At 36.1% G+C, this 72,089-nt stretch overlaps 2 protein-coding genes across 2 annotated transcripts in view; both read left to right on the forward strand.

The window, feature by feature from the left end:
* SLC17A3 (solute carrier family 17 member 3) overlaps positions 1-51 on the forward strand; it is a 42,812-nt gene extending 42,761 nt beyond the window's left edge. Inside the window, exon 13 of the mRNA XM_008073514.2 lies at positions 1-51. This exon is cut by the window's left edge and continues 84 nt beyond it. Within this exon, the coding sequence (XP_008071705.2) occupies positions 1-51 (51 nt within the window).
* A 16,972-nt stretch (positions 52-17,023) lies between these two features.
* SLC17A1 (solute carrier family 17 member 1) lies at positions 17,024-53,534 on the forward strand. The gene is made up of 11 exons (XM_008073509.1): positions 17,024-17,057; positions 20,367-20,533; positions 25,607-25,840; positions 25,925-26,012; positions 26,358-26,444; positions 30,338-30,456; positions 30,585-30,746; positions 31,777-31,909; positions 32,002-32,149; positions 45,456-45,546; positions 53,400-53,534. Exons 1-11 carry the CDS (start codon positions 17,024-17,026, stop codon positions 53,532-53,534), a joined length of 1,398 nt encoding a protein of 465 aa, XP_008071700.1.
* Positions 53,535-72,089: the final 18,555 nt, after the last annotated feature.

The raw sequence follows: 72,089 nt of genomic DNA on the forward strand, positions 1-72,089 counted from the left end.
GACGCAGATGTTCAAGACTGGGCGAAAGAGAAGAAACTCACTCATCTATGATGGCAAAGGATAATAACTTCATCCATGCTAACAATCATATTAGCACTACTTGAAGTTTTTAATTCTATGGCATCTTCTAAATTATTCTACCCTGGATGCGAAAGTCATTAGGTACTTTATTTCATAAATGGGAAGGCTTCGGGGATGAAGGCACCAATGAAAAGAATTTTATTTGCTGTGGCTATTTTCAAATGTGAGATTAGTTCATTTCTTTTTGAGAAAAATAGAAGATGAATAAAAATTCAAATAAATGATAACCAAGGACAAAGTTGTCATCTTCATAGGATTAACAGTGGATTAAGAGGAGTTGTTGTGTGGGAGCCAACATGTTAGATTCTTCTTTTGAATACAAGAAACTGTGTTTTAAAACTCTTAATTCAGGGTAGCAACTTCACTAGTAGAGTTAAAATTAATATTAATTAATATAAAAATTAATATTTATGTATGTTTATTATGTTGGATTTTGTCTATGTAGTCCTCCCTGTGTATATTCCATTCCTCATCCTTCTGCTGAGGTTCCAAGAGGCTGACCCACATGGATTGCATCCCACATTCCCAATCCACTAGATTCTACCAGATTTTCAGTAGAGATAGGTGAGGACAGAGAATATTTGTCTTTGACTGGTCTCTCCTGTGGAGTCTCTAGATGGATGATCTTGCCACTACAGTTCAAAGCTCTTGGCAGGCAGACCTCTCCACATGTTTAGATAACTTATTTCTTCCCTAGTCTTTCAGGTCTTTTTTGCCTTTATTTTGTGATTTCTGGGGTTCTCCAGAATCCCTTGTGGTTTTCCCACCGTCTGACCAGTGCTGCGTAAAATCATCTCTTTTAACACTGTCTCCCAATTATTCAGTGTAAGTTTGTCATATTTTCTCTACTGGGATTCAACTATTTCAGTAGTTCAGTCATATATAAAGCTCAAAACATGAATGGATTAATATTTTTGTAAAATGATAATTTATAATTGTCAGTGGATCAGAGCATCTTCAGAGGGTCTCAGGTCGTGTTCTGGATAGCCCCTTATTCTGATTTCTACTATGTAGAATCGAGACTAGAGGAATCAAGTCGTTTTATGAAGAGGTGATGGGATTGACAACAGTTCTGAATGAACAATCAAGGGAAGAATGTAGAGGACCAAACTTAACAACACTGATTGAGATCTTGTTGTGGTCCAGAATCTGGGATCTTGGGACACTGAAATAAATAGAGACAGTAACTGTTCTCCATCCTAACATGGAGAACAGACCCAATCATAGTAATACACTGTTTTAGGTATAATAGCAGAGGAACATGTAGGACATTATAGGAGACTAGATGAGGGCTTCCAATCCCAAACTGGAGGGTACAGGGGAGATGTCCTTCAGCAAGTAATTTGTGAATTAAATCTTTAATGGGGAGTCCACATTCTTCTCAATAAAATGCTGTTCACGATGCTTGTTAAACTACATAAAGGCATTCCAAATTAGATACAGTTTTGTTTGACACATACTCTGTTTCCTTTTATCTTGATGTCTCAAAATAAAAAGAAAATCTATCTGGAACTAATTTACAAATTGTTTCTGTTGTGCTGTATAACCTAAAGACTTATGTTTACCTAAACTGCAAGAACATCCATTAATAAGTATATCATTAAATGTCTTCTGTGAAAATGAAAGATGATGTAAAATCGAATCTGTTGACTATACTGATTTTACATTCAGGTGTATTTTTTTAAGTTATGAAGTGCACAGTGGGATCTTCTAAAGTTTAAGACAGCAATATTACTCTTTCTACCATAATCACGTTTTAAAAAGTGATTTCTGTTGTCTTTTCTGAAATCCAAAACACATACAAAAGTGTTTTTTCCTTATTGTTTTTGTTTTGCTTTGTGACTAAAATCTTCCCTAAATAGAGGAGAGACACTTTTATTGCCACTAAAGGGAATGGGGTAAACATGGGGGCAATGAGATATTTATGAGAGAAGAAAGACGATAAGTGGGATTATGATGTTGATTTGTCTTTCTGAATAGAGATGCAGGGTTGGTCTGTCCACATTACAGTTCATTTAAGCAAGTCCACATGACAGCATAGTGATAGGTTAGTATGAAGGTCCACTTGATAATGCATTGGGGTTTTGTAGACCTGTGTCACAGTACACTGGAAGTTGGCTTAAGACAACACTGGGCACAATCACAAGGAAGCTTACTGATGAGTTTGTAAATATGGCAACACTTTGGGAGTTGACCTGTGCATATAGTAATACACTGAAGAGTACTTTCTTGTGGGAGCAATCTGTATGTTGATTTATCTATTTGTGAGCACATTGGGTATTGGTTTGTGTGTGTGACAGCATGTTGAAAAGTGGTTAGACATTATTTCAATACAGCCACCATATAATTTGTCACTTCAGGATACTTACCCACTTTCCTGGCTCTGCATAAACTGGCAGGTGTGAAAGCTGATGGTTGCTTATCTCTACAACATTTAGCATTTACAGCAGAATTGCTGGGAGACATGTTTTTCAAGAGGGAAGAACTGATTTGTCTTTAGTAATCTCAAAAGTAGTTGAAACTTACTAAGAATTACAAAATAGTTAAGCAGCTTCCCCAAGGTCACAGTAGTGAGCAGCAAAGCTGAGTTTTAGTCTCAGGCAGTCTGAACCAGGAGTTTATGCCATCCACTCTACATTATACCACTTTTGAAAGGGTATTCTACTTGGATAAGGATCACTGACTAGGCATAAAAATTATATGCGTTCTTTTATTACATCTTCATAACAACCCTGTGGGTTGTGGAATATTATTGTCATTTCCTCACAACAATGAGATTGAGGTACCAGGAGTTTCCTTAAAATAATATATTTTGTATGTGAGAGGCAAGAACTTGCCAAAATTCTACAATAGAAAATGAATAGATTGATATTTCTGTTGAATTGAGCAGTTCATTATCCTTTCCTGCTGAATCTGTGCCAAATCAGTCATCATGAACTGTAGGCTCCACTTATTGGTACCTAAGACTAAGTGCTCCATTAGCCAGCTGTCTCTTCTGGAACATGTATTTAATTAGTTGGTGTTTCACTATCAGAACGTAGAATCATAAATGAAGGAGATCACATAAGAGAGGGTAATCAAGGTCTGACTCAACCTCATGAGCAAGTTTTCCTCTCTAAGTGTATGCCTTACCTCAGAGTTGTTCTAACCAAGGGCAGAGAACTTTCTCCTGCTCTTCATATGTGCTCACCTTCATCACATTCTGAATTATGAAATTTGGGTCATTTGGCCAGTAATGACCAGTTTCCTCTGTAAAAGGAAACTGACCTACCTATGTGAATATACACATGACCAGAGCTGCATTAATTTAGGATAGGTTTCTGTTTGGTATTCTTTCCTATACCCTTGTTATCAGTCTGTACACATGGTCTCCCTTCTCATGACTTCATGTGCAAATAAATCATTACCAGGCATACACATAACCTGTAGTACAACATCTTTCATAGAGTCATTCTTAACTTTAATTATTTTATAGATATAGTCCACATGATACTGGGAGTTAATTGATCATGGGCACAACTAGCAAGTTACTTCATTAAGATGGGAAATTTCCAGGTGATGTTCAAGAAATAATGACATCTATTGTGAAACTTTTGTTTCCCCAGGCAACACCAACCTGGGGCAGGGATGTGGTGATGATTCACATTTACCGGGTAAAATACGTTTATGTTACTTGAGCCACAACCTGCTCCTGTCAAGACTTCAGCCTCTATTCAAGTTCAAATAGTTCTGGGAATCCCAACGAGGGACTTCTTATTATGAGTTTTGTGTTATCAGTGCAATGTCAAGAGTTTGTGTCAAGTCAATAAGAAATTTAAATCCATTTTTAATATGTTTATTTGATTCTCTCTTTTTCATTATTTGGATATTTTATTACACATGTGAGAAGGCACAGTGGATGTAAGTATTCCAGGAAGCTGTTCCTATACCAAGATAGCTAGCAATCATTTAAATATATCCATTATTGACTCCAAACTACATATATGTATCCTAATTTTTAGCCCAAACTATATACATTCCCACTTCAACTTTTCTTTTGCCATATCAAAAAATGACCTCAAACATTCTATCACCCAATACCATAGTGTTCAACAGAATGAAGATAGTGGTCTTAAAATAGTTTACATCTACACATTTTCAAAAATGTAAGACTATGGGAACATGTTACTAATCTTCCTCTGCTCATCCTTGGAAGTGGCCCAAAGGATGAGTTTTAATCTTTTCCCTAAGAGTACTAAGTGGACACCGCTGAAGTGTTGGAGCCTCTGATGTCCAGAGGACGAACCATGCTTCCCTGAGCCCTCAGTGTAGGTACTTAATAAATATCTCATGAACTAAATCGAAGCATTGGTGTCTTCTAAATGTCCCTCTCCAGTTAACTATCATTAGTTTTCAAGAAGAATTTCCTTTTCTACAATGTCTTAGAGAAGTTTTCGTAAAGTCACTCCTTTAATTTTTACCTGTCAGTAGTTCTTTCCTCATGAGATCCCAGGGTCTAAACAACACATTCATGTTTGCCCTTTTATTAATGGCTTCTCTTCTGCATTTACTGCACCATTGTTACTAAGTCACTAATACTGAATTGTGTGCCTGCTTCCATCATCCTTTTGGGTAAGTTTTTGGGGGATTTTCCTCATTTCCAGGGGGATCTTTGGTCACTAATGAAGGGCTTTCTGGTGAGTCCTACCCTATTGAACTTCTCCACACACCAGATACATATGGATTTTACTGAATATGAACAATGAAAACAGTTTTGGTTCAGTCTGAGGCAATCCCCATCTTAACCATATGTGTGTGCATGTGCAGAAGGTGCAGAAAGAAATTAACCTAGTGGTTCTTTCCCATAAAAGTAAAAAATTCTTAATTGAATTCAGTAATCAATATCCTCTCAGTTCCTTTTACCATTTTTTGCATATCAGTTCCTAATGCATTTTTATTCCCAAATCCTGGAACCTGTTTCTCTTTATTGGAGGTGTACCTTCAGGCTGCAGCAGGCTTCTTTGTCTGCCAGCCTGATTGTGCCTGGGAATTTGTGTATACCTGGGAACAGCTCTTAGTTAACAACTCATCACTATAGAAGTATAAATGCACCATTTCCCTTGTTCCTGCTCTGGACATCTCTGAAGCAAGGTGCACACTGTATCCCAAATTCCCTAAGAATTGCACTGAACCTAACTTTATGTCCCTTCCAGGTCCTACTTATCATTTCCTCTGTCAAATTTTTCTCAAAACATATTCTAATCATTTTTTTGTTTTATTTTTTAGTAGTTTATATATTTTTTATTTTAAAAAAATAAGAGAAGGCACAGTGGATGTAAGTATTCAGGATTAGGTATATAAATGGTCATTATAAAGGTAAAGTTTGGGCCTTACTTTGATCTCCACTTCATCTAGTTTGAGATCAGGTACTTTTATTAATGAAGTGTGCCCCTCCCACTGGCAGTTTCCCACTATTGCCAATCCCTTTTGCATAGCATTATGATAATTGTTCAGGATTCATTTATGAGTGAGAACATGCTGTATTCACTTCTTTGTTTCTGTGATAGATCACTGAGCGTTATAGACTCTAAGTCCATCTAAGTTGCTGTGAAGTTCATAATCTTGTCCTTCTTTATGGCTGCATAGTATTCCATAGTGTATATGTACCACATTTTTGTATCCAAGTCCACTTTTGAGGGCAGCATGGTTGGTTCCATGATTTCGCTATTATAAATAGTGCTGGAATAAACATGAGTACACAGGAATTTTTTTTGTAGAATGATTTGTGTTCTTCTGCGTATATTCCCAGAAGAGAGATTGCTGGGCCATATGAAAGGTCGAATTTTAGATCTTTCAGGAATTGCCACACTGTTTTCCACAAAGGTTGTACTAGTTTACAATCTCACCAACAGTGCAGATTTGTTCCCCTTTCTCTGCATCCTCTCCAGCATCTGTTGTTTTTTGAGTTATTGATGCTGGCCATCCTGACTGGAATTAGGTGGTATCTCAGTGTGGTTTTAATTTGTATTTCTTTGATGATTAGTGAGGCTGAGCATTTTTTCTGTATCAGTTGATTGCTCATATGTCTTTTTTTGAGAAGTGTCTATTTGTATCTTTAGCCCACTTTTTAATAGGGATGTTTGTTTTTCTCTTTTCAGCACGTTTGAATTCCTTGTAAATCCTAGATGTTAGGCCTTTGTCAGATATACAGTTGGTAGATATTATTTTTTCCTATTCTGTGGGCTATTTCCTTATTCTCTTGATGGTTTCTTTTGCTTTGCAGAAGGGTTTCAGTTTGATGAGGTTCTGCTTGTCCATCTTATCTCATATGGCATGGGCATTTGGCATGAGCAAATTTCTCTCAAGACATACTCTAATCATTTTTTGCAGAAACCTTCATCTCAGGGACTGTCCCTAGAGAATCTGACTTAAGTCAGTTGTTTCCATGAGACCTCAGATGCAGTCTCAGGATAACTTCCATCACTGGATCACTCACAAGCTAGGTGGCCCAGGGACATCCTTGATATTTACAGAAGCAGTAGTAATAATCCTGGCCAGCTGTACCATTTCAGTTGCTGATTCTTTCCTGTGGTACATTTGAAGATCTGAAGGGATACTGGTGAAATGAAATGTTCTGATTTAGCCAATACCTCTAGCATTTGAGAGATGTGATGAAATGGGAATTAGAATGACTTTGAAGTTGACTGTTTCTTGATCGTTACCACGGATGTACTCAAGATGGTCAGTTACTTCAGAGTATGGTATAAAATTTAGAAAACCTCCCTGGCAGCATTTAAAGATATCTTGATCTCCAATAACCCCAGCAGAACCTATTCTGAAGATGAGACTTACGATCTGTTTGTTAGAACAGCACAAACACAGTGAAGGCTGGATTCAGAGCCACAACAAATTCCTTATACTAAAGACAACTGAAACTTAACCTGCAGGAGTGACCCAATACCCAGCGCTAGCAGATAATAACCTCCATGAAGACCATGCAGAAAATGCAGCTGATTCAAGTGCCTTACAAGACAGTTCTTACTTAGTCAGTTTCTATCCTCACTTTAATACCTGAAAAATAGTAAGCCTAAATACTAGACAGATAACTAGGTTAAATCTTAGTACAGTTCAAATGATATAATGCTGGCCCTGCTAAGGACAGAAGGGATTATTCATTCACAAAGTAGGAAGGACAAGCAGAGCCTGCCTAGAATACAGGACCAAGATGTTGGGGCTAGAATGTAAATTTGGATAAAGGAGATTTTGTCAGTATAGGGAAACACTGCAGTGACTCAGGATTTAATGTCATTTAAGTTTAAATGGGAATTCCCAAAATAATCCATTACTGTCAAATCAGTAATCAGAGGCAGTACTGCATCCCAGGTGGAATGGCAGAGAGTAATGCCATCTGTAAAGAATTAGAAGATGCCAGAGTGATATTCCCTATTATATTCCAACTCACCAATATAGCCCCTGAATGAATGAATTCTAGCAGATGGAAGAGGATCACCATTGATGGCATCTAATGCTAGACTTAATTATATATTCTGAACAAGATGGAGATAAGCATAAGCTTCGTTACTTGATATGCAGGCACTGATTTGGCAAATGTGTTCTTTGGAATAGCCATTAGAAAAGAGAACTAGAAGAAATTTGCATTAACTTGAGAAATTACCGTACCTCTTTTTCAATCTTGCCAAGGACTATGTTCAGCTGCTTTTGCAGCATAATGTACAGCAACCTTAATTATCTGCAACGTCACATTGTTCAACTTCACACATTCAGTTAACTGGAACTGAACAGCAAGAAAGGACAAGGATTCTGGATGCCCTATAGAGATATACACACTTCCAAGGGAGGAAGAAAAAGCTTACAAAGTATCATGGACTTGCCACATAAGTGAAGTTTTCAGAATGTTGTAGTCTGGGATATGCTAGTATATCATCTCCAAAGAAGGAAGTAAGAGACTATATTTTGATCTTCTTACCACTAAGAAAGAATCACAATGCATGATAGAAAAAGTTATGAAAACCATTAGGGAATACTGTACTGTATCAGCAGGCTCAGGAAGGATGCCAGTTTTGAGTAATATCAAGAAAAATAAAGGACTGTAGGAGAACTAGCTATGGGATGAGTGGCCTTGCTGCTTGGGCCACATTGCCCAGCAGATCTATGGTGCTATGTAGAAGTTGTATCAAGTCTCTGTAGAAGTCATAGCTCTTATCCATGGGGTTCTGGAGAAAGACCATGACATCCAAAGCAATGTTCTATACTCCATCCAAAAAGGAACTCCCAATTCACTCCTGGTTCCTGGTATAATGGAGTATCTGATCATGAGAGGTCACATCACTCTATAACCAGAGCTGAATGTGTTCAAGTGATACATTCAAGCAGGCAATAAAACAATTCACTAAACAATGAAAGTAGTTAATCTGGGATCTGGCTCAGCAGACCTAGAAAATACAAAAAGCTTCTAGACCTCCTGACACCACCTACCATTGTGAAACAATGCTTCTTTATGACAGGGAGTGACCTATGAAGAAAGAAGAAGGAAAAAGGAAGAAAAAACAAACAAGCAAATTTGCTTCATAGATATGTTGACTCAATAGATTGGTGCAAACCAAAAGTGAACAGTTACTGCATAGCAGCTATATGCAGGGGGTGGTCCTGAAAGACTGAGTAAGGATAATGTTTCCTAATTAGCATAGATTTAGCTGCTGCAACTTCTTATCTCTCCAATTTTATGTAATGAGAAAAGTGACTTGAAGTTAGGATACATCCAGATTCCTGGAAATTGGCAAAGGGTTGCTGGCTGGTTAGTGATATGGAAGGGGTAACAAAATGAGATTAGAGACAAATATATCTGGAAAAAATATGTAAATTAAACTATGGGAGTGGGCATTATGTTTGAAAATCTTTATATCACACAATACTTGACACCAGGAAGCATCCTGTGCAGAAGAGGCATGAAACAACCAGAGGAACAGGATGACTCATCCAGTAGACATCAGCCATTCTGCCTTGATTACATCTGTGCATGCTAGGTGGAGATTAGTTTTGTTAACAGTAGGGGAATCTGTAATAGGTCCAAAAGTATAGGTTCCCTCTCCCCAAGACTTATGTTAGCCCTGAAAAATGTCCAAATTATTTATAGCAGACTCTCATACTTAGCATTCTATGTCAGGAAGACAAACCAAGTACTTGTTGGAAAGTTGGTAACATATGGCCCTTTCTTTCCTGAAAAGTGCAGCAATTTATCTCAGTTGAGATAGACACATTTTATGAAGATGAGCCTTCCTTTCTTGCCCACAGTGCCTCAAGCAGCACCGTGTCTGAGTTATGCACAATGGGAGATGCATGGCATCACCTCAGATTAAGGGACTCACTTGACAGCCAACAGGGACAGGGTTCAATGGTCATTTCACACACTGCAACATGCCAACACTGTACATCTAACAGAATGCTTTAAATGTCCTACTGGTGACACTAGCTGGTGATGACATGGAGTTGGACTTCTCTTTTTCAAGATGAGGTACATGCCTTAAACAGATGGCTTTTTCATGATGCATTGGGCTCTCTTTCTATCACGCCGAATGGGAATTTGCGCTTTCCTTCCAATATCTTTGTTTTCAGTGTATTTGGAACACCTAGTTTCCAAAGAGTCTAGATGCTTCCAGAAAAGGACATGATTAGGATTCCAATAACCCCAAAACTATGAATTCTGCCTTATCATGTTGAGATCCACTTGTTGGCAGACTAAGTAATTGATCCTGATCATCACGAGGAGGTTGGTTGCTTCTATATAATGGGAACAGGAACTAGTGCATCTAAAACTCAGATCTTATTTGAACTGTGAATCTACAAATACAGCAACCACAGTCAGATACAGAAATGGCCTCAAACCCCAGAGATGAACGGGTAGACAGCCATTCTGTTGACCAAAGGTGGAAGAGAATTCAATATCAATATGGTTCTTGGAATCAACTGTAGCACCCTCAACCCTTTTCTTTCTAAAGGTTTATTGGAGTGAGGTTAATGAGGAAGATAATGGAACTGAGCAGTGTAATGGGTAACAAATTGTGTCAGTGCTGTGGTCATATCTCCTGGGGTTCTTTATTTTTGGTGCACACAAACTCCCCTTGTGCTTTCACTGCCAACAGCTTGCATGTTCATAACGTGGTCTGAGGTTGGCCTGAACTGCTGGAACTTAACTTTACTTGTACTCATCGAAAGACCAAAGTACCTGAGATTTCCAGAACTCCCTAAAGTACACTTTACTCCGCCATTGATGGATGCTGACATGTAAATACTCTGACTCCTTTAACTGTGGCCAGGACAACTCTGAGGTTTGGCTGATATACTGTTGCCACTGATCCCTTGCAGGATTAGTCCCAAATTATCTTCCCCCAGACTTGGCTAGTGATTCTACTTTTGTTTGACCTCCTTCCTTTCCCTGTCCACTTGTATTTTCATTGTTGGTTTGTTTTCCTGAAAACACTATTTCATCATATTTACATAGATCTTCATCTTCTTAGGAAGGCAGCAGTTTATTTTCATAATACTCTTCATGTTTGTTTGATGTTGATATAGACATGTTATAATAAAGAAAAACAGTATATTTATTAAGAATAAAAATGTTCAACTCAATAGAAATATATCAGTATAAAATTGAAGAAATTTTGAAAATCACTTTAATCTTAAATATGAATTGGAAATATGAGAAAAAAATAATTTTTTAAGAAACACGTTTTTCAATGTCTTCTATGGAAAAAGTCTAGAGTCAATGAGACCCAGGAACAATGATCACTCAGTTACCAAAGTGTGGTCTCTAAACAGTAATTCCCAATGAAAGGAACCCACACTCCCTAAGAAAGTCCAGGAAATGTGTAAAAAGAGGTTGAATAATTTTTTTTAAGCTAATGATCAAGAAAGCTTTTCAAGATCATAAGAGTCATATCATCATGACTTGGAAAACAGCTTGAAGTGATTTTCACAGGCCAAAGAAGAGATAATTTGGGCTTTAAAAAAATAAACATAAGAATTGAGATAGATTAAAACACATTAAATAAAATTCATGTGGTCATAATAGTACTTGGTCATCTTTGCTGAGAAACTTAATCGTTCTATAATTTGATCAAATATTTATCATGATTTTCCTATGAAATATGTCTTTCCATACTACCAAAAATTGATAAGCCAAGTTTTAATTTTTAAAAAAGAAATCTAGCTCATATATGAAGACATGATAGAATTAGAAAGCCACCATTTGTCACTTTTAATCAAATAATGGCACTAGACAACATTTGCTAGTAGTATCTAAATGCCATATGTGAAAGATTGATGAGAAATTTATGAATGGATGACATACTGAGAATGTCTGAACCCACTAAATAATCCTACCATCACTAAATGTGAAACAATCTGCTATTTTATGCCATTTGACAGGATGCATTAAGAAGTATCCAATACCCCTATGAAGTTTTTGTGCTGAATCTAACTGAGCCTTTATACATACCAAACAGTTTACAGGACATAAGGGAATAAAGAAATACAACAAATGACCCTAATAGGAAGCACTAGCCAAATCAGTTATGAGACACACGCTGTAAATAACCATCTGTTTTGTTGTTGTTTTCAAGTACAGCAAATACAAAATAAGAGAGGGGATTTTTATGAAATAAAAGAGGCATGAGATCCCTAACAATTAAGTGCTTATGTGAATTCTATTTGTATCATCATTTAAATCAAGCAGGTATAAAGGAAACCACTTTGAAGCAACTGAGAAAGTTGTCATCATAGTTGGATATCAGGTGAAAGTAAAAGATTATTGTTTATTTACTAGATATGCTGATAGCATGTTAGTTATGTTTTTTTAAAGTCCTAATGAATTGGATATCCACTCTGAACTTTTTATAGAGGAAATAGCATTTTGTCTGAGACTTGCTTTAAAATAATACAGAAAACAACTATTGGTTATGGAAATTCAAATTGCCAAATATTGATCATTATTGATACTCATTAATAGGTACATGATTATTTAGATTGTTCTATGCTTTTGGTATGCTTAAATATTTCCGTAATGAAACACTAAATTTAAAAAACTTAAGTAAAACACAGAATCCAGAAGAAGCAATTTCAAAGAATCTCACAAAGCAACAGAAAGTTTTGAGCTAGCAAAGAGAAAGATGGTTCCGTTCTAGATAATCAGTACCCAGAACATGGGTAGCATTAATGCCAGGTAGGAGAGTTGTTTATTTAAAACATGGACATTGAATAACTACTGACCCAGGGCTTCTAATCGTTAAAAGGCCCCCCCAGAAAGTGCCAAACATTGCCAAGTATCAAACAGAACAAACAGTACAAACATTTTGTTACACACAGAAGAGGACCAGCAGAGCCTGAATTTCTGAATTAAAAAAATCCAGCTGAATAACAAGGATATTGAGTCTCTTGATCAAAGGGATTAACGATTTATCATATTTCTTTTTTGTCAATTTTAGGGCTGTGGGGTATATGTGAAGATTTGTTACATAAGTAAATTGTGTGCAGATAAGGTTTGGGCTTCTAATGAACCCTATTTTCCCCAGTAGTAGCCATGGGACCCAACGGGTGATTGTGTGGCCCTTAATCCTCCCTCCTTCCCTCTGTCCCTTCCTCCCTTAACAGTGTCCAGTGCTTATCATTCTAGTCTTTGTGCTCCTGTGCTCAGTGTTTAGTGACCGTGTATGAAGGAAGACATGCGGTGTTTAGTTTTTTGTTTCTTTGATAGTTCATTTGCAATGATGGTCTCCAGCCACATCCATGTTGCTGTAAAGGACATTATTTTGTTCTTCTTTATTCCTATGTAGTATTTCATTGAATATGTGTACCATATTTTCTTTATCCAGTCCTCTTTTGATGGACATCTGGGTTATTTCCATGTTTTTGTTACTGTGAGTGGTGTTGCAGTGAACATACATGTACAGGTGTCTTTATAGTAGAGTCTTTTATGTTCCTCTGGTTATAATCCCAGAGTGAGTTTGCTGAGTTGTAAGGTAGCTCAATTCTTAATTCTTTTTAAAAATGCCATATATGTTTTCACAAAGATAACTGCTTACAATTCCACTAACAATGTTTTTTGTCTTTTTAATGTTAGCCATCCTGACTAGTGTGATGTGATATCTCATGGTAGTTTTTATTTGGATTTCTCTGATGATTAGTGAAGCTAAGAATTTTGTCATATTTTTTTGGCCGCTTGTATGTTTTCTTTTGAGAAGTGTCTGTTCATATTCTTTGCTCACTTTTTAATGGAGTTATTTTTTTCCCCTGTCAATTCCTTTGGGTTCCCTATAGATCCTGGATGTTAGGCCTTGTCAGGTACATAGCTTACAAATATTTTTTCCCATTCTGTGTGTTGTCTCTTTACTCTCTTGATGGTTTCTTTTGTTGTGCAAACACTTTTTAGCTTGATAAGTTCCTGCTTATCAATTAGAGTTTACAGTAGATTTTATTTACAATATTTCTTTAGAGAAAAAACAACTGCTTCAAGTTACAGAGTACTTGCTATGTGGCAAACATTTTGCGAGTATTTAAAAAGCATAATTAAAAAAGAAGAAGAATTGCTAAGTATGTAATAAGTTATCTTTAGTGCAAAATCACTGATTTCAGGTCATAGATATTGCTCACTGATCGGTAGATTACCTTCAAAGAGTTCCAAGTTAAAAGTGCTTCCAGCGCCAGGTGTGGTGGCTCACACCTGTAATCCCAACACTTTAGGAGGCAGAGGTGAGAGGATTGCTGAGCCCAGGAGTTTGAGACCAGCCTGGGAAAATTGGCAGGACCTTGTCTCTACAATAAATCAAAAAATTAACTGGTTGTGGTGGTGCGCACTTACGGTTCCAGCTACATGGAAGACTAAGGCAGAAGGATCGCCTGAACCCAGCAGATCGAGGCTATGGTGGCCATGAGCATGCCATTGCAATCCAGCCTGGACAACAGAGTCAGACTCTGACTCAAAAAAAAAAAATGCTAATAAACATTAAAATCTGCATTAAAATAAGCAATTTTTTTTTAAAAAAAGGTGTTTCCAGGTTACTATAACCGGGTGGCTGAACTAGAATTTGCAGTCATTGCAGAAAAAACCATGAGGGGAATCACACTTTTTAGAGGACATACTTCAATAAAATGTACCTCTTTCTGAGTATGCTGAATGTTAAAGAGATTTGACCCGTGAGAGAAAGGAATGTGGGGAGGGAGGGATAAGGAGAGAGAGAGAGAAAGAGGGGAGGAGAAAAAGGAAGAAAGGAGGAAGAGAAAGGAAGGGAAAAAGAAGGAAAGAATAAAAAAAGAAGGGAGAGACGGAGAACAAATGAAGGAAAGACCAGAAGAAAGGAAGGAAAGGAGGAAGGGAGGGTAGAGAGTGAATGAAGGCATTTATGGGGCATTTAGAAAGCCAGAGCATTCCTGTGAGAACAGCATTGTACAGCCAGAGACATTTTAAGTAGAAAAATCTTAGGATGACTTCTAACAGGTAAGTTCTACCTCGTAGACAGAGAGAGACTAAGGGTGACTGTTTATTACCAAAAAAATACTGGCAGATTCCCAGGTTTCTAGTCCATTGGATGATTTTGACTCACCCGCCTCTCTTAAAGATTCAAAAAAAGGGCAAACATAAAGTTAAAAAGTAAGCTTTTAACTTTGACACAGTGGTGTCAAAGGATTTATGGAACTAACGTTTTAAATCTATTATTCAAAATTTTGTAACATTGAGAGAAAAGTCTTCAGAGTGGAAGAAGAAATCACTTTTTTCCCAAAATCAGGTTAGTCTTACTGCTGTGAGTTACTCATTAAAAAAAATTAATAATCAGTTAATTCCTCAGAGGGGAATAAGGGTATCTTCTCTGGCAAATATCTTATTGAGGGTATTTGTAATATGGAAAACTTGAGAGGGGGCTATGTCTGTCTTCTAAGGCGGTTCACAAGGGAAAGAAAATATAACATTTTCAGGTTAACATTTGTGTACAAAGAAAGGAGAAATATGTGCTGTTTTGTGCAGCCCTTGTCCAGCTGTTAGTGGTGTGCTGTTTCTCTAATGCGTGAGTGTACTGTGTGTATATGATGTGTATGTGCCTGTGGTTTGTGTGTATGTGGTTAGTGTATGTGTGGTGTTTGTAATTTGTAGATATGCGTTGTGTATTTGTTTGTATGTTTGGTTTGTGTGCGTGTGGAGTATATGTGTAGAGAACATGAGAGAGGTTTTTACTATGTGTTTGTGTTGTACACATGTGTGTTAGGTTGGTGCCGTGAGTAAAGCAAAGATGTGCACAGAGAAAGTCAGAAAACACGAGTTTATTTACTCTCCACAGGCAGAGAGGGCCAGACACTAAGAAAAGCATGACCCCGAATGCTTAGGGCTAGAGGTTTATAAAGTTGCCTTTTAGGAGGCTGGGAATGGGAATTGTTTGATTTGCAAAGAGCATTACTGACTTTGGGGTAGCGGGGAGGTTGTCATTGCCATGCCGATTAGCTGTTCATGTTTGATTAGCGGCCTGAGTTTCAAGTAATTGATCATGTAGATTGAACCAATTTCTGTAAAACAAAGTCTTAAGACACAAATGTTAATCTGGAGATTTAGGGAACCAAAAGGTACTTAGCTGGGAGTGTTCTGTTTATGGGTGAGATAGCAGGAGGGTTGTGTGTAGAAAAACATTCTTTGAGGAGATGGCAGGAAGGCTGGCACCATCATGACTGTCCATTTCTTTCATCAGAGACTAGGTGGTCTGTTATGTAAACAGAACTAGACTGGTAGCTAGAAACAAATTCTTGGAGCAAAGATGTTAATTAAAATTTCTTGGTGCCGATTACTTGGGATAAGTCACAGCTTTACTTATCAGTGATTCTAGACAGAGAAGTTAATCAAGCTTGCCTCAGAGCAGAGGATTCAACAGAGCCTATTACAAAGTAAGACATTATTCACTATAACAAGACAAAAGTATAAGCCAATGCCAAGCCACCTACCCAAAATGACCGAGGTAACTCCATTTTTTGCTTTATTCTTTCAGTGTGTATGTACGGTTGGTTTGTGTGTATGTACGGTTATTCCCGTGTGTGATAATGGTAGTTGACAATCTGCTAATTAAAAAATACCTTGCAAATTCAATCTTAGGCTGCAGGTGTCTTTTGGACTCCTGTACAAAAAGTGATGTGGTCAAATCTCAATGTCTAGGGTGACCAATGCATGTTGTGCTGAATTCTAATTGAAAGAAGCTGCCTGATACGAGACTGTTTCATTCCAATTTCTTTGCTTTGTTGAACTACCTGCTATAAAATGCAGATTGGCAGCGGTGGCTGCTCTATCCATAGAAGCTGAATATATAAACTAGGATGTATGTGGGTTGTGAAGAATGATCTAGCTTGTCTTGAGTTGGGGATATTAATAATCAGATAGTTATTTTTCAGCTCTATAAGATACAGATAAAAATTTATTTTATCTTTGCTTATTCCTTTACTGACATTTTTCTTTTATTATAATACTGCCAAGTTTTCCAGCTATTGCCATCTATTCCTGCCTGAAGGACTTCTTTTAATGTTCCTTATGGGACAGGTCCTCTGTCCATGAATTACCCCAATTTTTGTTTGTTTAGTAAAGTTTTTATTTCTCTTTCATTTTGGAGTGATGTTATCCCTTAATATAGAATTCTGACTCGGCAGGGTTTTTTGTTTGTTTTCTAGAGTTTTCAGGATTTCCACATGTTTTTAATCAACTAAAAAGATAATAAAAGTGAAATTTCAAATAAAGCACATAATGGGCTTGAAAGTGCAGTGGTATGATGCAGCCAGTTTCCCTTTAGGGTTTTAAATCAGGGGGGAGTACTGGGTGGCGTGTGATCAGTTGCCTCCCTACATTTTGCTGACATCAATGTGTTTTGCACTCACAGTGGATGCAGACTAACCCCTTCAGGAAGAGAAGCAACTTCAGCCTTGTATGCAAATGGACAACCAGGTCCTTCCCCAAAAAGGTAGTGCTTTACTTTTAGTTCCATTATAAAGTATTTCTCCTTTTTAAATATGACATTACCGATTCCATTTGAAAGATTTTTTCCAGTGAAACACATAAGGAATCTTAGAAATGTTCAGGAAAGAAGGTGGAAAAAACCAGCCCTGCTATGGCTTTCCATCAGAAAAGACCTAAATATGTACCATGGTTGCTCAAATTTTAAATTATTTCTATTTTTGTACACCTGTCAGTTTATCACTTGGTGGAAAATATCAGAAAAAGTGGACTAGCTTGATTCCATCTCAAAGAGAAGGAGATTTGTAAAAGAAAGTGAGGCAGGATGACTGTTCTTGAGTCACTGTATTCTTGGATATCAAACATTTTTAAGGCGAAGCTGTTTATTTTAGGCAGGGCAGGAAAAAGACAATAAAATTATTGCTGTTGGCTTAGAGTTATATCCGTAATATAGGGGACAAAAACCCAGAATAAAGGGTAAATAAGAGATTATATGCTTCTTTTAATTTGTGTAAAGATTTCTTCTTTATTGAATTTTATATCTTTTCTTGTATTAATTTAGATATTTAATTATTTTTATATTTTCCTCTTTATCTTCAAATGTATGTATATTTATTTTTTCTATATATCATTGACTTTTGCCCTTATGCTTAGCTTTTACTGCTTTTTATACTTTTGGGGCTTGTTAATTTGTTCCGCTTCCAAGTTTTGAGTTTCCTCTTCTTTTCTGGTAAATATATTTAGAGATGCACATTCTACTTTGTCCATGAGTTTGAAGCACGGTATTCTTACTGTTACTCAGTCTCAGCACTTTAGAATTCCCCTTGTGGTTTCCTTTTTAATTCAAGACTTATCGAGATATAATTCATGGACTCCTTGACACAATGTGGAAGAGAGAAATGAGCAAAATTTGAAAGGTCATTTCTAAATGACAAAGACAACAAGTCTTTACTCTGCACATGGTGAGGTTTGCTTTTCCATCTATATGCTATCCATTCAATTCCCTTTGATATCTGAGGGCTGTGTTTAAAAGGTGCAGAGCAAACCATTCTCGGTGTGTGTGTATGGTTTGAGATGTTTTTCAGAGGACCCAGAGACCTTGAGTTTAGACTGCAAATTAAAGGAAAGGCTGACTGATGATTAAATTTCTCAGGAGCATTCTTTCTTTTCCTTCTGTTCAGCTATAAGGTTCACACAGGGCAGATCTTTTTGTCTGTTCCCTGAGAGGGTCCTTCATCCTTCATTGGCCCAGAAAATCTTTGGCATCTAAGTATTTTTCAAGAAGGTCTACTACTATGCCTTTCCAATGCTAAAACTTTGGTACTTAACTCCTATCTTCCTCATGCCCTAGAAAGGCAAAAATCTCAAAATCAAAAGTCCACAGAGAAATATCTGCCTTCAATGCTCACCTTATGTTTTGATGAGGCTATTTTCACTAAGCCCTTAGCCTAAATAGTTTATCTTTCATTTTAAATCATCCATGATATTTATTAAATGGTTATTTTAATCATATTTTATCTAATATTCTTATCTGTTTCCAATGGAAGCTCAGTTCATAAATCTAGTCAACTATTTCTCGAGTACTAATGCTTTTTTTCATTTAACAGTGTATCTAAAGAGTATTCCATATTTTTATATAGTGTCCTTAGCAGTTTTCACAGCTGAAAATGACTTTAGTATGGATGGATATATTTTAATTTAGTTAACTAGTCACTGTTTTATAGTCATCTAATTTGGTTAAGACATTTTACTATTTGAAACAATCTCTAAGAGTATTTCAAAATAATATAAAAATTCAGTTCAACTTGATGATATAAAATATTTATGTACCTGATAAGATAGCCTCAAATATATATATGCCATTCCACCCAAATTAATTAAAAGAGGAAAACTGTATGATCATCTCAATAGATATAGAAATATCTTTTTATGAGTTTAACATTTATTTGCCATATAAATTTTAGTTAACTATTTATGTGCAATAGATAAGATTCTAGGACAGCTCCCAAGATTGTAGGCCTTAGTTATACTTTTGGGTTAAACCATGAACACGGAGGACAGAAACCAGAGCCACAGGATTATCTCTAAACCTTATGAAAAAAATCAACATTTGACTGGCTAAAAGCAAAACTGTTGGATCTATGACTCATTTTTCTCCTCCATTTTCTCTTATGAAACAGATTTGTCAGCCGGGCTTGGTGGCTCAGCCTGTAATCCCGTGCTTTGGGAGGCTGAGGTGAGTGAATTGCCTGAGTCCGTGGGTTCAAGACCCGCCTGGGCAGCTTGGCGAGACCTCATCTCCACAATAAATAAAAAATTAGCTGGGCATGGTAGCGCGCACCTGTAGTTCCAGCTACTTGGAAGGCTGAAGTGGAAGGATTGCTGGAACCCAGCAGGTCCAGGCTGTAGTGGCCAGGAGCGGCCACTGCACTCTAGTCTGGGTGACAGAGTGAGACTCCAACTCAAAAAAAAAAAAAGAGAAACAGATTTGTCTGTAGCTTTATTCTACACCTGTTTTATCATTATATAGTGAGAGTGTTAGGGGCGTATAGCTTATCCCTTTAGTTTCCCAAGTCTACAGATAGAAATTATATTGTAGACTGGATTACTCCTAGGAACCTCATCTATATACCTAATTTAGATGGTGAGTTTTGGAATTTGTGCTATTGAGGTTTTGATGAGATTTTTGAACTTGAGTTGATCATGTAGTAAGATGAGGGAATTGGGAAGCTTGGGGTGGGGTGAATGTGCTTTGCATGTGGGATAAACAAGATATTTGGGGACCAGAGTGTAGACCGTAGTAGGCAGAATTCTAAGATTACCCTCCAAGATTTCAGCCAGTGGTGTATGTGTACTTTCTCCCAGTAATTTAGGCAAATATTAAGCTAAGTACTGCTTATTTTAAATGCAACTTTTCTCTGCAATATGTACATAAGAGTTTCTCAACTAGTAAATTCTTATCAGTTTGGAAAATAAAGAGTTTTCATGAAGTAACATGTCTTTTTTATGTTAGTAAAGGAACTCATTCCAAGAGTAACCCAAAATATTTGTAACGAGTCCCTTTAAAATAGATAGCCAAAGTACTTGGAAGACTGCCTTAATTCTCTGCACATTTTAGTTGGAATTACATTTTAGGATAATTATATCAGTCGTGTATTTTTCTATTGTATAATCATTTATCAAAAACCATTAGGAACAATAAAATTTTAAACAATATCTAAAGCTCCACATTTCTAAATGTCCCTTATAAATTAAAGTATTTTTAATCTCATCTGTGTTAACAATTGAGACTTTCTATACAACTTCTTAATTTTAGGTTTTTGTTCCTTTCGTTATGGATTGTCTTTTCTCCTGCACTGCTGTAATGTTATAATTATGGCACAGCGCCTGTGTCTGAGCCTCACGATGGTAGTCATGGTGAACAGCACGAATCCACATGATTTCCCTAACACCTCCACTAAGAAACTCCTGGATAATATAAAGGTATATCATAAATATTGCAAACAGTCAAAAGTTTAAAATCCTGTCTTGCTGACTCATTTGTGTAGAAATTGAAAATTATTTAAATCACAATAATAATTAGAAAAAATAAGCTCAAGTCTTCATCTACCTTGCCAGTAGACTTAAATAAACATGTCCCATGATGTAAGTATGCCTCAATATTTCTGAAGGACTTGTTGTGTGAATCCTTGTATGGGAAGAATAATAAAACCCACGAGCTAGAGATTCTTTATAATCAAGGAATTTGGATAAGAAAAAAAGGGGAGGGGGACTTTAAACTAGAAGTGGAAGTTAAAGAGACTGTATTTTTTATTTAAGTTTTCAAACAAGCAATATATTTAAATGTTTTATTAGTTTCCCCTTGGAAGGTAATGAGTTATCTGTCAGGAAATGCAGATGTAGGAACAAATGAGAACAATGGGTAGAATATTTTTTTCACTATATTCTCTCTAAGTTCCTATAAAAATATAAAAGCAAATATAAACATATTTAGTTGTGTCCACTTTATTTTACATTAAAGATAATATTCTGTATTCAGTGTACTGCACTTTGATTTTTTAATGTAATCACTAGAGTCAGGTCAGATATGACACATATATAGGAATTCCAGGACAGGGAATGTAAAATAACTATAATTAATATGTTAAATGCTAGTGGAAAAATTAGGCAACATTCAATATAAGGTTGATAATATTAGTAAAGAGATGAAAACTACATATAAAAAGGAAAGACTAGAAATTAGAGAAACTATAACAGAAATATAAAGAATGCTTTTGATGAGCACCATGGTAGACCAATAAAACTGAAAAAAATAAATAAATAAGTGAGCATGATGGTAGGTTTATAGAGGCTTCCCAAGCTAAAAACAAAGGAAAAAAAGTAACATGTTCATGATTGGAATGCCAAAGAGAATAGAAGAAAAAAGTTAAAAAATAACTGAGAACTTCCAAAATTAATGGCAGGCACCAATCCACAGGTCCAAGAATCTTAGTGGCCACCAAACAGGATAACTACCCAAAAGAAAAACAATCAAAAAGAAAAACCATCTAGACATATTTTACAGAGAAACAAAAATAAGAATTATAGCAGACTTCTTATCAGAAAGCATGCAAATAGAAAGACAAGTGTGCACTCTTGAATGTGTTGTAAAAAAAAATACCACAAAGAATTTTATATTCGGTAAAATTATACTCAAAAGTGAAAGGCAATAAAGGGTTTTTCAGACAAAAAACAAAAATGAAAACAAACCAAAAAGGCCCACCAAATCTTGAAATTTATTGCCAGCAGGCTTGCCACACAAGAACTGTTACAAGATGGTAACAACTATATTGATGAATACTTTTATGTGAATATTAAACACACCAATTAAAAGTTAAAGATTATCAAATTTGATTTTTTAAAAAAGACTCCCAAATATGCTATCTACAAAAAATCCTCTTAATATATAAAGTATCAGTTTAAAAGTAATGGGAAGAAGGAAGATGCAAACTCTATGGAACCTGAAAATGCTAATTATGAAAAAAAAAAAAACAAAACTGGAATAGCTACATTTATTTCAGGCAAAGTGAAATTATAGCAAGAAATATTACCAGATATACTGCATTTTGTTATTTCACAAAACATTAAGGTTATACTTACTATATGATAGACTTGATCCACTACTAGGTATTTACTGAAGAGAAATAAAAGTATATATTTAAACAGAGACTTGTTCACAGTAGTTTTATTTCTAATAGACACAAAACTGGAAACAACCTAAATGTCCGGCAATAAGTGAATGAATGAACAAACTATGGCACATTCATAAAATGGATACACTTTGCACTACAATGGATTTAACTATTGACACACAGAACATCGAAAACTGTTATGCTGAATGAAATAAGCTAAACAACAACAAAAAATAAGGTACATACTATAGGACCCAGCTACATAAAAATTCTAGAAAATAAAAGTTAAATTCAAGTCACAGGCAGTAGATCAGGGGTAGTGGAGAGGCAGGTGAGAGAAATTACAAAAAGTGTAAGAAGAAACTTTTGGAGGTGAAAAATATGTTTGCAATTTTGATTGTGGTTATAGTTTTACAAATGTATATGTAATATATCTATAGTTTACTGTGTCAATTACCAAAAATCTGTTAAAATCTGTTTCTTCACAAGTGTTTTCTGGAATTACAGTCTTAAATATTTGTGGTATTTTATTGCTTTGGTTTAAATATTGAGAACCCCATTTTCTACAAAAATGACTACTTAAAGGGGTGTGTAAGTTAGATCCTTCACTGTAGCAAAAAAGCTAAGAGCTCTTGTCCTATGGAGCTTGGAAGATTTCTCTACCACATTCTGCCCTGCCACCACTCTGCTCCAGTCATAGAACTTACTGCAACAATTTGGTTTACTGCTGTATGAAGACACTGGATGAAAAAAATGAAGAAATAGAATGAATAATTATTCTAAAATAGAAAAACTCACGAGAAAATTATTTATACAAAGCAGATCTAAATTGTAATATTTCATTACCAAGTGAACATAAAAGTTAGTGAAGCAATTATCATTATGGGAGGAAACTATAGAACAGTATCTGTAAGTATTTATAGCAGATGTTGCCAGACAAGAGGCTACACTCAGACAGCAGATTAATTAAAAAAAAAAAAGAAACCTGAAAATAAAGGATTATGAAAAAGTAAACCAGTACATTTTAGAAAATGAGACAAAATAACAAGAAAAACAAGGAAGAATAGACACCAAGAGACACTTTACCACAATAAAGACATCAAGTATATAAAAGAAGAGGAAGCAAGATGAGAAAAAGGGTGAGTAATACTCTGTAGTCAACCGTCCCTCTGTCATCAAAATCAAAAAGTGTATATCATTATTCTATTTAAAATTGACTAATATGATAGTTAGAAATTGTCATAACTTTAAAACTGATATTACATATTTTTAAATTTCCATTGCTTATGTTTATTGATCATTTAAATTTTTTCTCTTATAAGTTATCTGTTGATGCCCTTGATCCATTTTATCTATTAAGATATTATATATTTTTTATTCAATTATATGACTCATACAAATATGTGTGTGTAGTTAGATAGATAGATAGATGGAGTTCTAAGATTTTTATGGGGTCATTTATACATTTATATATGGAATATTTTGTTCAATAGCAATTAGGTAATGCATTGAATAGGAAAATATAAACAGATTTCGTCTTTCTCATGTGGGTAGTTTCAGTCTGAGTTCAGGGGTTTTAGACCAACTTTGGTGGGTTCTTTTTCTATACTCTGTTATGAAGAGTAATGGCTTTAAGCTATTAAAAAACTACCAAAGATTTTGAATGATTTGTTCATATGTACTGCACAGGAAGAATTGAACAAATGTCTGCTGGCATGCCTGATATTGGTAAGGACGAGTATTAATCTCCTTGGTACTTTCTTTCTTTAAGAAAGAAAAAAATGTCAGAGTACTCTGCCTCATCCTCTGGGACCCTTTTGCCTCAGTGGAAAAGATCTGGAACTTCCCTGGCCACCTGACTACTATATCCATGGGCTTCACTGGCTATTATTTGATATCCTCAGAGCGACATTCCTCTAAGATCTCTCCATTCAAGTCCATTCCCATACAAGAGAGATATCACCAACTAGAGGCCACAGCCATAAGATGACAGGGAATTGAAAAGATGAGAAAAAAAGAGGAATAAAGGGACAAGATAATCGTTATGAGAACTGTTAAGTTTTGCCAAAAGCTATCTTTTTACGTATTTTAAGTTCAGCCTAGGGGTTTCTTTGTAGTGAATTGTAACCAGCCTGAATGTGTAGACTGTAACCTACTCTTGTGCCAATCACTGAATTTCAGTTGATCAAAGGCACCAAAACTGTTCAGACCATGTTCGACAAAAGCAAACCGAGAGCTGAAACCAATCCAGCTGTTTCTACACCTGAGTTCATTATGTTATATTGCTTTCCTTTATAAATCTTCTCTGACCATGAAGCTGCGCTGGACCTCTCTGAACCAATTCTGGATCAGGGACTGTCCCATTCATGAATTATGCTTTGTGCAACTTTGTACAACTGTTAAATTTAGTTTGTCTAAGATTGATCTTTTAACTGAACAAACACATGGCTTCCTAGTTATTTATTTAATATTCAAACAAAATGGCACTGTGCACACTCACTCTCTATCCTGGAAAAAAAAAAAAAAACTTCATTTCTTAATATGTTTCTCCTCATTATGCAACTAACACAGAAAGTTTAGAGAATGGGACTTAGAGACATCAAACAAAGCTTTATCCCTTTCCCTACTACCATTAAGATTTCGTCCTGTTTAATGAGTTCAAGGGTATCCTCATAGTCTCAACAATAAACTAAATGTTCAGAATTTATCAGTCTTTAATAATGTTTTTAAAAAAAGAACTTACAGAAACCCCACCGACTCCCCAACCTAGGAATGACCAAATTCACTAATACTTAGGAAAAACATGCCACGTTGGAGCCCATCACAGAGAAAATGGCCTTTTCTTTTCTTTTCCTTTCTTTTTTTTTCTTTATGTGCCATGCAGTTATTTCCACAACTTAAATTAAGAATTCTTCATGGCTTGATCTTCTTTGTCACCACTTTTTTCTCAAGGAGCTGTATATATGTGGGTGAAACTGGTTTTGTGAATAAGCTTAAAATTCATGGAGGAATTAGAGAAAGAGAAGAGACAAGAGGGAATCAATGACTGCAGTATATGTAGTACTATGCAGGAGAGTTCACATGCAGTTTAGCCACATTCAAGAAACAGGTATTCAATGTCTCTGCTGTGACAAGTACTGGAGATGCAGATGCCCTTGGCTGTGAGAACTTTACATTATAGTTGAAGACACCAATGGTAAAATGCAAATACATATGAAAAATGATATTATAAAGGGATAAAGAAGGTCCTGTGACAAAAACATATTAGCAAAGGGGGGCTACTTTACATGTAATGAGCCAGAAGACCAGTTTCCCTGAATCCCTGAATATCACACAAAATTTCCCATATGCAGAGTGGTTAGATATATCTCCCTTTTTCTTTCAGAACCCCGTGTATAACTGGAGCCCTGATACTCAAGGCATCATCTTAAGTTCCATGTTCTATGGCTTATTCTTCATTCAACTTCCTGTTGGATATTTTGTTGGAGTATACTCTACAAAGAAAATGATTGGCTCTGCACTGTGTCTCAGCTCTCTGTTCAGTCTGCTTCTCCCACTGTCAGCTGAAGTCGGAGAAATTTGGGTCATTGTGTGTCGCGTAGGCCAGGGAATAGCCCAGGTATCAAGAGAATGCAAAAACTGAACAGAGTTCAAATTCACAGAAACTATCAGAGATTAAATGTTCCAATCTTCCTCATTTCAGGGAACATTAGGAACAGCTCAGGATACAATATGGGTCAAATGGGGTCCTCCCTTGGAACGAGGCCGACTTCTTTCTATGAGTACATCAGGTAAAGACTTAAGAGCTTAGAATGTTTGAATACTATTTTCATCTCATGGTATCACCTTCTTCCTGAGAGCCAAAATAAACATATGTTTTGAACTGTCAAGGTCTATGGAAATAATCTATTTCAGCATTCTTGTTTTGATGATGAGAAAGTCTTCTAGAATGGAGAAGGAGCATCCTTATTCCAAAGAATAGAGAAAAAGAGAGAGAAGAAAATATGTTACAATTTTCTTCTGATCAGTGTTATGCTATACAAATTTATTTCACAGAAAATTGTTCAGTGAGGCTCCTTATATCTCCATTCAGATGCCTTAATTAATTAAGAATGTTGTTTGTGCCTTCTCACTAGGGCTTATACTGGGACCCTTCATTGTCATGCTTGTGACTGGAGTCATCTGTGAATCTTTGGGGTGGCCCATGGCCTTTTATATTTTTGGTGAGTTTTTTTTCTATAAAATCTCAGTTATTATTCAGAAATTAAAAGAACAAAATACAAACTAAAACCTAATATAAAAACTTATATGAAACTATATTAAAAATAATAAAACCCACTGAAGGAGAGTGAGAAGTCAACATTCATTAAATTCTTATCAGAAACAAGACATCATGTTTAGAACTACATGTATTTTTGTATATCACTTTAAAAATTCTGTAATGTAGGTGCTATGAATCCATATGCCTTGTATGAAGGTTTTTAAGAAAGAAATGATCAAAATAGACAACTCCTTAGATTTCAAAAAAATAATATGATGAAATTACTATTTATACTAAACACTCCAACTATGATGGGGAGTGCTAACCCATATTCAAAGACATTAATTTCTACAGTAAAAAATGAAATTCACACAAATGAGAAACTATTTAAAAAAACTATAAAGGACTGAAGTTGACAAGTTATAACATCCCTTTTGACTTTCAGATCTTGTTTTTCAGATTTGTGAATAAGGGATTGTGAATGGGTGATACTATGTTCATTTGACAAGGAAGAAACTTCTGAAGCCTCAGTGACTTGTCCAAAGTTATATACTCATGTAAATTCAGAAGCATTTATTACAAATTGATTACTTAAAGAGGTAGATGAGAAATATGGTGGAATCAGAGAGATAATGCCATAAACTTGGGCTAGAGATATGGAAGCCAGTACTATCTCCTGGTCCAAAGGTGGCCACCAAGGGAGTAGTGACAAGAAGCCATTTGTAGAGTCTTGTAGGGTTGAAGGCTTTGACAGGCCCCACAGTTTTTCATAAAAGGGCACATAGATTCAGGCAATCATATGAGGGTGTTAGCTAGGCTTTGAAAAGTCACCTTAATCTCAATTCTCTCCCTCTCATATCTGCCTGGAATTTCTGCTGGCCAAATTCAGCTGAAAAACAGAGAACATGGGGACTGACTTATGCTCATGCAAGTCATCCATCTGTCAACAGAGCAGGGTGAATAAGGATGAAGATTAAACCTGGGGACAAACAGAACACATCCAATATACACAGTCAGCCGATGGCAGAACCATAGTATGAAAACATGTATTCCATCCTCACAATTCCATTGCTCTTAATCACTATGTTAGTCATCAGTAGTGGTAATGATCAGTGTTAGTGATGGCACACAATCCCATATCAGGAAAGAGGCAGAAAAACTGGGACCTGTCTAGCCAGAAGAAATGGAAGCTTGAGTGAACATGCCTTATAGGACTGTCATATAAACACAATCCAGATCTGTTCTAAAACTAAACCAAATATGCAGAAATTATGGGGAACTGAGGTTTCAGCTCCATGTAAGGGAAAATTTCCAGTAATTAATGCTGCTGTACATTGCTGATCAAGGGTTGGATGACATCTGACATTCATGCTGCATTCCTAATACAAGATAATGTACAGCAATGTGTGCTGCTAGCACTTGTCATGGGTGGTTCCATAAAACCCAAAGAAAGGGACTGCACATTATATATGATAACAGCTTTGCTGTGAAGTGCCTCACATGAATTTTTTTAAAATCACTGAGAATAGAGGAAAATGGATTAGATGGCAGTGATTTAGGGATTTAGGTGTCTTCCCCCAACTACCCTTTTACTATGAATTACCTGATCCCCACAGATATTAAATGACTTGCCCAAGTTAGTAGCAGAGGCAAAACTAAAACCAAGATTGTTTTTAAACAACATTGGAATATTCTTGCCAATAAAGTTAAACAAATCTGAGTGGATACTGTTTTAAAGAATAAGACAATATCTATCTTTAAGCAGCTGAGAATTGCTGGAGAAGACAACCAAATAGAGCAAATTGGGTCACAAACTCACATTTTCACTTCAAATACCTTGGCCATCTTGCTATGTTTGTCTCCCAAAGACAATTTCAAACTTCTCACTTTTTCTAAAATCTCTAAAGTGACTTCGCTTGTCTTCTATCTTAAGTAGCCTCCCTTTGACAATGGAAATTATTGTACAATCTGTCTATAACCACTGCCCACATTTCCTAGCCTCTCACAATCTCCCAAATCTCAAACTAGTGTTTGACTCAGTGTACTATCAACACGTCCCTTGCCACGATTACCTATGCCATTCATCTGAGATGCCCTGGGGTGTAGACAATAGGGCCCTTTCCCAGGGTACCACACTATAGAGAGTCCATTCTGGCCCCTCTCCAACCAAGTTCTCTTCAAAAGGCAGAGAGTCTGCAGGGTCCAGGACAGTAAATTTATTTGAGCCCATGGCCCTCCTATTCATCACTCTTGAAATATTTTGCTCAAATAGAACCAAGGCTTTTTCAGACAAGCAGGACTTTTCCCATTGCATATTTATTGAATTGGAGACCAAGGAAGGCAGAAGGGACAATTTGAAAAGAATGTGAAGGGTGCATGATGGGAAAGGCAAAAGTTTCTACACATATCCGATAAATACTCCCAGTGGTGTGGGAAGAGATCTGGAGAGGAACAAAAGAGGTCAGCCCTTAGATCAGTGACCAGGTATTTGTAGACAGAATTCTAAATTTAGATCTGACCCTCCAGGTCATTGTTTCTCTCTGGCTTCTTTCAAAATTTTCTTTGTCTCCTATTTTTTTGCCATTGAATGCAATATGCCGGGGTATACATTTTTTGGTAATTATCCTTGGTGTTCTCTGATCTTCCTGTATTTGTGGTTTAAGGACTATCATTTCTCCTTCTGGTATTTTTTATTACATGTATCTTACAGCTTTTATAATAGCCACAAATTTCTTGAACATTCTGTATAGTATTTTTTGTTCTTATTCTATCTTTGTAATTTACTTTTAGAAACTTCTATTGCCATTTTTTTTAGGTTCACTGATTCTTTCTTTGTCATGTCCAGTCTGTTGATGAGTCCATCAAAGGCATTTTTCCTTTTTGTTGTAGTATTTTTGATTTCCAGCATTTCCTTCTGATTCTTTATTGAAGTTTTCAGTCCATTCCATTTTATCATAGTTTCTTTCCTTATGTTGTTTCTACGTTGGACTTCATCCTTCAGCCATTTTTTCCCTCAGTCTCTTTTTCCAACTTTTTGTCTTCTATCTGCTGTTAACTCTATAGCTATATTCCCTTCTAGGACAAATGCTTAGGAACCAGTTACCATTTATTGACCATGTAGCCCTGGACAAATAATTTGATCTATTTGCGTTTCAGTTTTTTTTTAAGAGATAATGGTAACATTCTATGAATATTTTGAGGGTTAAATAAAATAATCTTTTTTATTTTCTCATCCAATAGAAAGCCAATTCAATAAAAGCATGGATTTTTGTCTGTTATATTCACTGTTCTGTTCTCTGTATTCAGAATAGGTACATGGTACATAATAGGCATTTAATTTATATTTGTCAAATGAATGAATCCATTTCTGGAAGACTCACTCGTGAGTACTACATATTTCCTGTCTTAACAGAGGGTGTCTCACAATCTGTTTATTAGTATAAAACACTCAAAGCAACAAACAATTTGGCAAACAATTATAGAACTTGAACAATCCCTGAATCCAAGGTTATATTTCAGGAACAAGCCTCAGGCCAAGCTCTCCAAACTGGCTGATTGTCAAATCTTATGCAGACTCATATGGGTGGTGGAAAATATTAAGAATTAGAAAAGATGAAGGCTTGAGGGTAGGGATCCCAACCATCATGAGTGCAGGCATGAAGAGGATAGGAGATCAGAAGAGGGCAGAGGGCTTACCACCATTTCTGTAAAACTCATTCTGCAGGGAAGAGTTATCTGTGGCTATAACGAAAACTATCAATAATGTAAGCCTTGTTACAATTTCAAAAAAGAGAGAGGAGGTTCAGGTTTTCAGAATGTTACACTGAAAAATGCCAATTTATCTTGCTTTGATAGGTGCTTGTGGCTGTTTTCTATGTCTTCTCTGGTTTATTCTGTTTTATGATGACCCTAAGGACCACCCATTTATAAGCATCGGTGAGAAGGAATACATCACATGCTCCCTCGCCCAGCAGGTAGAACACAGACCTTTGCATTGGTATCGCCCACATTCTGCTACAAACTAAACATGCTTTAAATAGCCCTAATGTGCAAATGATTAATGCACTCCTAATATGCAAATGATTAATGCATTCCTTTCCAGGTCAGCTCAAGTAGAAAATTTCCACCTATCAAAGCTATGCTTAAGTCACTTCCAATCTTGGCTATTTCCATTGGTGCTTTTGCTATTATCTGGGAAAATACCATCCTGACAGTATTTGCACCAACTTTTATCAACTCCATGCTTCATGTTAATATAAGAGAGGTAAGCATACCATTTGCTCTCTTTTTAACTTTAATGAGGGACTCCGTGTTTATTTATCTGTCTCTAATGACCCTATTTTCAGTGTTTGACAACTGTTTTTTACCTGGAGACTCACTGTTTCCATTTTTGAAATGAATATTACCTAGACAAAGCTGTTGACAGAATCATAGTGTCTGGCACTGCAACAGAAATACATATTCACCCATGTTTTCACATATTCCCTGTCTCCCATACACTGTGTGACTGCCCTTGTGCATTACTCAAGCTTCAACACTACCATTTTGAATGGAGACTGGTTTCATTCCCTGAAAGTCACTTAACCAGGTCCTGCCACTCTGTTCAGTTCTTACCAATCCCCCTCTCTTGAGGTAAGGTAATTAATCTAACCTATGAACCAGTGATTCAGGTCTTGCTTTGGAAGTACTGGCAAACCTGTTGTTTATCTTACTAAGAGAATCACTAATGCTTGGAACCACCGTTGTTTGATACCATAATATCCAGACAAAGCTCCTAGAAATAGAGTCTGGGGTTGCCACTTTGTGGTAGTCTGTAATGAACTTCCAGGAAAACAGTCTGGAGGAAAGAATAACAATAAAGTCTTACAAACTCTACCTGACCCAATTTTATCTTCTGTAAAACCATGGGGCAGTTACAAGGGTTAATAGCAACAGGTCCAGTATAAGCCCTACATGCCTGTTTGCAATTGTCATCATTACCTCTTCATCATTTTTCCCAGGGCCTGCATCTTCCATTCAAACTAGAATCTTCCTCTTTACTATCCAGTATTTTTAATTTTCATGATTCAGAACGTGAAAGCTTGACAGATTCTGAAAAATGCTACTGAACTGAAAACTATTTTTCCCTTTTTTGGAGGGTAGTGTGGTCCATCAGTAATTCTAGAGTTGTATGTGGATGATTTCCTGTATAAAAGTGCACATCTGAGAAACTGAAATTCAGTGTATGGATTACTCTGAGTATCTATATTACTCTACCTGTCACACTCATTTCCAGAACAATGTTTCCTCTTTAGAATGCATTGCTGTCTGCCTTGCCCTATTTGTTTGGTTGGATCTCTGGTATTCTAGCAGGTCAGATATCAGATTTCTTTCTGACACGGAATATTCTCAGTGTAATTGCCGTCCGGAAACTTTTCACCACAGTAGGTAAGGAACAGTCAGAACATTTGAGCATTTGGGAGTCTGCTTCACCCCAACTACAGGATACAACTAATTGCATTGTCTGAATCACTCCCCAGCCATTCTCTTTCCTGCCATCTTTGGGGTGTGCCTGCCTTACCTGGGTTCCAGCTTATACAGCGTCACCATTTTACTGATACTTGCTAGTATAGCAATCACATGTGCCTTTGGTGGAATAGTTCTAAATGGCTTGGATATCGCTCCCAGGTAGGGTTCTAAAAATATTTCATTTTTAATTACAAAATCAATACTTGTTTTAATTAGTGTACCACATGGTGTTTTAAAATATCGATACTTTGTAGAAATGCTAGATCGAGCTAATTAGCATGTCTATTACCTCAAATACTCATAATTTTATGTGGTGAGAAAACAAAATCTACTTTCAGCAATTTCTGAGAATACAATACACTGTTAACTATAATCATATGTTGTACAATAGATCACTTAAAATTAGTTCCCATATGTAATTGAAATTTTGTGTTTTTTGACTAACATCTCCTTCCCTCCCCCACTCAGTGCCTGGTAACCACTACTCTATTCCCTACTTCTATGAGTTCAACTTTTTTAGATTCAACATGTAAGTGATATCATTCAGTATTTTTTCTTTCTATGCCTGGTTATTTCACTTAACCTAATGTCCTCCAGGTTCTCCCTTACAGTCACAAGAGATAGGATTTCCTCTTTTTTTCAGTATTCCATTGTGTATATACACCACATTTTCTTTATCCATTCATGTTGATGGACACTTAGGTTAATTCTATGTCATGGCTATTGTGAATAATGCTACAATAAACATGAGAGTGCAGACATACTGATTTCACTTCCTTTAGATATATATTCAGTAGTGGGAATGCTGGATCATAACGGTAGTTCTATATTTAACTTTTTGAGGAACATTCATATTGTTTTCCCTAATGGCTGTCCTGATTTACATTTCCACCAACAGTATGCAGTCTTTCCTTTTTCTCCTCACCCTTGCTAACACTAATCTTTCATCTTCTTGTTAATGACTATTCTAACAAGTATGAGGGGATATCTCATTGTGGTTTTCATTTACATTTCTCTGATATTTTGTGGTGTCAGGCATTTTTTCATACATGTGTTTGCTACTTGTATGTCTCTTATAAGATATGTCTTTACAAGTGTTTTGTCCATTTTTTAACTGGGTTTTATTTTTATTATTGCTATTGAGTTGGGTGAGACAGAGCAAACAGCTCATATGTATGGTCTGGAATTTTTTCCCCCCGCTTCTTTAAGTTGTCTCTTCACTCTTTTGATCATTTCTTTGACTGTGCAGAAGCTTTTTAGTTTGGTTTGATCCCACTTGTCTGTTTTTGCTTTTGTTACCTGTGCTTTTGTGGTCCTATTCAAATATACATTGCCCAGACCAATGTCATGGAGTTTTCCCTTATGCTTTCTTCTAATAGTTTTACAGTTTCAGGTCATATGTCTTTAATCAATTTTAAGTGGATTTTTGTATAAGGTATGAGATAAGAGCTTAATTTCATTCTTCTGCATGTGGCTATCCAGTTATCCTAATACCATTTGTTGAAGAGACTGTCCTTTTTCTACCGTGCATTCTTAGCACCTTTGTTGAAAATCACTTCACCATAAATGTGTGAGTTTATGTCTGAGCTGTTCTCTCTGTTCCACTGTTCTGTGTGTCTGTTTTTATTCAAGTACCATGCTGTGTTTTGTTTTTGTTGTTGTGTTGTTTTTTTTTTTTTATTTGCTTGTTTTTTTTTTTTTAAGAAAGGATCTTGCTCTGCTGCCCAGGCTGGAGCACAGAGTGGCACAATCATAGCTCACTGCAGCCTTGAACTCCTGGGCTCAAGCAATACTCCCACCTCAGCCCTCCCAGTAGCTGAGACTACAGGGATATGCCACCAAACCTGGATAATTTTTTAAAATTTTTGTAGAAATGGGGTCTCACTATGTTGGCCAGGCTGTTCTTGGATTCCTGACATCAGAAAGACCATCCCACCTCATCCTCCCAAATGCTGGGATTACAGGCATGAGCCACCATGCCTGACTTTGCTTTGATTACTATAACTTGGAAGTATACTTTGAAGTCAGTAGTGTGATGCCTTTAGCTTTGTTCTTTTTGCTCAAGACTGTTTTGGCTATCCAGAATCTTTTTTGGTTCCATATACATTTTAGTATTTTTTTTTTCTATTTCTGTGAAAAAATTCATTAGAGTTTTTACAGTGATTGCATTGACTCTTCAGATTGCTATAGGAAGTATAGACATTTTAACAATATTAATTCTTCTTATTCATTAATATAGGCTATCTTTCTATTTAGTTATGTTATCTTCAATTTCTTTCATCAGTGTTTCATAGTTTTCAGTGTACAAATCTATTTTAATAAATTTATTCCTCAATATTTAAACTTTTTTTGTAGTGACCATAGATATGACTGTTTTCCTGACTTTTTTTTTTTTAAGCATAGTTTGGTATCATCAGTTAAGCTTTTAAAAAACTTCTTTCTTTCTTGAATCCAAGTTCTCAAAGACAGGGCTTTTTTATTTCTTTTTTTTTTCTTCTTCTTGTATAATTTGCAGGATACAAGTGCAGTTTTGTTACTAGAAATATTGTATAGTGGTGAAGTCTGGGCTTTTAGTATTACTGCAACCAGAATAATGTACATTGTATTTATTAAGTCATTTCTCATCTTTCACTCACCTCTCACCCTTCCAAGACTTCAGTGTCTAATATTTCACATTCTATGTCCACATGTGTAAATTATTTAGCTTCCACTTATAATTAAGAACATGCAGTATTTGACTTTCTGCTTCTGGGTTGTTTCTCTTAATATAGTGGCCTCCAGTTCTATCAGTGGTGCTGCAAAAGACATAATTTAATTCATTTTTATGGCTGAGTAGTATTCCATGGTGGGTGTGTTTCTATGTATCACATTATCTTAATAAAATCATCCATTGATGAATATTTAGGTTGATTGACAGCTTTGCTATTGTAAATAGAGCTGCAATAAACCTAAGAGTGCAGGTATAATCTTTTACATTATTTCTTTTTTGTGAGGTGGTAGTTACCTAGTAGTGGAATTGCTAATTCACATAGTAGCTCTATTTTTAGTTCTTTGAGAAATCTCCATACTGTTTTCTATAAGGTTGCACTAATATACATTCCCACTAACAATATATATGTTCCTTTTTCCCTGTATAGTCGCCACCATCTGCTTTTTGCCTTTTATTTAAATTATTAAGTTATTCTGACATGTGTGAGATGATATTTCATTGTTGTTTTTATATGCATTTCCCTGATGATTAAAGAAGGTCAGCATTTTTTCCTACGCTTTTTGGCGCATTGTGTATCTTATTTTGAAAAATGACTCTCCTTATCCTTTTGCCACTTTTTAATACAATTGTTTAGTTATTGTTCTTGTTGTTGAGTAGTTTGAGTTACTTGTAAATTCTAGATATTTCAAATAGCTTGTTGTCCATAGCCAGCTTGTCAAAAGTTTTGAAGAAGTATCTGTATAATTTAGACATAATCAGTAATAATTATGTATCTAATGATGTATTTAGATGTATGCACCTGTCATATGTATGTCAAAAAGTGTATCCCAATGAGAAGCAATGATTTAGAGTTTTAGAGTTAGCTTGTTGAATTTCAATGTCAACATGGCTATTTACCTCAAGGACATTACTTAACCTTGTCCATGCTGGTTTCCTCATGTATAAAATAGAGGTAACAATGGAATACTTATCCCCTAGAGTTGCTGAAAGGATTAAATAAGTTAACATAGATCAAATGCATAGAATAATGCCTGGCATATTCTGGCAAACACTTTATAAGGCTTAGCTATTCCATCAGTATTGCCATTATATCCATGTTTATATATTATTAACTCTCTTGACAACCCATCAGTGAGTCATATTTATCTTACAAGTAAGAAAACTGAGGTTCAGCTATTTAATTTTCAGCTTGTTATCTCATTACTGGTCTGGAATTTAAATTTACTTGGCACAAAACTTGTGCTCTTTTCACTATGTTATATCTTCTTTAGAGATGTAATAAGTGTGACTAACAGAAGCAGCTCTGTCATTTGCACAACTCAAGAGACATGCTTCACATTTTGTATTGTGGGGTTAACACTCCCTGACAAGCATAAGTCCATATAAATAGAATTATCTGGGTTTTTTTTTAAGCGGTGGTTCTGGGATAGAGGATCAAAATCAACCAAGAATAATTCACTGAGATATAATTCTGTAAAGAACATGACCACCTGATCTAGACAAAGTGCCGGAGTAATAAGGACATGTATTCATTTGATTTATTTTGTTCCAAGACTCTTCTTTAAAAATGCCTGCAGGTGTTCTGATTGCTTTGTATTGTATAAAGACATAAAAGGATTATATGACATAGAATGCACAATACCTACTGAACCATATTCACTTAAAAAAGACAGCTAAACTAAGAAGATATACACATAAATAGATATATTCAAAAATTAGAAATACCATTAATTGGGTACTTTTTACATGTTTTAATGCCTAAATATGAGAGAGAAAATATTATTCCCATAGTGTTGGTGAGAAAACAAAAGACTGAAACTATGGTTCAGTTGGATATGGGGGAAAATATTCTAGAATCTATGTGAACATACTAACATACTATTTGTAAAAAAAAAAAAAGTGAAAAAATCTTATTCTGTTAAGCTAGTTCAGCCTCCATCTTTAGGGAATATGTGTATTATTTCTCAACTTGATCAATTTGTATTAAAATATTTTTTTATTTGATAGAGATGAAACTTATTTAACCAAGAATATTCCTAATTATATGCCTCCATTGCCTGTTAAATAGAATTTCCCTAGAAGAAAAATCTCTTTAAAAATCCTCTTCAGGACATTTGGTCTTTGCTAGAACTGCAGAGTGGGCCAAGAAATTCCATTTGTTTGGGCAGAAGAGAGGTGTCAAGGAAAAAGTTCTGAAAGGAAGAAGAGTCACACAGATGTGGTTTTAAGAGAATATTATTTAGGAAATGAGATTGAGTGAGATGGAGAAGGTGTGGGAATGTAGTGAATGTCATTTCCTTGGAGGATATCAGGAGTAAAAAGGAAATACACTCATGGAAATCGGAACTGGCATCCAATTCCTGAACAAAACCCAAAACCCACAGCTCATAAGAGAGAAGATAGACAAGTGGGACCTTATTAAACTGACAAGCTTCTGCAAAGCCAAAGAAACCATCAAGAGAGCAGGGAGACAGCCTACAGACTGGGAAAAAATATTTGCCAACACCAGTTCTGACAAAGGCTTAACATCCTGGATCTACAAGGAACTCAAACGTGCTGAAAAGAAAAAAACAAACAACCCCATTATAAAATGGGCAAGAGATATGAACAGACACTTCACAAAGGAAGACATCCGAGCAGCCAACAAACACATGAAGAAATGTTCAACCGCATTAATCATCAGGGAGATGCAAATCAAAACCACACTGAGATACCACCTAACCCCAGTTAGAATGGCAATTATCAACAAGTCAAAAAATAACAGCTGCTGGAGAGGGTGTGGTGAAAAGGGAACACTTCTACACTGTTGGTGGGAGTGTAAACAAGTGCAACCTCTGTGGAAAGCAGTGTGCCGATTCCTAAAAGCTCTAAATACCAACCTCCCATATGACCCCACAATCCCCCTACTGGGAATATATCCTGAAGAACACAAATCACTCTATAAAAAAGATACCTGCACATGCATGTTTATTGCAGCATTGTTCACAATAACAAGAAACAGCCATACTGCCCGTCAAAAGAGGACTGGATTAACAAAATGTGGTACATATACACAATGGAATACTACGCAGCCATAAAAAAGAATAAAATCATGAATTTCGCAGCAACCTGGATGGAACTAGAGTCTATAATACTGAGTGACCTCTCACAGAAACAAAGATCCGAGTATCACATGTTCTCACTCATATAATGGACCTTAAACATCCAATGCAATACTATACGAAAATGACTGACAGTACTGGGAAACTATGGTGGGGGGAGGGAGATGGGATTAACAGTAGCAAATATCTGTCTGGGAACGGGGAAACACCCCATATCAACAGGATGCCTGAATGAAACACAATTGTATACCTAACCCTTAACTGTACCCCACAACTTCATAAAAAAAAAAAAAAAGAATAGAGAAATGCTAGGATTCTCTATGATGTCTTAAAAAAGCAATCCCTTAATAATCTAGCTAGTGGTCTATCAATTTTGTTTATTTTTTTATATATTTCATCTATCCTTTATATTATTTTTAAAATATCAATTTCATTTAGTTCTGTTCTGATCTTTGACATTTCTTTTCTTCTACTAGCTTTGGGTTTGGTTTTTCTAGTTACTTGAGGTGTGTGGTTTTTCTAGTTACTTGAGGTGTGATGTTAGGTTGTCAATATTTGATCTTTCAGTCTTATTAATGTAAGCCTTAAGTGCTATAAATTTTCTTCTGAGCACATCTTTGGCTGTGTCCCAGAGTTTCTGATAACTTGTTTTATTGTTGTCATTTGTTTCAAGGGATTTTTTAATTTCCATCTTGACTTCATTGTTGAGCCATGGATCATTCAGGAGCAAACTGTTTAACTTCCATGTCTTTCTTTGGTTTCCCGATTTCTTCTTATAGTTATTTCCCAGTTTTATTTCACTGTGGTCTGAGACAGAGGTTAATATAATTTTAACTTTTTGAATTTATTGATCTTGATTTGTGGCCTATCACATGGTCTATCTTGGAGAATATTTCAAGTGCTGATGAGAAAACTAAGTATTTTATAGTTTTGGGATGGAATGTTCTGTAGATATATGTTAGTTCCATTTCCTTTAGAGTCCTGTTTAACTCCAATGTTTCTTTGTTGATTTTCTGCCTTGATGATCTGTCTATTGCTGTCAGTGGAGTGATGAAGTCTCCCCTTATTATTATTGCTATCTGTGGTATATATACACCGTGGAATACTACACAGCTTTAAAAAATAATGAAATAATGTTTTTTGTAGCAATATGAATAGAGCTGGAGATCATCATTGTAAACTGACTCAGAAATAGAAAACCAACACCACATTTTCTCATTCATATGCGGGAGCTAAAAAGTCACAAAAATGTATATAATAGACTCTGGCAAAACTAATAAGGGGGGACAGGGCAGGGGTTTAACGTTCAGAAACTACCTACAGGGCACAATGTTCACTATCTGGGTGGACTACTTGAGTCCCAGTCCCCATCACAGCACAATATGTCCGTACACATATGTACCCCCTGAAGTTAAAGTAAAAATAATAATAATTTTTTTAAAAAAGAATCCTTTCCTAACTCAAAAAAAGAGCAATAGACTAAATATTTTAAAAGACAAGAGCATTGTATAAGCAGCTTCACACAGAGAAGATATCTGCTATGGCTTTAATATTTGTGTCCCCTCAAAATTCATATGTAAAAAAGAAAGAAAGCAGTCTAATCCTTTTGGCATTCTCTTTGTTTCTTTTACAGATTTAAGAAGGGGTGAATTTCTTTTTATTATTATTATTTTTTATAGAGTTGTGGGGTACAAGTGAGGGTTAACTACATAAGAAGGTTGCAGGCAGATGAAGTTAGGGCTTCTAACCAGCCCTCACTCTTCCTGGTAATCAACCAGTTATCCTTTGTGTTGTCACGTGCTCCAACCCTTCTCCTTCATTGTAGCTTTGATTTGCATTTCTCTGATGATTAGTGAGGCTGACCATTTTTTCATGTGTCTGTTGGCTGCTTGCATGTCATCATTTGAGAAGTATCTATTCATGTCCTTCACTCACTTTTTAATGGGATTTTTAGTTTTTTCCTTTTACTTTATTTGAGTTCCTTATAGATCATCGATGTTAGACCTTTGCCAGATGCACACTTTGCAAATTTTTTTCCATTCTATGGTTTGTCTCTTTATTCTTTTGATGGTTTCTTTTTCTGTGGAAAAACTTTTCCTTTTGATGAGATCCTACTTGTTTATCTTAGCTTTTATGGCATTTGCTTTTGGGGACTTTGTCAAGAATTTGCTGCCTACTCCAATGTGTATAAGGGTGTTCCCTGCATTTTCTTCTAGGAGTCTAATAGTTTGAGGTTTTATATTTTGATCTTTTATTCATTTTGAGTTGACAGTGATAGCTACCTAGTGATAGGTAGGGATCCAGTTTTATTTCTCTACATTTGGCTAGCCAATTTTGTCAACACCATTTGCTAAATATGGTCTCCTTTCCTCAGTGATTATTATTGGTGGCTTTGCCAAAGATGAGTTGGTAGAGTCTGTTTTCACTTCTGGAATTTCTGTCCTGTTCCATTTCTCTGTATGCCTATTCCTGCACCAATACCATGCTATCTTGATTATAGTAGCTTTGTAATAAAGTTTAAAGTCTGGAAGTGTGATACTTCCCCCTTTGTTCCTTTTGCTGAGAATTGTGCTGGCTATTTGTGCTCTTTTTTGTTTCTGTATGAATTTCTGTGTTGTCATTTCCGGATCTGTGAAAAATGATGTTGGTAATTTGATGGGTATTTCATTGAATCTACAGAATACCTTGGGTAGGATGGACATCTTGACAATATTGATTCTTCCAGTGCATGGAATTTTATTTTCATTTGTTTGTGTCATTCTTGATTTCTTTTAGCAGTGTTTTGTAGTTCTCGTTGTACAGGTCTTCCACTTCTCTGGCTGCATAGATGCCAAGGTTTCATTTTTTCGTGGCTATTGTGAAGGAGATTGTGCTTTTTATTTGGTTCTCTGCCTGCTTGTTGTTAGTGTACAGAAATGCAACTGTCTTTTGCACATTAGTTTTGTAACTTGTGACTTTACTGAAGTCATTTATCAATGTGATGAGGCTTTTGACAGACTTCCTATGATATCCTAGGTATAAAATTATCTTATCTGCAAAGAGGTATAGCTTAGTTCCTTCTTTTTCTATTTGGATACTCCTGATTTCCTTCTTTTGACTGATTGTTCTGTCTAGGACTTCCAGCACTATGTTGAATAGGAGGGATGAAAGTGGGCATCTTTGTCTTGTTCCACTTCTTAGGGAAAAATGCTTCCGGCTTCTGCTCATTGAGCAAATTATTGGCTGTGGGTTTATCATAGATGGCTCTTACTATTTTGAGAAATTTTTCTTCTATACCTAGGAGCTCAAAGTTTTTATCATGAAGGGATGCTGGATTGTGCCAAAAGATTTTTCTATGTCTAATGAGAGAATCATGTAGTTCTTGGTTTTACATCTGTTAATGTGCTGAATTATGTTTATGGTCTTGCAAATGTTGAATCAGTCCTGCATCCCAGGAATGAAGCTCTCCTGGTCATGGCAGAAGATCCTTGAGATGTGTTGTTGGATTTCATGTGCTAGAATCTTGTTGAGAGTTTTTGTGTCTATGTTCATCAAGGAGATTAGCCTGTTATTCTCTTTCCTTGATGGGTCTTTGCCAGGGTTGGTATAAGCATGATGTTAGCTTCATAAAATGAGTTGGGGAGAATTCTATCATCCTCAATTGCCTGAAATACTGTCAATAATATTAGTATCAGCTCCTCCTTGTATCTCTTGTAGACTTCAGCTGGGAAACCGTTTGGTCCAGGGTTTTTTTTTTTTTTTTTTTGGTGAAGAGTTTTCTTATGACTGAGTAAATTTCCTGGATTGTTATTAATCTGTTTAAAGTTTCAATTTCTTCTTGTTTCAACCTTGGGAAGTTGTGTAATGTCAGACAATGCTTGATTTCCTTTATATTTTCTAGTTTGTTTGCATACAGATTTTTATAATAATGTCTGATAACCTTTTGAGTTTCTTCAGGGTTAGTTGTGACTTATTTTCTTTTCTAATAGTATTTATTTGGACTTTCTCTCCTTTTTAGTCAAACTGGCTAGGAGTTTGTTAATCTTACTTACCCTTTCAAAGAATCAGCTTTTTGTGTTGTTGATCCTTAGTATGATATGTTTATCTTCTATCTCCTGCAATTGTGACTTTATCTTAGTGATCTGAATTTTTCTATTGAAATTATGATTGAGATGATCTTGCCTTTCCAGCTCCCTTAGGTGTGACATTAGAATGTTTACTTGTGATTTCTCTGTTTTCTTGATGTGTACATATAGTGCTATAAATTTTTTCTTAACATTGCTTTCATGGCATCCCAGAGATTCTGATAAAATGTGTTTTTGTTTTTTGCTTGTTTCCAGGAGACTTTTTATTTCTTTTTTTTTTTTTTTGAGTTGGAGTCTCACTCTGTCGCCCAGACTGGCTCCCGGCCACCACAACCTTGACCTGCTGGGCTCCGGCGATCCTTCCACCTCAGCCTTCCGAGTAGCCGGAATTACAGACATGCGCTACCACGCCCGGCTGACTTTTGATTTATTGTAGAGATGAGGTCTCGCTGCCCAGGCGGGTCTCGAACCCGCGGGCTCAGGCAATCCACTCACCTCAGCCTCCCAAAGGCGTGGGATTACAGGTTGAGCCACTGAGCCCGGCTGACTTTTTATTTCTGTCTTGATTTTTATGTTGACCTAGAAGTCATTTAGCTACATGTAATTCAGTGTCAATGTCTTTGTGTGTTTTGGGGGGATCTTGTTGATGACAATATATATTTTTAATTCACTGTGATTTAAGAGGATGCATGGCATTATTTGGATCTTTTGAAATTTGTTCATGCTTAATTTATGTCCAAAAATATGATCAATCTTGGAGAATGTACCATGTATGAATGAGTAGAATATATACTCTGTACCTGTTGAGTGGAGTGTTCTGTAGATGTCTATTAAATATGTTTGATCCAGTGTTGAGTTAAGGATCTGGATCTCCTTGTTGGTCTATCTACAGCTGCTAGTGGGGTATTTAGGTCTCCAAGTATAATTATGTGTCAGTGGCCCCTCTTAGTGTCCTTACTAGTTGTTTTATAAAATCTGGTGCTCCTGTGTTGGGTGTATATATATTTAATGTGGGTATTTCTTGCTGGTTAGTTGAGCCTTTTATCATTATGTAGTATCCTTCCATGTCCTTTTTAAGTTTTGACGATGAAGTCTGCAATCTCATGCTTTTGGAATTCTTAAAAGGAGTTTATAACAAACACTTTAATTGCTTTTAATTATTTTTGACTGATGAATAATTGTACACCTTGGATTTCTTTGTATATGAGATTGACTCATAGTGCAGTTATCTGAATTTTGTTCTGCTTTATTCATTCATATTACACCAAAGTTTATAATCAGTAAGATCAAAAGTCGGTTGCAAAAATCCCTTTCACCATGGGCTGTTGCAGTTGAAGAATAAGCAGTTTTAGAGCTGAGTTGTTCAGAAATTGTCTTGCATTAGAGAAACTTCAAGTTTGTTTACATTTCCCATATTATACACCTATTGTTAGGGGATTGGGTGGTGTGAGGAGTAGGGTATAAGTAACTCTCACATTGCCACTCTGTGAGCAGTGAACTTCTTTATCCTGAGCTGTACAATTTCAGAGGAATTGCCATGGCACTCAGGATTTCTCACACTGGGCATTTTGCTTACCTCTCTAAATGTGGAATGATAGTATGTCTTTCAGTAAACAGGTGAAATTCTTTCCCACAACCACAGCATGTTAAAGACTTCTTAATCTGTAACGAGAATAGAGTCGTTAAAATGTTATAAATGAAAAATTAATATTAGAATAAATAATAAACACAAACCAAGCTACACCTAATGGGGGGGGCAGTAAAAAAGACAGAGAGGGTGGGATGAGAGAAAGAGAGAGAGCTAGAGATAGAGATGAAATAGAGAGAAAAGAGGAGAGAGAGAGAGAGAGAGAGACTAAGTTTTTTCAAAACAGCAAAGGCACATTACTTCCAAAGGAGCAATAATAAGACTGAAAGCTGTCTTCACAAAGAAATAATGAAAGACAGATGTCAATCAATTGATAGCTCTATAAAGCTAAACAAAAATTCACTTTATCCTAGAAGTCTATATTCAGCCAAAAATTTCGCTCAAGATCTAAAGTATAATAAAAATATTTTAGGCAAACAAAATTAATTAGTCAGACTTCCAATAAAAGAATTACTACATGGGAATTCTTCAGGCAGAAGCAAAATAGCCACAGATAAACCACAGAAAAATTAAGAGAAAAGGATACTAAGATAAATCTAATAATAACTGACCTCATAAAATAAAATAGTACCTTACAGAATGTAGAACATATGTAAATTAAAATGTATTAATAGCTGGATAATCACATTGGTACTACTTGCACAGAAGATACAGTACCTAAAGTCTACAATATTAGGAACCCCTTAACTGTTCCAATTTGCTTTCAAATTGGAAGACAAAAAAAAAAAACCCTTTAGGTAGAAAATAATATGTTAATGTCTAACGTTAAATGCATTTGCCTTTATACCAGAGAAGTCATAAAACAATTTTTAATATTTTATGGGAGGTGGAAGCTTATGAAGACAAAAGTGACAAAGACTCATAAAAGGACTCACAAAAGTCACAAGTGGCCCCAATTCCCACCTAAACTCCAGTGCTTCTATTGCTAAAATGAAAAGGAGAACAATGAATATAGGAGGCAATCAACAGTTTCCACCACAATATACACCTGTGGATGCTCATGACCATAAATGATGTACTTCACTCACTAGAATGCACTCTCTAGCTCTCCAAAAAAGACAACTCAAATTCTACTCAGTGATTGAATACAGCTTAACATTCAAGGACTCTAGTTATAGATGCTATTCCTTTATTAGTGGGGAACCATAAATTAATAAAGCACAATCTTTCCCCTTTCCCGTATTTAACATGTAAAAGCAGAGTAGGAGTAAGATAAACCAAGGGATATAAAACCAAAAGAATGGAACAAAACAAAAACCTCTCCCTATTATTAAGGAGGGAACCACTAAACACCAAAGTTAATGGTGAACTCTGCAGGTCAGAGAAAACAACGATTCCCAGTCCTGGACTGATCTCATTTCTTGATTAGACATTGATTCGACTCTCCCAAAGTCATTCCCTTGTTCTTCATGAATGATGGATTTGAATCCTTCTTTATCTGTTATTTCCTGTGATTTCCCTGTTTTTTGAAGTTCATTTCTTGCGGAAACTGGTTTGAGCATCCAGGAATGGCCATTCATAAGCTTCTGGTTTCCTTGCATGAGTATTGGGAGACATTTTGGGAGTTGGTAGCCCTGAGACTATGTATTCAGAGCAGGTGAACAGAACCTTTATTTTGTATTAATATCAAGTCAATTCTCATTACCAACACACATACATTTTGAATTTCTCAACTGTATTTTTAAACTCTGCTGGGTTCATACTAAATATGATCTCATTTTCTTTATATCCTTGTATTTTTTGCTGCTAATGTCAACTTTTCTGACTGTAGTGAAACTAGAAAATTGCTTATATTTACATACTTTTCCTGACATTTTAATGGAAATTGATAAGTAGGAATGGTTAATGTGAAAAATCAGCTATTATCTCTTAAACTCATTTGATTAGGTTGGCATTTCCTACAGCATTTGTACTATTTTACATTTGTATTTTTTTCATACAGATACTTTGGAATTATTAAAGCATGGACATCTGTAATAGGAATGTTAGGAGCACTACTTGCTTCCACTTCAACTGGATTGATCCTTCATCAGGTAAGGAGCATACAGATATGTGTACTTATTTTTTTCAATATTAATTGTACAGAGAAAGAAGGTGGTACATAAGTAAAACATTGCAGAGGAGATGCCAGCACAAGATGAGTTATGAATTTTTGTGCTATATGAAAATAAACTTGGTCAAATCAGTAATCTCTCCAAATCTATAATATTTTCTCATTATATGTCAATTTGTTGTACTGGGACTTCTTTAGTTATTGGCTAGTAATACTGAAGTGGTTCCCTGTTATTTTTCATAATGAATATGGGACTTGGTCCAAACAGGTATTTGACTTGGTGAGTGATAATATAAGTAACAAGATACAGTTTCATCAGAAAAAGAATGAAAAATTAGGATTAAGTAAAGTTGAAAAACATCCAAAGTCTATGTAATGAAGGCAGACTTCTTTTCTTGCAAGTGTCATGGACAAAGTTACCTAAAATTTTCCTGTTGAGAACATTTAAATGCTCTAGTAAATTTTAATAGTCATTTAACCAAATTTTAATGCATGCCTCGTCTGGAAAAAAAGTAAAGTACAAGACAATTTCAGAGATTATAAATGAAAGAAGAGCTGGCTTCCAGAGAGGTTAATGAGGATTGAAGTCCCTGATTGCTTTGGGTCATTTCTATCTTGGGTGATGTATGTCTTTAGTAATAATAAACAAATGGAAAATAATAGATAATATCCTAAAATTATACAAAAAGGAAGAATCAGAATAGAAATACTGGCATAAATCTGTAATCTCAAAGACCTATACCTTCAGACCACTAGCTCCATGTGTATCACGTATAAACTTAGTTTATTTGAAAGAAAACTTGCAAGCAAAGTAGTAGTATTGTATTGGTAATCCCTCCCAATGTTCCTTATCCCACAGTTGGGCCAGGGAGAGATGGTCTACATATACTATAGCCAAATTTCCCATAGAGAGAAGACCTCCACCGTCACACTCTCCAAATTTATGGTATCAAAAGAGCAGAAAACATCACTAGAATCATACAAGCTCCATTGTCAGAGAAGTGGCCTCACTAAAAAGTGGGATATCCTGGTGGGCACCGTCTGTTCCTCACTCTGAGTATAGTGCTCCTATTCTTCCATTGAACTCACTTGAACATGCAGAGTTGACTTCCAAAAGTTGTTACCTAAGCTAGCTTCTCTGATAACTTCCAAAATGTGGGAGGAATGTGACTGCAAAACTGTCTAAAGTTGTCTTAGTCTAGTAAGTTAACTTGTCTGGCTCAGTCTCAGCTTTAAAGGGAGAGAGGGGAAAAAAAAAAAAAACCCTCTTCTGAGCATTTGAAACAAAAGTGATTAAAAAATTTAGTGATCAGAGGGCAGACAGGGAAGTCCATTGTTGCAACTGTAATAATTTTTCTGGTTCACCTCTTGGGCATTTTCCAACTTCTTTAAAGTTAGATGTATCCATGCAACTTATTTTAATCAATGAAATATGAGAGGAAGTGATATGTGTTAATTCTGAGGCATAGCATTAAAAATCAGAAGAGCATTCTTTCCTTTATACACAGCAACTGGTAATATTCAGAATGGTGACTACAGCTCTACCAACCATGATCCAGGAATCCAGTTATGTAGAGCATACCTTTAGCCAATCCATTATATAGCTTTTGTGTAAATAAACAACAAATTTCTATAATTAAAAACCACTAAGATTTGTGAGTGTTGGTTATTATATAACCTACTTCATTTTGACCTGTCAGAAGGTTCTATCCCAAATTCATCCCAGAAAAAAAACACCACAGATTATGTGGTATGAGACAGAGTTGATCCCGCGACAAGGCCTAACAATCATTTAATACATCCTTTGGAGCCTCAGAAGATTGAGAAAGAGAGCAGGGCAGAACCTATATTTGAAAAGAAAGTGATTGTTTTTTAATTTTCCAGAGAGATAGAAATTCACATTTTTAAGATGTCCAATAATCACAAGTAGGATAAAAAAAATAAAATACGAATAAAAAATCAGCATGATACCTCATAGAGAAATTGCAGGAAAAAATACAAAAAAATCATACAAGCAGTCAGAGAAATAAGAAACATTTCATTCAAAAATGCAACAGTTAGACTGATCTCTGACTTCTCAACCACAGAAGACAGGAGAATGATCGATAGGCTTAGTGGAAATAATCACCATTATGAGTTTTTAAACAGGGAAAATATTTTCCAAAGAGGAAGACAATGTGTTTCAAGCACACAAAGACTGAAAGGTTTCAATTCACTAATTGACATTTAGAAATGTTTTTAGGCTGAAAGAAATACACATGGAGATTTAGAAAAAAATGAAGAGCAACAAAAATGGTAAATAAGTGCACAAATCTACTTATTCACTTATTGTTTTATTGTATGAAGCAAAGATAGGCACATATATAGAAAGACTGAAATAAACAATAAAAATAGTAAATAAGCCAGAAGAAGATGAGCAAAATATTGCAAAGATTTCATGTTATTATGCCAGAGGATAAAAATACTAAGGATAGTGTTTGATACATCAAGAATACATAATGTCATTTCTAAGTTAATAATTAAAACAATAGGAATATAACTACTTTAAGTTTAAAGAGAGAAAAATAAATTGATTTAAAAAAACCTTATCTACAAATAGATGAGGAAATGCAACAAGAACAGGAGGTGCAAACATAAAGCAAATAACATAAGCAGGGAAATTAGAGATACTAGTAGCTACTTTAAATACAAATAAACCAAAAGCTCCAACCAAAAACTAATGATAGTCAAATTGGATGAAGAAATGAGCTGAATATTGTGCTGTTTTCATGTAAATATGTAGTAAAATAGCAACAGAAATATTGGAATTTACAGAGAAAACAGCACTCCATGAAGCTTTTAGCAAATGAATGCTGCTGTAGCCATGTTGATCTCTGTGGAGTTATTAAGGCAAAAAGTATTACAAGAGATGAAGACAGTCGCTTCATAATGACATACAATTCAATTCAGTGGGAAATATGATAATTTTGCATGCACGAAAATATGGTGTTATATAATATACAGAAATATTGGAATACATGACAAAAACATAACTATATGGAAGATTTTAATATACCACTTCTAGTAAATGTTGCAGTGAAGCAAAAAAAAAAAAAAAATTCATAAAAATATAAGTTGAATAACACAATTAATATATTTGGTCTAACTGACATATACCTAATATTCTACTCAACAACTAAGAAATCCTCATGCTTTTCAAGGTTTCCTAGAACATTTATAAAACTTGGCCATGCATTGTGCCATTAGGTACATTTTGGCAATTTCAAAACAACTGAAAGTACACATACTAGGAACTCCAATTACAATCAAATTATGACAGGACTCAAAGACAAAAAAGGTAAGTAAAAAAAGCCACATAATTTGAAATTAAGAAATACACTCTAGGGTAACTCCCTCAGGTCCTCTCCCGCTCTGGGAGCTTTTCTGTTCTCTCAATAAATTCTGCTTTCTCAACTCTCCCATTGTCCATGTCCCTCATTCCTACTGAGCAACAGACACGTAAGTACCCTGACCTGGAGAGCTGCAGAAGATCGTGGTAGCCAAAGAGTAGCAAACCCAGGAGGCTGGCTTGCCAGCCTCTGGAGCCTGCTGAACCAGGAGAGCTGCCAGCAGATGGCGAGACTATGAAGCTGAGACACTCCTGAGGCTAGGTTTGCCAGCCCACCGAATCAGCAACACAGGGTTTGGTTTGCCAGCCCATTAGAGCCAATACTCCTGAGGCTAGACTTGCCAGCCCATCATGCTGACACCTTTTGGGGCTTGGCTAGCTGACCAATTGAACTGACACTCTCCAAGCCCAGGCTGACTTAAAAATTCTGTATCAACTTTCCAGACATTTCTAGAATATATAAAATTGCACAAAGACTTTTTTTTTTTGAGTTGGAGTCTCACTCTGTCGCCTAAACTGGAGTGCGGTGGCCGGGACTCCAGCGCTCAGCGCTCCTTCCGCCTCACCCTTCCAAGCAGCCGAAACTACAGGCATGCGCTACCACGCCCGGCTAATGTTTTGATTTATTGTAGAGATGATGTCTCGCTTGCCCAGGCGGGTCTCGAACCCGCGGGCTCAGGCAATCCACTCACCTCAGCCTCCCAAAGGCGCGGGATTACAGGCTGAGCCACCGAGCCCGGCTCACAAAGAACTTTTTAATTACTACAATTAAACATTGGGAAGATTACACCTGGGCCCAACTGAAGTGATGGGGTCACGGTCCCCTCTCCCGCAGAAAATAAAAGAAATATACTCTAGGTGTTCAGCTGCCTAAATTAAGGTCATTAAATTAGCTCAGTTTTCCCACTGAGAATTAGTAGAAAATTTGATTTATTATCTATGTGTACTAATGTTTCATATTTATATTTGAAGATATCAGAGATGTAACATGTAGTGACTATTTGTGATGCCACAATCCAGACCATAAGCATTAGCTTGGCATTTGTACTGTTTGTTTCTGTAAGTGTCCCTTTCTTTCTAAAATGGACAGCTGAGAAGTGAAGAAATTGAGTAAAGTTATTCACAACTTCTCAGGCCCGAGGGGATAAATATTAGGATCTAGAGACGAGGTTAGGACAAGATGGGACTATATACAACAAAGAAGGCTGAATTGGAAATTGACTGATTTTTGATGGTACATAAGAGTATCTACAAAATTCCTCCAGCAAATTTCATATATAATGTACAACATGGAACATTTCTTTCTGAAGTTGGGAACACGGAAAAGATGCCTTCTGTCACTATTTATTTACATTAAACTTTGTATTGTGCTCTAGAAATAAGATGCAAAAATATGAAAAATAAAAATGAGAAACAAACACAATTAGCATTTTTTCTGGTGGTATACAAAGAAAATCAGAAGTCTACTTATAAATTATTTAAATTAATTTGGAATGATGTAAGATATAGTATAAATATGTAAATATAAATTGTTTTCCAAATACCTTAACAGAAAGTATAATAATAAAAATTTTTATCAAGGATACTATTTATAATACCATAATCAAAATCAATACCTAATAATAAACTTACAGAGTGATTTATATGATTCCCGTAATGAACATCATAGACAAATTTGAGAGAAATTGAGAAAATGGGGAAAGATGCCATTTTCATGTACTAAAAATAATTCAAAATTGTAAAATATCTTCTCATTCTCCTAAATGCCCTAAAGATTCAATGAAATTCCAATCAAAATTCTAAATTATTCTTGTGAAAATTAAAAAGGACCTTATGCAATCGACATGTGCTCACAAAAGGCCAAGAATAACCAAGAGAATCTTGAAGCTGAAATTTTGCTCTAATTAATATTAGGGTATATTACAAAGCTGTGAAAATCGATACCATAAGGCATTGCCACAAGTAGATAAACAGCAGTAGAACTAAAGAAAGAGTGTAGAAGGACTCCACATACATGGACTATTGATTTATGACAAAGGTGGCACTGCAGAACAGTGGAGAGAGGTTGGGCCTATCATTAAGTGGTATTGTGTTAAAGGAATTTCATAATGAAGAATAAAAAATTTGACTTATCTCACAATATTTAAAAAAAAATTAGAGGTAGATTGTGCATCTAAAAATTGTAAGCGAAATATAGCGTTTCTAGAATATAGTACAGATATTTTCATGACTTGACAGGAAATTACTTCTTAAAGAGGGCCATAAAAGTACTAACATAAAGATCAAGACAAAGGCATTACAATTAAGAACTTCTGCTCTTTAGAAGATACCTCAGACCGGGCTTGGTGGCTCAGTCTGTAATCCCAGCACTTTGGGAGGCCGAGGCAAGAGGATTACCTGAGCCTGTGGGTTTGAGGTCAGCCCAGGAAATTTGGTGAGACCCTTGTCTCTACAATAAATAAAAAATTAGCTGGTCATGGAGGCGCGCACTTGTAGTTCCGGCTACTTGGAAGGCTGAAGTGGAAGGATCGCCAGAGTCCAGCAGGTAGATGCTGGGGTGACCGTGAGTATGCCACTGAACTCCAGTCTGGGTGACCATGAGTTTGCCACTGAACTCCAGTCTGAGAGTGAGAATCCAACTCAAAAAACCCCAAAAAACCTTTAATGGGATACATAGTCATTGAATTCAAAAAGATTCTTGGAACACATATAACTAACCAAGGGTTTTTAGTAAAAATATAGAGGCACTATGACTCAATAAGAAAAAAAAATAGAAAAAAAGATGTAAGTAGGCACTTTGTAAGGTGAAGTCATTATAGCAAATAAATGTAGTAAAAGACAAACTAAAAATCACAACTTTCTTGCACTACATACCTACTAGTTATAAAACCAAAGATAAGCAATAGTGTGTCCAAAGGAAAACTGATTACAGGTGGTGGAAATGATGATTAGTTAACACTTCTGAGAATAAGTATTAACTATTAAAGATTAAGTTATTCCTTCTTTATTGCTCAGTAACTACACTCTAACATAGATGAATGTATCTACACCAGGAAACATGTACAAAATATGTACATGGCAGGAGGCTGCCAGATAGCAAAATATAAGGTGAAGAATGCCTGGCTAAATTTGAATTTTTGGAAAAACAAAGAATAATGTCTTGGTATAAATACAAAACTTTGTTTTATTAGTAAATGCATATCACATACTTATATGACACATAAACACTTATTGTTTCTCTGGAATTCAAATTAAACGAGCATCTTCATTTTCTGACAACCTTCTCATGGCATTGTTCAAAGTCATTAACAGTCAGGGATGCGAGAAGAAAGTGGCATAAAAAATTTTTTCAAGCATACAAGGTCACATAATGTCTAACATTTTATGAGAAAATAATTGAGAGAGATTATTTTTGAAAAAACAAGAAATAGAACTGGAAAATGAAAAATAAGAGTATCAATAATCTTAATTATAGTTTTATCATAAACAAAATCAAATATAAAATAAATAAAAAAGAAATAGCATTCAAAATACTCAATAATTAAAAGTTTTTGTGAAATGCGAAAATAGGAACTCTTTACATGACAATGGGGATGAAGATAGAGGAGAGCGGACAAAAAGGAAATGAGAATCTGACAGATATTAGGTCTATTATGGAAAAGATCAATGTTGATAAAATGTATACATCTATCTATCTTTCTACGAGTATCTACTTTTTACTTATGTATATTGTTAAATATGTATCTACTATAAATAGATATGTTTATATATGTATTTTAAAATCTCTATAGCTATATCTTTCTATTTTGATAGCATTGAGTATAGATATGGAGAATAAACACCAAAAGAGCAATATTGATAACTTTTAAACAAACAGAAGAAAAGTCAATCTCTCTACATCATTCAAAAATTAAAAAAAAATTGTAATGGAAAATATGAAATAATATAAGGGTAATACAGCATAGCAAAATAATACTTAGAGTAGATGAAAATATGTTAAATTTGCCAATTAAAATGCAAAAATCATACTTTTTTTCCTCTATCTACCAATTTATATATATAGGCTTAAATGATACAATGACATTTTTGCTGCATAAATACCTTGAAAAGAAGCTGAAAATATTGAAATAATATAACAGAATTTAAAAAAGAATAATTAATTATGAACTACAAGAAACTGATATATTAGGCTTAGTATTTAATTAATATAGAATTTTAGATAACACATATATAATAGAAAATTAAAAGTAGTTATTTGTAGAGTGAAATGATGGCTTTTGTGTATGTGTGTGTGTGTGTGTGTGTGTGTGTGTGTGTGTGTGTCTATTCATAAGTATGTTTTGTTGTGACCTGTGTTGAGTCTATAGTATTTTTAATATGCTATTTTCAGTGTTACAAAACACAAACCAAATAATTTACAATTTCTTTGAATTTTAATTCCTCAGGATCCAGAATCTGGTTGGTTTAAAGTCTTCTTTCTGATGATTACCATTAGTATGCTAGGCCTAATTTTCTACCTTAAATTTGCTAAAGCAGAAATTCAAGACTGGGCTAAAGAAGAAAAACACACACGCCTCTGAAGGTGAGAAGCATTCAGGTTAAGCAAAATTTTGAAACTGGGGTTGCAGGAGAGAAAGGAGTTAAGGATGACCCCTCAGATGGGGAAGATTAAAGGGTGCAGATTTGGAGAAGACCATGTTAGAGTGGAAAATTTAGACATCTTGATAAAAATGACTCTGGAAATCTGGGTGGATGTTGGATCTGGAAATATAAGTTTGGAAAGATGAGTTTCTAAAATTAAAATGTGAGGAGAAGAAAGGAAATTTTATAAGGGAGACTGTGAAGGGACTTCACTGAAGTAAAAAGTACAGTTGGAAAGTGTGCCTCAAAGAAGTAAAAAAAAAAAGGTGGAAGTGAGTACCTTGGGCAAGTGCTATAAAAAGCTTAAATCATATAAGATCTAATAATTTACTAATGGGTTAGGCAAGAGGGACCTTCAAGAGGACCCTGACTTAAATGATTTTTAAATGAATGATGAAGACTAAGGGTCCATTAAAGTATGTTCAAAGCACTAATGCTGTGTCTTATATGAATTGTATCAGTAGTAAATAGGTAGTAGGAGAAATGTCTTTTTGGAGAATAATGTCAACTAATTTATAATTAAGAATTTATAGATTTGAAATATCCCTATTTTGTAATCCCCAATGAATTAAGGGATCTAGGTGTCAAACATCAATGGCCATTAAAATCACAAAAAGAGAAGCATGAAGATATTGTATATGGCCTCGAGAAGAACACATCGTGAAAGAACATTAATCTCTTGCAAAGAAAATCAAACTGAATCTGAGGGCGCTTCTGGATACAGCTACCATTTTGCAAGAAACACAGAAAACAGAGAATATGTTGAATTCAATCCAAAGTGTTAATCAATAAAGCTAAACCGTGGGAAATTTTATAGGTCAAAGGTCTTAGGTTATTCAATAGATAAATCGCATATAATAAAAAAATAGAAGTGGACTCTCCAGGTTAAAAAGGAACTAAAAGATATACAAAATTTTTAAGTATGGGTGAGACTAAACACTATAAAGATATACATGTGGGTGATAAGTCTATAAAGAAATACATAAAAGACATTATTATAAATGTCAGGGTAGTCATTACTTTCAAGGGGAGGGAGGTACCTCATGGAGAACTTCTGGGTTCTGGAAATATTCTCTTTTTCATGTCCAAGTTAAGTGATTAAAAACATTTACCTTATAATAATAACTCATTGAACCAAATATTTTTTGAGTCTGTGTTTTATCGAGAGAGAGAGAGAGAGAGAGAGAGAGAGAGAGAGAGAGAGAGAGAGAGAGAGAGAGAGAGAGAGAGAGAGAGAGAGAGAAAGGATGCACCAGGAGAGACATTCCTCTAAAGAAGAGCAAAGAAATGGTGTGGTATCTATAGAGGGATGTATTATCAAGGAGGGTTTGTTTGTTTCAGAAATAGATTTAATAGCATGTAAATTGACAGTATAAGCCACCAATGAGATGAGGTTTCACAATGTAGTAGAGAAAGCACAAGTATAGAATGAAAGGATTGAATAATCCAGAGAGGACGGAATCCAAGCACTAGTGCAGGAATTGGCCTTGGATAGAAACCTAGAGCTTATCCACAGTGGCACAGAGAAGGTGGGCTTTATGTGATGAGTTAATATGTAGATTAGCATTTTATCTGTGCAATAAGCAATGAAGTTTTCACATAAGAGGAAAGGGATGAGAGAGAAGGAAATGAAAAAATACACATTGGTAAGAAGGTAAAATTATGATGGTGAGTGGATGATATGACTCTACATAGAAAATCTAAGCAGGTTAACTAAAAAACTACAGGGAGATTACAGGAATGCAGTAAGTTTTCCAGATAATCCATTAATAAATAAAAAATTTCACCATAATAAAAAAATAGCCAGTTGGCAACTTTAATGATAGAAATGATCCAAATAATTTTTGGAGGAAAATTTGATGGTATCACTAAAAAATTAAATTGGGTCATTATTAATTGTACCTGGTATTGCAAGGATTAAGAATTTCCGTAACAGTGTACACACAAAAATATGCCAAGACGCATGCATACTCAAGTCTGCTGATTTAGCAATGACAGAAATCTGGATCTGAAATTAAACATATTTAGCAATACAGCCTTCATTAATAAGTTTTATTTAAGTGAATGGAAAAGAACCAACAATTTAAAACTAAAAAGCCCTATCTGAGTATTTTTAATGTCGAAATTATTGAGATTGTCCTTATGAATAAGAATCCAAAGAGGATCCCTCCTAAAAAAACAGAATTATTTTTTGGAGGACGAGTCCTTGTAGTAAAGGCTTCCCCTGCTAGGTATATGTTCTAGGAGCCCATCAGCATCAGTATACCAAGGTAGTGTTGTTGTGAGAGACTGCATTCTGTATTTGGCTTCAGTTAAATATGTTTTTGGAGATTCAACACATTTGCCCACTTCACAATGGGTGATTTATGAGCGCACCTGCCCAAACCACACTGAATGATCAGCAGTTTTTGACCAAAAATGACAAGAAAACCATGACCCACCCTCCCTATTCATTCACTCTCACCCAGAACGACTTTTTTTGTTGTTTGTCTTCTCGAATGAAGAAAGTCCTTGAAGGGAACATTCTGTCAACATGGAAGAGGAAAAACAAAAAATGGCAGAAGCACTAAAAAGCTGTTTTGAGCAGTGGAAAAAGCATCTTGATAAACGTTTTGCATTAAACAGAGAGTACTTTGAAGGCGACTGAAGTTTCAACATATAAGAATAAATACACAATTTTTTAATAAATAAATTCCAGTGTTTTTTTTAACCCCTCGCCCATTACAGTACAAGAAAATGTCCCGTAGACCTTAGCAAAAGTGTATCATCTGTTTCCTTTGTACAGAAATGGGCACAGTGGGGACAATCACATTACTTTATTCAGACCCCATAAATCTTATTTGCTTCTATATATTTGATGAATTAAATACTGAAAATTATAACAAAGTTTTCCATTACTGTTATTTCTATTCATTTCTCTTTTTTATGTCCAAGCACTTATTGAATACTAACTGCAGTTAGTATTGTATTCTTAAGTTATAATTTCAGAGAGATTCTGACGAGTATGTTTTTACTGCAAATTTATTTTTGATTTTATAAGTTCATCAGTCTTTTTCATTTACTGATTTTTACTTTTAATTCACTTTCTGATATTGATATGGCAACCTCAAACTGTATATGTGTGCTTATTTTAGATTCCCTAGAATACTTTTTTATTGCTTTTCAATTCTCCCTTTCTAAGATATTTTATTTATTGTTTATTTATTAGCCTCCCAATTCACCCACTTTTGAAGGACTAGCTCTTTCTCAGTTCACAATTGTAATGGCAGAAGAAAATAGCCATGATCTTTTAATTGATATCAAAGTCCTTGTAACTATCACTACAGTAGTTTGCTTTCTACATTTATAATGGAAATAAATGTAAATGTCATTCAGAGGTTATGGAAATTAAGATGTAATTTTTTTCTAAGTAAATTGACAGACCCCAGGTTAAGAATCTCTGCTTTCAAGTATCAGTCAGACAATAAATTAAGATTTGTAGGCACTTTTATACGTTCTGGGACAGAGGACAGTGACCAACATTGTCAGACCCTCTGTGACTAATTTAGAGAGGAAATGAATAGGGGGGCGATGAATAGCAATATTTACAGAGATAGGATAATTCCAGGTACTGATGTACTATGAGGAACATAAATAGGATAACACAATAGTGTTCAGAAGAGCTCTTGTACCTGGAGGTCAGTGGATAACATTGTGTTGAGACTTCAGTGATGAGAAAGGGGACTATATTAAAACCAGGGAATATCCTAACCAAAAATAAATAAATAAATAAAAGGGAAATAATCAAGATGAGAGTGAGCTCAGTACTCCTTAGTGGGAGAAAGGAGGGCAGGTAACTGGTTTCTGTCAGTGAGAGATAATGTTTGTGTTTGAGGGCTAGATCATGTACAGTATACAGGTCATCATAAGAGCTTGGTTTGAATTCAATTCTGCTTATAATCTAAACCACTGGATTTTTTTTTTAAGAGAACGGTGACTTGCCTGATCAATGCTTTATAACTATCCTTCTGACCACCTTCTAGATAAAGGACTCCAGGAAGGCAAGAGTGAAGGCTTGAAGACCAGGACAGAGGCTGTTTCGAAGTTCAACTGCTACATACTGGTAGTGTGGGCTAGGATAGAGTCAGAGGTGATGGTGAGAACTAGACAGATTCAGATGCGTTCTGGAAGTGGGGTTGACCAGATAAGGCAGGGAGATTGTGGTCTGTGCAGGAAAGAAAAGAATCAAGGATGGAACCTAGATTTTGACTTTAGTAACTAAAAGTGTGTTCATTGCTGAGACTGGAAGTTTTGCCAGGTAGGAAGATGGGGTGGGGTTTTATCCACATTAAATCGAAGATGCTTGTTAGGATCTCAAGAAGCATCCTGTAGACAGGTAAACATACAAGTCATACACAGTACAGAAGTCCTAGTGAGAGATAAACATTGTAGGATTATCAACCTGTATGTGGGATAACCTAGAGACAATGACTGCACACAAAAAGGTAGACCCGGTTGTCAAGCCTGAGGATATGCTGACATTTAGAGCCCTGATAGAGAAGGTGGAAACAAAAGGAGACAAGAAAGTGGCCATTAAAGTAGGAAGAAAACCAGACAAGTGAGAGCCCTCAGAAAGCCTAAGACAGAACTTGTGCTGAGGAGTATATTCTGGCCATTGGTGAGATTCCTCTGAAATACCAAGTAAGAGGGAGGTTAAGGAATTGAGCACTGCCTTTGGTAGTTGACTGAGATGTAATTCTTTACATTATACAGATCTCTCATCATTACACATTATTGTGTCTTATCATCACTGCCACTCTTTGGGGGAGAGTGGGGGTGAGATCATCTTCCTTTACAGAAATATCATGAGACTCTGTGGCTTGTGTTGTTGTCAGAGAATCTATTGTACTCGAGTAGTGCAATAGTTTGTATAATGAGTATATAAAAGTTTATTTGGTTGGTATGTATGTAAATTAAGAAGTAATAAATATATGCTAATAGTTTTTCTTTAGTTATATGTTGTATTGATACCATGAACACATTTCCTCTAAAAAGGCACTTAGAGGAAAAAATTTTATTCTAGTGAGCAGTTTGCAAAGGAGGGAGATGTATCTCGCACTGTGAAATGAAGATGTATTTCAGAGAATAAAGAGAAGGTTCAGATTTTACAGCATAAGTACTCATTCAAGATCCCAATCCAGTTTATTTGTGCATATAAAGGATCGACACTCTCTTTATTGTGACTGGTCAATACAGATTGGTTAATACAGATGAGTCTTGATTGGTCAAGGCAGGTGAGCTCTGATTGGTTGGATTAGGTGAGCACCAAAAGTCTCAAATATAAAAGGGTTTGTGGGGAACCCAGAGTACGTTTGTGACCCTTAGACAACAAATGGCTACTTGGCTCTATTTAAATTTATGCCCAATTACCCATTTAGGATTCATCTTGAAGGACTGGCTCTTAGGGGTTTACATTTGTTTACGTTTCTCTTCCATCGAGACTTCTTTTCATCGATACTTCCAATCAAAACTTGTGAACAAGCAGTGTTCATAATGGAATAGGCTGGTTGTATTCCATTACAGAGCTGGAGTGACTGGCTACCTGCTCTGAGTCCATCTAGTCCTTGGAAGGGATCCTAGTGGCAGAGCAGTGGCCAACTGAGCAACTAGAGTTATTTACTTAGCACTGGCAATTGGGAATCGACTTGGGTTAAGCTGATTCCAGTTTCTGGCTGGATCAATTTATAGCCTCTTGGTGTTGGGTTAGCACAATCCGGTTGGGAGCCTTGCAGACATGTTTTAAAAAAGGCTTGAACAATTTTAAAGAAAAACCGAATGCTTACCCCAAATATGAGGAGGATCATTAAGATTTGTGGAGCAGAATGCAGAGGGGATTCTCTACTGAGGGAAGGCGGCCAAAAATGTCTGAGAATTAGAAATTTAAACCCAGAAAGTCCAGCCAGTAGGCTTTCTGAAGATGCCACTTTCAGAAATTTGGCCAGAGCTATGATCTTTAAGTATCCAATTCAACCTGACTGAAAGTATTTACCCCACTGTAGTAAGAAGTGTTAATGACACTACGTACACACCACTCTGTGCTGTGAGTCGATCATCTAAAGTAATTCCATTGCCTGAGACCACATGAACAAGGGAGTCTAGTACTTCTACTGTCTCATGATGGCTCCAACAATGGAGCAGGCAGTTGTGTTAACAGTGGAGGAAAAGTTTCTAATCATATAGTCATTCCAAGAAAAACCTAGCCCAAACCAGGACTCCAGAAACCTCCTAATCTTGCCCCTTCAATATGTTTAAGATTTTTTTCTTAAGCTTCTGTTGTCTTCAACTGCTTGACCAATAACAGTGAGAGTGAGGTGCACTGTTCCCCTAACTCACTTACCAAAATATCCTCACTACTTCCACAGTGTGTCTAGAAGGTTTATCCCCAAACATTTTTGATTGTTAAAAAAATCAGCCTTCCTTCCTCTATATATTTACATTTACTTGCTTATAAATTACATACAATAATACGCAACAATATATGCCATACTATATCTCCATTGTAAAACATACATGAGAATGAATACATATTAAGATAAAAACAAACAAATATATGCAATATTTCTTTCCTGTCCATCAACCATCGTCCAGTTTATTCCACTTTGGAGCTCAAGGGTTTAGAGCAGGGCTATTTAAAGTATGGTTTGCCAGTCTGAAATTTATCACTGGTCTATAATGAGATAAGCATAATTTTAGTCATCCTCTGCATGGACATTTTTCATGAATGTGTTCAGTTTGTGCAAGTGTCTTATTTTTCCCTAACTTATGTTTGCTCTGGTTCTACTTATTGAAATGCAAATTTGTCTGCTGAATTAATAGTAAAATTAGCATCTCTATTTCATTTATTTTTTAAATTTCATGTTGCCAGTCATTTACTTTTATTATGTTTGAGAAAACTAATAGTTCACAACAGATTGGATATTAGGAAGGAAGGAAGAAAAAGAAAAGGAAGGAGGAAGAAAAGGAGAGAGGAAGGGAGCAAAAGAGGGGGAGAAGAAAAGAAGGAAGGAGGGAAAGGAGAGAGGGAGGGAGAAAAGGAGAGAGGATGTGAGGAAAGAGAAAGAAAGAAGGAAAGAAAGAAAAACTGGCCTCTTACCACAGATAGCTTGGGAAGCACAAGTTTAAAAACAAGCAGATTATCAATCAATTTTATGATGGGGATTTGGAGTTGGGATTGTGGGAGGGGTGTGTGTGTGTGTGTGTGTGTGTGTGTGTTTTCAAGTCCTCCATATCTCACTAGAAATGTTGATCTACTTAGAAGATACACTCACTAAATTAAAATTCTTACAACCTCAGATTCCAGTTCTTGCCACTATCTGACCTCTCTTGAACCCCAGAACTCTGCTGACTGAAAGACAAGACAGCAGAAAAGAGGTTCAGAGAATGGATCAGTGCTATCACATGCATTTATACACCTGTGAGATAGTCCCACAGTTAACGTGGCCTCCAATCCTGGACCCTCTGTTGCACCCTGAAGCAATGTTTGATTCTGAAGAAACCACAATGACTTTTCTGTTAGAATAAGTGCAGATTTCCTCCTTGTGACAGGAGAGACCCTATTTTCAGCATACATGATGTTGGAGTAAACTGGGCCTCTGACAGGAGCTTCTAGATCCAGAAAAGCATGTTCTCAGACAACGATAAGAAGAATCCTTTATTTGGTCACCAATTCTCTGACTCTTTTTGAGTTGGTTTAGAGGAACCTACCTCAGAGAACACACAAGTGTTGGTGTTTCCCTCTGCCCTCCAGCTCTGGATGCCTGATAGGATATGAAAAGTAAGAATTGTGTTTTCTTTTTCTTTTTCCCACAGCTAGATAAGGTTGGACCCAGGCTACTCCCACACACCTGCATAAGTAAATGTTTGAAATGTGTAGTGGCCGTTCTCTCAACTTTTCAGCTGCTCTCTGGAACGCAGGACTTACCTTAGTAGAATCAGTTATAAGATGTGGCAAGAAGTGAAAGTGCTCTCCAAGCATGTATTTATTTTATTCCAAATTTCACTTTAAAATTCATGTTTGTGTACAATGTCTGTACCTTTTCCCTTAGAGAAAGAAACATTTCTGGACCATGTGCAGTAGGGTGCCCTTTCCCCTGAGGGAGTGGGGTCATGGCTACTTGGATCTTCTCCTCCACAGGCAGGGAGCCCAATACTTGCTATTGCTGTCCTCTCTGATGGTCCACTGACAGGGTTACTCACCATTGCTATACAATACTACACAAAAGTTTCAATTATAGAGTCCATGATTTCTTTTAGAAACTAATTGCACAGAAGAAAATCCATAAAATTAGCCCCACTGGGGTTCCTACTATTTTATGAAATGTTTCTAGTAAACTTCTGATCTGACAGAAGTCATAACTCCAAATTATATTCCATTGCAGATGCTTGGTGTGGGCTTTCTTTCTAAACAAAAGTTATAACCTTGAGAAGGGAGTGTGTTCAAAGCCAAACTCCCTACCTGACTGGAGACAGGCACAGGCAGTGGAGGAGGCAGTAAGTAGGTTCCCAGGCATTCAGCACTCTCAGCCCCTTGGCTGCCCTTAGAGTGTTTTTCTAGACTTGTGTTTTAAACAGTGGGCATAATGTGATGAATTCAGAATGGATATACAGTAGGTGCTCTGAAGTGTGAATCCACCTGCCTCTAGCTGTCAAGTTAAGGTCACACAATGGTAATTTTCTGGCAGATTCTGAGCTTGGCCAGACAGACAGGACTCAATAAGCAAAAGAGAGGGGAATTATGATTTATGCTTGCAAAACACCAAGCAGCTAATGTTCACATAAACCTCATGAGGGGTTCTTTCTTTCATGCTACAAAAAAGAAGATGGAGGCTAGAAATGTCAAAAGACTTTCCCCAGGCCCCTCACGAAGGAAGGAGCAGAGCCAGGACTCAAACCCAGGACTTCTGACTCAAAGGCCTTTTCTCCCAGGAGTCACCAGCCATAGTCAGTGGGCAGAACTGACTTCTCTTTCCCCCACAGTTAAGAACGGGAAATTCCTAGGACTGAGGGAGGAAAGATTCTGAAGATCAGAAGTGAGAGCTGTTCTGGCATAGGCTCACTCTGTGGGAAAGGGCAGAACCTCCATGGCCCCAGCATTTGTCAGCGCACAGGTCAACACTTCAAGTGTTGAGGAATGTCCAGTTCATTTTTTTTAAAACCAGGCTAAATTAAGGGATGACAAATTCTGGGAAGTTGACTCTGGATTGCTCCACTAGCACGCAGGCAGTCAAAGGATGTCCGAAGTGCTCTGTGTTCTTTTGATCTGCAGAGTAGGATTGCTAATCTAAACTGAAAAAAGGTATGTTCTCTGTACTTCCCTCACCCTCTCCTATCCCCGAGTTTCAGACTGTTAAAAACAATAGTTACACTATTTGACTAATGGCAAGGCCTTATATTTTGACATATTTCCAGAAATTACAATATAATTCAACACAGAGCAGACTCTGAGCAAAGATATGTTATGAAGTTAGATTTATCTAGATAAGGATTTTTCAAGCTTGGCTCATACAGCACTTTGGAGAAGAAAATTCTTTGTTCTCAGGAGTTGTTCTGGGTGTTGTAACATGTTTAGTAGCACCGCTGGCCTCTACCCATGAGATGCCAGCACCACTATCAAGTTGTCACAACCAAAAATGCCTCTTGATATTACCAAGTATCCACTGGGGAGCAAAATCATCCCTGATTGAAAACCACTGCTCTAGATGAAGAACAGGACTAACATATTTGAGCATGTGCATGTGCCAGATTCTTTACTGATGCAATCTCAGTTTGATCCTCACAATCATCCTGTGAGAGAGGTATTACCATGTACCAGTGAGGACACTGAGGCACAGAGAGATTAGGTAACTGGTTCAAGAACACTCAGATTAGAAGTAGCAGAGCTGGGTTTTGGAGCAGGGCTGTCTAATTCTCATGCTGACAGGAGGCAAATATAACAATGAGAACAAGCTCTGTACAGGCATCTGTGGGTGTTCCACAACTGTTTCTCATCTAATCATCATTTTTATATTTTTTTCCAGGTTACTGAGAGGTTAAAGTATGGATATATATTTTAAGCTCTGATTTCTACTTTTCCTCCCTAGAAGTATTAAATACAGCATTCATAATCTCACTGTACATTTTCTCCAGTGTCATTTCAAAGATGCAGAAAAAAATTGGATATATTTTCTTGTGTAATGTCTACTGAACTCCCTCTGATGTTAGCTATGACTATATTTGATTTTAAGGTACTCATGTGTGATCATATTTCAAGTTAATGAGAAATTTGTTCTTTGTCAAGAAACAATTTTAAAAAATTTAACAGACTGTCATTGACTACATTATACAATCAATTTGCTCAGATTTTGCAAATATTCTATTACAGGTCTAACATAACTTAAGTTTTATGATATTAGAAAACAACTAATTTGAATTTGCTATTTAAACTATTTATTAGTAGAGTCACCCAAAGAGACATTTCATAAGATACGATTAACTGGAAAAAACAAAAATATGTAGTCATTGCTACATAACAATTTTTTTTTAGTCATTGCTGGACTTCATATATTACAGTGGTCCCGTAAGATCATTTGTTTAGTGTACCTTTCTATATTTACATATTTTTATAAAATAAAATAATATTTATATATTTATGCATTTTTATTATTATTATTTTTATTTTTTATTTTTTGAGTTGGAGTCTCACTCCGTCACCCAGACTGGAGTAGCTGTTCCCGGCCACCTCAGCCTTGACCTGCTGGGCTCTGGCGATCCTTCAGCCTCAGCCTTCCAAGTAGCCTGTACTACAGGTGTGCACTACCACGCCCGGCTAGTTTTTGATTTATTGTAGAGATGAGGTCTCACCAAGTTGCACAGGCGGGTCTCGAACCCGCGGGCTCAGGCAATCCACTCACCTCAGCCTCCCAAGGCGCGGGATTACAGGCTGAGCCACCGAACCTGGTTTATTTATGTATTTTTAGATACCCCCAAAGTTACCATTATGTTGTAGTTCCCTATAGTATTCAGTACAGTGACATGTTGTACAGATTTGTAGCCTTGTAGTAATAGGCCATACCCTTAGCTTAGGTATGTAGCAGGCTCTACCATCTCAGTTTGTGTTGTACACTCTAGGATGTTCACACAACAACAAACTCATTTAATGATGCATTTCTCAGAACGTATCCTTGTCATTAAATGACATGTGGTTTCCATACATATAGAAATGTTCAGTCTCACTTTGATGAAGAGAACTGCAAATTAAAATAATAGGTTAGCACTTTACCAACTAAGCAAATTTTTATTTAAATAATACGAAATCTGTGAAGGCAAAATAAAACAGATATACTGTCTTTTTTTTTTTTTTTTGAGATGGAGTCTCACTCCATCGCCCAGACTGGAGTGCAGTGGCTGCTCCTGGCCACTGCAGCTTCGACCTGCTGGGCTTCGGTGATCCTTCTGCCTCAGCCTTCCAAGTAGCCAGAACTACAGGCATGCGCTACCACGCCCGGCTAATTTTTGATTTGTTGTAGAGATGAGGTCTCGCCAAGTTGCCCAGGCGGGTCTCGAACCCGCGTGCTCAGGCAATCCACTCACCTCAGCTTCCCAAGGCGCGGGATTACAGGCTGAGCCACCGAGCCCGGCTCAGATATACTTTCTTGCTTTGCTGACGGCCTCCTTCTGCAATCATCTGGAAGAGTAATTTAACAATATGCAGAAAAAGCCAAAACATTTTGCAAACTCCTTGACCCAATTATTCTATACCTAGAAGTGATTTAAGTAAATACTTCAGATGGAAGGACAGCTATTTGCACCCAGATGTTCATTATAGCATTGACTGTAGTAATGAAAAGCTGGAACCATACTGAGTAGTAAGCAATGGGAGAATGGTATATTTAACTAAATTATGATACTTCTACTCCACTATAGTGGTGATTAGGGTTGGCTTTATAGTCAAACTACCTGGGTTGAAATGCTGGCTCCAGTGCTAGCTCTATGACACAACGAAGTTTGATCTCCTCATCTGTAAAATGAATATAATAATAGTACCTAGCTGCAGAAGTTTTGTGTGAATTAAGTAAGATCAAATGTATAAAGTACTTAGAACTGTGTGGCACAATGTAAATGCTCAATAAATGTCTTCATGCACTTATTGAAAGTAAGAGTCAAAAAATGTCATCACTACCTTAAAATCTAATGATATGGTCTTTAAAAAATCATAATATTGAAATATAAAATGTCCTATATTCATGAAGGATAAATCTGTTAAAATGAAGGAATCATGAGTTCCCTTTTCTCACTCAATTTTCTATGTTGTTATTACCTTATAATTAAAATACTAAAAAGTAAACAACTGGAATACAGAAAAAATGAATTTATTAATGCATTAAATTGAAATTATATTAATTACTATATTCTGTGTTTTAGGCACTGTGACCAACTAAGCAATTAAATATTATGAAAAGCTTTATGGTTTATTAGAAGAGATGGGGACACAAATGAACAACTTTCTCTTGTACATGTTAAGTGCTATAATTGAGATTCATCCAGGGCACGACAGGTACACAAAAAGGGACATCTAAATGACTCTAAGATGAGGGGAATGGTCAAGGAAACTTTACAAATGATGTAATTTATGAGCATAAGCTTGAATGATCTGCAGAAAATAACAAAATAAAGAAGGGCAAGAAGAAGATTCCACAGAAGCCATACAACTAATAAAGACATAGATGAATTAAGGAAAAATAGGTTCAAGGAACTGAAAATAAATTGATATGACTAGCGTAGGTGAGTGTGATAAGAGCACAGTGATATAGGCAGGGGCTAGATTCCCACAGCTAGTCCAGCTATGGAAAGCTACGTTTTTCTCTAAAGGCTAGGGGGAGCAGTTGAGAGATGTTAATTAGAGAAAATGCAAAGGGGAGAAGGCATTAGGTATGTAAGACTTGATGATGGAGGGCTATGTGAGGTATAAATGAGAATGAGGGACATGAGCTCCAGCGGGACAAGGCCTTATGTAATTTGTTCAGCATCGTCTCTCCAACGCTGGAAATATGTATCAAGGTCATTTTGCAGGATAACAAAGCACTATATACATATAGATATTTGTTTCAGCCTTGTTATAAAAGTGAAACGTTGATTAGAACTGTGCTTTGTATTTTGCAAGTCCTCAATATTTGTGGAAAAAAGAAAACATAAATTGATGAGTCTAGTATTCAGGAACAAGAGCTCACAGGACTCTGGGACTCAAGCATATAAAAGACAATTAGTGCTGCTCGTTTCAGAGAGAGAGGCACCAAGACACAGACAGGCAGAGACACAAGAGACAGAGGTAGGTGGTTTTGCTATTCACACATGATTTATGCTCTAGTGTGTTTTTATCATCCAAGTAGGAGTGATTTTCTTTTTCCAAGACAGATATTTAAAAATATATACCAAAATTGTGAATGTATCCGCTTCTCTATATTTCTGCTAATGTGTTTTTTTTTAATAGATGAAGCTATATTTTTTTGTGTTAACAAAAGGAAGAATAGTCAATCTTTCTAGAGAATTTTCCTTTTTAATTTTAAAATAATGATTTTACCAAATGATTTTTTCCCATTAAATAGTATCTCATCTGTTGATATGATAAAACAAAGTTTTGGAAAGAGTAGTCCAGGTAGTCAATTGGGTAAAGAAGTGACTAAGAAAATAAGGGTTAGTGCAGTGAGGTTTGTTTGTACAGACTGTGCTGTCTGGAATGTTTTTTGTTTGTTTTTTATTTTTTGTTTTTGTTTTTTTTTTTGAGTAGGAATCTCACTGTAACCCAGGCTGGAGTGCAGTGGTATGCTCATGGCCACCCCAGTCTCAACCTGCTAGACTTGGGTGATCCTTCCACCTCAACCTTCCACTAGAACTACAGGCGCGCACCACCACACCTAGCTAATTTTTTAATTTATTGTAGAGACAAGGTCTCACTAAGTTGCCCAGGCTGGTCTTGAAACCATGGGCTCAGGTAATCCTCTCATCTCTGCCTTCCTTTTCTTCTAAATGTTCTATGCCAATAAATCATATCTATTTTATTACTAAGATACAGCTGTTTTTTTTATTACTAATCAAATACTGTCTTTTAATTGGCAAATTTAATTCATTACCCTTTGTCTTGATATCTGATTTTTTGGACTCATTTCTAGTATTTTATTTTGCATTCTAATTTGCCATGGCTTTCCTTTTTTCTTTCATAATTTTCTGCTTTCCATTGGATGTGCTGATTTTTAAAATTATTACCCCTTTTTCCTACATTAATCTTATTACTTTAGTGGTTTCATTTAATGTAATAAAATGTACAATAGACTTAAGAAAATGTAACTTTATCAATATGCCTACCATTCTTATAAACAATGCAGGGACATGAACATGTTCTATTTTGGTTCAGTCCCTTTTGTCTTCTACAGCTATTATCTAGTATTTTTGATTAATTGCTTTTAAAAAATTACCCCAAAGAGCTGGGCTCAGTGGCTCAGCCTGTAATCCTGTACCTTTGGGAGGCTGAGGTGAGTGATTGCCTGAGCCCGCGGGTTCAAGACCCACCTGGGCAGGTGAGACCTCATCTCTACAATAAATCAAAAAAATTAGCTGGGCGTGGTAGCGTGCGCCTGTAGTTCCAGCTACTTGGAAGGCTGAGGTGGAAGGATCGCCAGAGCCCAGCAGGTCGAGGCTGCGGTGGCTGGAAGCGGCCACTGCACTCCAGTCTGGGCGATAGTGAGACTCCAACTCAAAAAAAAAAAAAAAAAATGACCCCAAGAAATATTACTGTATTGTTATTGTTATTTTTTAAATTACAATTATTTATATTAATTTACATGTTTAACATTTCCTTTTGAAATATTGTTGCTTGTTGCTTCCCAATCTTTTTTTCTGAGTTAAATTCTCCTATTTCAATACATTCTTTAATAATAATTCATTCAGAATTTATCTGAGTGGTAAAATGTCCCAGTCTTTGTCCCAAAATTATTAATTTCACCCTTACAAAAAAAAAAAAAGTTTATCTGAGCACAGTATTTTTAAATGGCAGTTATTTTTGCCTCAGAATCTTGAAGATGTTATTCTATTGTTCCATGAATTCTATGGTTGCAGATGAGAAATATGTAAAGGTATAGGGGAGTCAAAACATTACTTGCACCCTCCCTCTTAGAGTTTTTTGACTGGGCCTGAGTATTACATTGACATAAGACAGATCATCAGGAAGAAAGTATAAAAATCTATTGAATACAAATTATATGTGCACAGGTGCCTTCATAAGGAAAAGAAGACCCGAAGACACAGTTAGAGTGGAACATTTATTTACTGAATTGGACACAGTGCTATAAATTGTGAAGATGTGACAAGGCAAAGGAGTTTGAGTCTGGGTAGCTAGTTGGGTGCAAGAGTGACTACGAATGGTTAGTGTGACAAGGTTTGTACAGATTTCCCTTGGCCTCAATGTCCTGTCCTTGATGAGAAGAATGATACTTCATTTCTGATATAGGAAGGAAATCTTTCCTTCCCTGCTTTTAGGAAACAAAGAAGGGTTCGAATGTTCTTGAACCTGCTGTTTTTCAAGTTTCTTTAACTCAAAATTGTCAGTATTCCAGAATGACATATTTTGCAGTGGTATGTTCTGAATGTCAATGTGATTTACCATAATAAGTAAAAGAGATGGGGAGGAGCATGTACATATCTCAGTTGCTGCTAAAATGTAATTGTTAAAACCAATATTTATTTTTAATTAACAACTCTTAACTGATCTCATGGTTACATATGTCAAATGAAAACTGCATTATCTCCCTACTGGGAATATACCCGGTAGAACTCAAATTATTCTACAAAAAAGATACCTGCACATGTATATTTATTGCAGCATTGTTCTCAATAACAAGAACATGGAACTAACCATGCTGCCCATCAAAAGAGGATTTGATGAAAAAAAATGTGGTACACACACACAATGGAATATTACACAATCATAAAGAAGAACAAGATCATGAACTTCTCAGTAACCTGGATGGTCTATAATACTGAGTTATTTTTTACAGAAACAAAGAACTGAGTATCACATGTTCTCACTCACAAGCAGACCTTGAACAACTATAGTAATACTTTAAGAAAAGTGTCAGTAGCAGGAAACTGTGGGGGTGTGGGGGTGAGCAGGGGTAGGGGATGGGGAGATGGGATTGGCAGTAGTGGGAATCTGCCTGGGGAAGGGGGGCACACCTCATCAATTGTACCCTACATATTTAAAATAAAAAAATTAAAAGTTAAAGAAAAAAAAAGAAAACTCTACATTATTCTCCAGAAAGTGTTATATTTTTCTGATTACAACCAAGAAATATTACCAGTTTAATTTATTATAATTCCTGACTATTAGACAATACATTTAGATAAGAAAGGTAACCATTGAAAACAAAAGGACAAAATTATATGATCTTGCTGTTTATATGAAACACCCTAGAGAAAAAAAAGCTAGACAATAGAAATGATAGAAATCAATAAATTAGGTAAATATAAAATCATATTACAAAAATCAGGAACACAATACAAAAATATAAAAATCTATATGCAAAGCATGGTCAGTCAGGAAACATAATAAAATAAATTCTTTTAATATTTCTCCCAAATAATAAAATAATTTAAAAGAAAACTTGTAGGTAAACTTCATTAAATATGTGTAAAATCTCTAAAAGAAAATTATAAACTTCTATAAGACATACATAAAAGACTTACAAAAAAGTCAAGACACATAGCCTTAAATATGTATTCACAACTTTTTATATATCTTATGTTACTTGATATAAAACATTTAGTTTAATGTAATGTCAATAGCACTGCATTACAGCTGGACTAATAAGTACTCTGTAACACACTTAGAAAGACAAGAACACTCAGGTTCTCTCTTGTAGAGTTAGGTTCTTCCTCTTCTGCCTTTCCATACATACTTTGTGCTCTGGCAAATCTGGAGAGTTATCTGTGATTAAGTTATCTGCAGAGAAATTTTGGAGAGCAGCAGAAAGGCATGAAGCTGTGAAAAGGTCTCGAAACCTTAGGGAAGTCTCTTTAGGGAACATTACAGCTGCTTCACTCACCCTTAAAGGGACTGTGCAAGTGAAACTTTCTCTGGTGAGCCAGCCTAGTTATCTCAAAGCTGTTGGAATTTTAAGCCCAGAGTTCAAGGTTTCTTGGTCTATGTTTTCTGTGTTTCTTGAGGTGTCTAGGCTAGGTTTTTTTGCTGAGAGCATATTGACATTGAAATATGGAGATCTTCTGAGTAGCATAAGTACTCAATCATAAGTGAACCTTGGACATTTATCATAATGAAATATCCATCTGGAAACTAACAGCCTACATTTGTTTAATTAAAAATAAGTATTTTAATGGTGTAACAAATCCTCCATTTTACCTGTTTTAACCCAGATATGATCCCCCACACAACCTTCCCGTAATCATAGGTTGTAACCCTTCTGTAACTGGGGACCTACACCCTCGTTTTCCTGAAACATCAGAAACTCCCCAACCATTAGTTCCATATTTATCTGTATATGTTTGCACATTTTGCTCTCCTCTTAATTTTGGTGTTCCTTATGTTTGTAGCCCATGCTATGTAGCCCAGTGGTTTCTGCCTTTATAAACCCTCTCCCTGCTTCATCCAGGGTCAAGAATACTTTGAACACTAGTTCACTCTTGACCGCCGGCTAATAAAGGACTCATAATTCGACTCTCAGCATGTTGGTGACGTCTTTCTCGTACTCCGGTCACATTTGGAGGCCCCAATGAGATATCACCAACCTTTGGAGATGTCCTCACTCCAGCACTCCCCAGCTCAGTGCAGAAGTTATAGGGGAGGCGCCTCCTCACTCGTTCCAGGGCCCCATAACCTCTCATCTAGCTTGGAGGGAGTTGGAACAACTGCTGATTTCCCCCTGCCTGAACCTGAGTCTGTGTGCAGTCTCCTTGGAGACAAGCTTCTGTTTTGTTCTGGTTGTGACCACAACTCTATTGAGAAGGACGGAGCCTGCCAAGGCTGCTCCTTATACTCTGTTCAGTGACCCAAGATGTTGGTAGAACAGTATCTCTGTTTAGTATCTAGTTTCTATTTGGGTACCCACTTTAATTTCTGACTGCTTATGACATTTCCAGATTCTTGTCATCCTTGGTCCCTTTCTTTCCTTTGCACTCTTTTTGTGCTCTTTGCTACAGGGCTTGCTTCTGTTGCACTTTCTGATTGGTCATCAGGTCAGAAACTTCTCGCTTTTATTTATCTCTTTTTAGTTGGTGGTCTATATTCATCAGGTGCCTCCTGAGTTTTACTGGTATTTACAACATGGGGAAACAGGCTTCAAAGCCCTCCAGTTTCCTGGACTGTATAATAAGAAACTTTTCTGTTGGGTTTGTGGAGAATTACAGGGTCCACCTCTCAAAAGGTGGACTCTGGACACTCTGCAAAATCGAATGGCCTTCATTTAATGCTG

The sequence above is a fragment of the Carlito syrichta genome, unplaced genomic scaffold (assembly GCF_000164805.1).
Source record: "Carlito syrichta isolate Samal-C Ts95f unplaced genomic scaffold, Tarsius_syrichta-2.0.1 Scaffold315921, whole genome shotgun sequence".
In the NCBI taxonomy this organism is placed as follows: Eukaryota; Metazoa; Chordata; class Mammalia; order Primates; family Tarsiidae; genus Carlito; species Carlito syrichta.

Bases quoted from the DNA above. Each gene is read 5' to 3' on its own strand.
- SLC17A1 (XM_008073509.1), top strand. From the start codon at position 17,024: ATGCAAATGGACAACCAGGTCCTTCCCCAAAAAG. The intron at 20,534-25,606 runs GTATATCATAAA...TTTTTCTTTCAG, and splicing joins AACTCCTGGATAATATAAAG to AACCCCGTGTATAACTGGAG. The intron at 31,910-32,001 runs GTAAGGAACAGT...ATCACTCCCCAG, and splicing joins GAAACTTTTCACCACAGTAG to CCATTCTCTTTCCTGCCATC.